Below are 57,964 nucleotides of genomic sequence, written 5' to 3' on the forward strand. Positions count from 1 at the left end.
CCGGAGAAAACCCACGCATGCACAAGGAGAACATGCAAACTCCATGCAGAAAGATCCAAGGCCCAAGCCGGGATTTGAACAGAGGATCTTCTTGCTGCAAGGCAAAAGTGCTAACTACTACTTCACTGTGCAGCCGGCTACATGAATATGGACTGAAATTACTACTCTAGACAAAATAGGATTTTTCACAAAGATCTTGTCCTTGTCAGAAGAAGTGTTTTGCTGGTGCTTGCAGGCCACTAGAAAGTGTAACTATTTTAGAGAGTGCAAAGTCCTTCCCGTGGCGCAATAACCTCCATTATCTTGATATGACTCAGTCGACTGAGGCCCTCTGCTCCACCAGCACTAAGCTGACCTTTGGTAGACATGTGTTTAATAGATAGAACACAGAACAGGCTTCTGGACGAGCAAAGCTCAGCGCTGAAGCAACAGAAACAAACATAGGAGCCGAGCAGATACTCCACATAAGTGGAACCCGATCAAAGAACCTCAAAATATGGATCTTCAGCGTGGCTTAAATTAGCTGCACCTCCATGCAGTTTTGTAGACCTGCGATATTGATATTGAGTTGTATTTTCGTACTTTAAAAGCAGAACTATGCTTTCCTTTATCACATCATTTCTTCCGACGTCCTACTTCATACCTGAATGGCTGACTCTAGATATAAATCCACTGGATGGTTTACTCCAAGGTGAGCTCCTCATCTATTCATATTCTTTGACATCAGTATGGTTCCAGGTGTCTCTAAATGGTGCAGACAGGTGAATTGTGTGTTTTTGGTTGTGATACAAATTCAGTGTTATGTCACCTGCAGGACTGGTGGGTGCATGTGGGATCTCTGTGCTGTGTTCCCTGTTGAGAGTGCATTTATTGTTAGAGGAGAGGTAAGGAAATTGTCGCGTGTTTAATGACATATTCTGACCACTCTGTATGATTTCATGTTTTCATCATTCTCATTAACAAAATCATGCATCAGAATGGGCAGAGAATCTTTATACTTTACTTTTATTTGTAATTTTATGTTTTTTTAATGTAACTCATAGCTGGAGTGAAAAACAACATGATAAAGATACATCAAGTGAGAGGAAAACCAGTCATCAAATGAGGTCTAAAACTGGACTTGCTGACATGCTCCATTTCTTCTTTGTGACTGGGATACTGGCCATAGTGGGCTCTCGTGTGGCCTCATTGGTGGTACTGGAATTTTCTCTTCGAGCTGTCTCTGGATCAGTCACAGCTGGACCAGTAAGAAATCAATTATGTGCTAAAAAACAAGCCAGATGCTCCGCTGTATAGCCTGACATACCTGTGGCTTCTGGTAGAGTTAATTTTAAGATATTATCATGTCATGATGACTCATGATGTTGTTTAGAACAAACTGATCGTAATATGCTTTGATACATCATCGCCTCTGTTCATCTGCTCCATTATTTCCCAGGAGTCCAAGAAATTTTTGCAGCAGCTGTTGGTTCAAAGCCAGTTCTCCCTGGGATGTGCACTAACCTGCAGTTTGTGCTTCCTCCACGAGGGGTCATCTCAGCGCTGGCTTTGCCTGCTCCTAGCAGCGGCACTCAGCTGGTTCCTGGCTAGGCAGGCCACAAGCCTGCTGCACCATGTCATGGCTCTATATAAACTCCACAGCTCACAGCGCTACTGCGGCATTTGCATCAGCCTCCTGACATCAGGCAGCTCTGTGCTGCCCATGCTGTGCAGGGCTATGATCATTACATTCTCTGTGGCTGGGCTGGCCGCTGTATCAATCATCAACCGACATTTCCTCTCTGCAACAGAAGCCCTTAGGTTTTGGACACCACTGACTATCTGCTACACACTGTTGGTGGTTTACATGCAGGGTAAGAAGCACATAAAAAATATGAAAATCACACCAGAATTAATTGTGAAAACTCATCAGTCAATAATAAATGTGGGTGAGACCTCTAATAAAACCACAGGCATTAACCGTATGGACCCATCTAAAGACAGAGGAAATCAGCAATAAATTGTCACTTTTGTTGTTTCTTTCTAGTCTTGACTCCACTTAAGCATCAGTGTTTAATTAATTAAGGCATTTTTGTGTTTTACCAACTCTACATAATCTAAATTTAAGTCAGATCTTTCCATCTACTGTTGCTCTAATGTCTACTGCAGAGGAGCAGCACCGTCTGCCTAGCAGCCAGGCTGTCCTTAATGCAGTGATGGTGCGTCTCGGAGGTTTGATGGTCCTGATGCTGACTGTTGGGCGCTGGGCTGACGTGCTCCACATCCTAATGTGTTTCCTGGGTGAGGCCAGCTGTCTAATCCCTGCTAAGGATCTGCTGGATGCAGCAGCCTCACAGGTCAGTGAGTCTCCCTGGAAGCAGCACACAGGGCCGAAAGCACTTTCTGTCCATCGAGACCCAAAAACTGGGGCAGAATATCAATGTGTTCATTAGACTGGGTCCCAAGATGAGACTGAACTTCTCAAACTTGTATCCCAGGTGGAGAAGGTTTAAGACCCCCTAGACAGATTCAGGTCAAAGTAATCTCTGACTCAGAATACTGAGCCTACTTTTGCTTTCACTGAGTTAGCCTATATAAAAAGTTGGGGGTTTCAAATGAAGTACATTCAGCTGATGCAGAGCAAATAAAAACGTTGCAATTCATGCATTTATTTTGACTTTAGAAAGCCGGCTGATCTATTGTGTCAATAAAATGATGATACAGTTAATTAAGATGAAAACATTTAGGATTAACATAAAACAATACTTTATTTTGCCAAGTAAGAACATGATGGACATATTATTTTTAATTATATTACTTATTATTTTTGATCTGTTGTATCATTACTCACAGGAGCACAGTTAGTAGATATTGTGACTGTCACACTCTTTTCTATACTTGGTTATGCAGCGTATCACCTTACGTTACACAAACTTCATCTGTCATGTTTGTTGTGTGCACATAGGAGGAAGAGGATTATACACACTACGTAAAGAGAGAGCGTCAACACAGATCACGAGCACATGAGAAAGAGAATAAAAGATAGAATAGCGCATGGACACCATATTGCTTTTGTACCGACAATGTTTTTTTTCATTAAATATTCTACAAAACTCCTTTTGTGACTGTTGTTCTTGGAAATTCAGTCAAGTGAAAACATGTTCCTCAACCTCAACTGATTAAAAGGGTTATCAACAACCATTGCTCTGTAAACAACAGGACCCACAAAGTAACCTGCCTTATTTAATTTAGGTTTCATTTTTAAAATGTGACTTAGGTTCTGTTTACATAGTTTAAAGGAAATGATGTTCTGTTTTAAATGAAATGTTCTGTGTACTGACTAAATCCCAGCCTGCAGTTCTGGGTGTTTAGTTCAGTGTGATTTCTTGAAAACAGAATTTGTCCATTTAACTCCCTTTCTACTGACAGATGAAGGTCAGAATAATTGAGGCTATATATTATGTATGCTAATGCTATTATCAAGCCCAGCTGTGTCCAAAAAGCTGATTCTTATCACTCAACTAATCAATGCTCCTTTTCAGGGGAGACTAAAAACTCACAACTAAAAGCATTCTGTTCATTTTCAACCACTTTTCCAGCCTATAAATGCCATGAACACAAAGGGTGTTCACACAAAGAAACGCAACCATGCAGTTGCACAATACACGAACCGATTACAATAATATGAAATGGACTACAGTGCTCATACATGCGGCTCTGATCGTGTTTTACCTCTGATTGTAACCTAAGTCGCTGACGCCAGATAAGTGTACTGTACGCAGAACAAAGTGCAGCAACCGATGCGGCTGCAAACGTCCACTAACTCTGCTCCAAGCAGCTTATTTCTTTGTGCTGTATTAATTATTTCCAACATGCCTTATGGGCCTATTCTGTTTAGTTCGTCTTCCTAAATAGTCTGCTTGAAAAGAACAGGCAAAATGGCTGACAACAACATTAGTGCAGTAAAGTCACACAAAATGGCGTTAGACAAAGAAAAGGCTACGTTCCTTGATTTTACTGACCTGAGCCCCGCCGACATAATGCGGACAAAGACATTTTAGAAAGTCATGATACTTCACACAGTTTTCGTATTAACACAAAACTCGCTTCATAACTTCCGAGGGGCTTTTATGAGAGATTTATTATTGTTACCGTCTTTACAGCCTTTGCTAGGCTACATTACCCAACATTAAAGCCTGGCTTCTTGTGATATTTTATCAGTTCTCTGACACCCACATCGAATTAAATCCACACTTTGACGCCGATGTGATGCCCATTAGATGTGTCTTTATTCACAGCTGTGAACACATATTCCATGAGAGGGTTTTTGTTATGTCAGTCCCATCATTCCGTGTCAAAAAATTACAGGGGGCAAATCAGTCCAGTTTCCAGGATAATCCAGGTCTGAAAATCACAAAAGATGAATTTAGTTTTGGTGTCTAGACGATCCACCAAAATAGGAAATTGTACTTCCATGGGTTTATTAGATTTTTAAGGGAAAAGAGTTCCACATCGGGACGCATTCAGTAGACATGGGAGGACGTTCTCCATGGCCACCCGAATAAGGTGAAAATGCCCATTGAAGTGACTGAAAGCTTGTTGTTTCCTCCTCCGGAGGTTTCTACTTTCCAGACTGTTCTGTGACTGCCCTCCTCTGATAGGCACACACAACGCATGCGCAGAGCAGTTTTGCGTACCCCCCGCATTTCAACGCAAGCGCAGTTCTGCATGCATGCTTAATATAGTAACAAAAGCAGAATGATGCTGTACTGTAGTCAGAGAGCTTTTCTGAACCAAACAATGCGAGAACCGTTTTTTTTCAGGCAAAAAATATAATACATCTTAGAATGAGTATGAGCAAAATGTACTGAGGAGAGAATGAAATGAAATTGAAACTGAATTCACCTACCGTTTCATTTACATGTTGACCCCATTTTTGAGGTAATATGTTTAAGGTGTCTACACAATGACAAAATACAGTAAATGTTGGTACAAGACAGTCTATCAAGCCAAAACTCACAAAGATGCAATTTTTATTTACCTCCGTTATCACCACTGTACTCTTGGACTTTTGAACATGGGCCTGATTGTTTCATGTTACTGATTAGCTTAAAGCAGAGCTCAGACCAGGTCAAAGTTCTTGATATAATAGCACATCTACATGTTTTAGCCTACTAGTGCCAAGATGGTACCAGTGAGCTGAGGTAACATACATGTAGGAGAGAATCAGACTAATTTCAACACACCTCATTGTCATGATATATTTTAGTAGGGACTTTTTTATGATCAATATCTGTTGCCTCATGTAACTTCCTACTGTTGCCAAGAACTTGCTCAAAGGAAATCCAAAGAAAAGCTTGCATTTGTTTGGATTCTCTGTATAATTGTGTAAGATCTTTACCTCACTATGTGAAATGCCCAGAAATGACATATGTTGTGAACTGGTACTACATGAATTAAATAAAATTAAAAGCTAACTTTTTCATTGGATAGACATTTATTTATATCAGTTATCAACAGATCTAACAACACCCTGATCTTGGTTAGGATCTATTCTTCTGAATATCAAGTCCGCTCACAGATCTGTTTAAGGGATTGAATGCTTCTTCCATACAACCAGTTTACCACAAGTCAATCCACATCTGCCAAATTCTGAAATTTTGAGAATGACACTTTATATAGGGTTACTGACACTTTCATAAGTTTTAGTTAGTGAAAAGTATCAGTAGTAGATTTTTTTTGGTGTTTTCATGGCAGTACTCCTGTGGTTGTGTGGTTAATGGATCTATAATTTTTGGTGATACCAGAGTTCCTGTAGGCAAGTCTTGCCCTTGGCAGCCATTTTGGTAAGGTCCCATTTTAAACTAATACCGAGAGAGTCATAACTACAATGTCAGTGAACATAAAAACTGTATTTCTAGAATCATCAGTCAAATATGTTTATAAAGTTTGGTGAATATGTCAGCTATAGGTTACTAGGGTTTAAACAGTATTTTTCCTCACTGGTTATTACTCCTACATGTGCACAGTAGTAGTAATTTTTACTAAATTGTGCTTAAGTCAGTGCAACAACAAGATTAGCTGGATGTGTCTGGGTTCAGCTCTTACAAAGGTCAGTTGACCACTGATTCCCCAACACAAACAGTTGGTAAGCAAATCTTCTGGTGAAAGGGGAAGGACATGCAATACAACCATCATCTTTAGCATTCCACGATTCCCCCATAGATTTCTATTAAGGATTCTTTAAGTGGCATGTCCCTCCATCATAATGTCTCTATAGTGGAACCTGCAATTCTATTGTTTTTCCCATTTCCTCAAAACTATGCCAAATATTGGCCTCTGAATGGAATCATTCAGTTTAAAAACCATAGTAATTAGTCTGCTGCTCTGTAGATAGGTAGCACACTAAAAGATAGAACATAATGTAATGCTTGTTATACATTATCCAAGATCTGCTGGAGTGCTGAAACACCATTCTTGCAGATATCCAGTCTGTCTTGTGTTTTATTGACTCCAGCTTATCCCGTAGGTGTTGGGTTGGGCTGAAATCTAATGACAGCCATAGTGTATGAGTACCATTGTTTTTATACTGACTCATAATCAGTGAGTCCTCAGATACATGGAAGCTGCTGCATTTGATATTTCATTTGTTCTCCATTAAGATATAATAGCGCTTAGACCTACAGTATGTGCCAAAAAGTACATTTAAAGAAAAGAAATGTTCTCTTAAACTTAGAAATAAACAGTCTAGACTATAACTTAGAGAATTATGAAGGTCTATCACTCTAACTAGGGAGTTCATCTGTTGAAAAGGGGTGAGAGTGTGATATTATTGACGTCCAGACAGATTTCAACTTATGCCATAGCACATTGCTGTACTGAGGCTCGTCACATCAGACCATTGGCATTCAGAGTAGCCTGTGAATGTCATATCTGTAAATATCTGTATATATTGTGTTATATTTACTTCATTACTATTATTTTTCCCCTTTCTTCTTTCTATATTTTCTTTATTTTTATCATTCTCTTTCCATATTCCTAGGATGACACCAACGGCCAAAACCAATTACTTGAATGTTGTGTATGTACTCAGACATTAAGGCTAATTCTGATTCTGATTGTCATTTAAATTCTTCTTACCTGCGTGCAGGTATACACTCTGTTTGGATGGAGGAGGATGAACTTACTAAATCCTTGACTGAATTTCACACCAGTAAGTGTTTTACAGATGTAAAATGTTAAAAAGTTTGCAGAAAAATATAGCAATTACAACGACAAATAGGTCATCAGTAATAAGTCCATCCGCTAATTTTTCCAACTGCTTATTCTGTTCAGGTTGCAGCCCATCCCAGTTACACCCTGTAATAACTAATCGTCTTTAGTCTTTTTATGGTCAGTGACTGTCAATGAACTATCAAGCCCAGAGAAAGCAATCCTAAATTATATGTTCACTTTTTAAAATGCAGGCCAGTGGCTCATTTGATAATGCTGGGACACTGTTTTTCTGCACATTGCTAAAACTGAAAATGCTGGCCAATACTATACTAAACCAAAGTTGGACTCATCTTCTTTGACTGTATGCAAAGTGCCTCACCTTGCCATACTTCACTGACAGTGATGGGATCCTCCTGTGAGTCAAAGCTTCTCAGATGTCAAAGCACCACCATTCAACCAGGGGTTTTCTCACGCATGCGCAGGGGTGGAAGACTATCTCATCGGGGAGAAAAAAAGAAGTTCACACACAAAGCCACGCCTGCGCGGTGTGCCTCTCATTACAAGCGAAGTTGCTGCATCTTTTTAGGAAGCTACATGCTTTCTTTCGACACCCAAAGGTCGCATGGTGTCAGGGACGCGCCTAGTCACGGGAACAGACCGGAGCGCGTTCGTGAGGTGCAAGATCGCGCTTTAACAGTGAAGAGTATCAAACAGCGTGCGGGGATCCAACCTAATGGTTTACATTGGGTCACAACGACCAGTCAATGATTTGCGCCAAGTGTCTTTCTTCTGTCCAGCGTTTATTTTGCAGACCTTTTGTATTTTGCACAGGGACAAACTGACATAGCAAACTCATCTGTATGATCGGGGAGCAGGAGCACACAGTATGGTCCGGGAAACCAGACATTTATGGGTGGGAAATTTACCCGAAAATGTACGAGAGGAGAAAATTATTGAGCACTTCAAGCGGTGAGTACAAATGTGTGTGCGTGTCTGTATGTGTGTGTGTTTTGTAATGTAACGACGAGTGCACGGCCAGCATCTCTCTCTGTTGTGTCACATTTTAGTGAAGTCGGGATGAAGCAGGAGGTTCCCCTGTAGCAAAGTCCCATTTGGCAACTGTGCTGTCAGCTAAGCAACAACATTGTGCTGCATTTGAGCTGAGATGAGAAAGAAAACGGCTAGCACCCCTCAAGCACCAAGCTAGCGGACATATGCTTTTGCCATTTTGACACTAACTTGTCGGCTAGGTGATAACTTTGCCCGTCCTTTCCTCCTATATGCTCGTCCATTCCCACTAGGAGACCAGTTGACTTTAAAGCTGCCCGTCAGAAAGCACATTTTCCCGTAGCCGAGCCGCTGTCAGCTACATTCAGTGTAAACAAACTTCAGCTACCTGCCGAGCCGCTGGCCGTGGACAGGCTGTGCATTTTACACGCTGCATCTTTGGCACACACTATCGCCGTGTGTTTGGTGTCTGCTGTTTCACCTGACTCTCAGTTTGTCAGGTAACTGCCTCCAGTCGGACCCCGTGCACAAAGTGTGTCCAGTTCAGCCGTGTATATCAGAGTGCAAGAGCAGTTTTTTTTACATCCATCTACCAGCAGTCAGATGAACCTGGAAGGTGACGCGACATCAGGCTGCAACACTGTAGCGAGCTGGCTGAGATTCAACGGGCTGCTGTAGTCCACTATAATGTGCAACATTGTAGGAGGCTGCTAGTGTTTACTTTGTGGAGCACAGAAAATGGTTGTCTTTGCCACATTCAACCCCGCGGTGCTTCCAGCACAGCCTGCAGCATGATCAAGGCAAATCAGACAACATGTCCACATTTTAATGCGCCTCTTCTCACTCACGTTCATTCGTACTTTTGCGTTTGGGCGGTTGGAGTAGACCAAACCCCTGCACCTTTTATGGGCTTTTAGCTCTTTGTTGTCTTCCTTGGGCTGAAAAAAATGTAAATATGATGAGTGTGTGTGTATATGTGTGTGTGTGTGTATATATGTGTGTGTGCGTGTGTGGCTATCACGGTTGTCTGCGCGCTCTCGCCTCTCTCTTTTCGGCTGTCAAGGAAATAGCAGCTCCGTTCATGTGTGCTGGGGACCAGACTGCTGAAAACATCAGTCTACCTATATGAGCAACGTTGCGGGTTTTTTTTAACTCTTTTTTTCCCCAACTGTGTAGGCGTCGCCAAATCGGACAAAATATGCTAAATTATCAAAAAATTACCAAATTACCGACATAATCACACAGCACGCACCAACATGCGACTGTATAAAATATAAAATGTGATATTAATGTGGTGCTTGGCGCTCCCTTTGTCTTCTTATTTGTGGTCGACCGTTTAGCGAGTGAACTACAAATATGTCTGATTCATGCAGCCTTGCAGAACGCGCAATAATGGACTACCTATATGGTGTTTTATTTTTTTGTATTTTTTCCATAAAGCAGTGCTATGATGTGCGTAACGTTATGTTTGGGGGATGGTGACTGGCAGTCTGTCATTGCATTAGTAGAGGGGGAAGCTGTGCTGGCAGAGTCCGTGTCTCCTGCTGCCTCAGCTCCAGCGTTAACCCAGAGGTAGTCAGAGTGTGCAGGTGCATGACAGCCCGATGTGTGATAGAAGTCATTGAAGATGGGGGACGGCAGAATGAGTAAGCAGTGTGAACAGCTTTTCTAAAATGGCGTCGGGGGCTGTTCAATGTTGGGAACTGGCATGCCAATAATTTTATAGGCACCCTTCTGTCCTTGCCGGACAGCAAAAATCACACTCCCGAAAGATCCCCAGGATTGGGAGAGGTGGTGGGGCTCTGTGCAGAACGACGATAGCAGGCTTTGTAATCCTACACTGGGCTTGTAAATTTTGTCTAATAGGCTTCCCATCAGTCAATGGAAGCATCACTTAACAAGCTATTTTGTCATTTACAGGCTTATTAACGAAACAATGGGATACTTTCCCTTATATGCATCTATTTAAAACTTCATTATACCTAAAGCAGCATTTTTTTTAACCCTTTAGATGTACAAGCGGGTCAAAAATGACCCGTTTTCTAGCAATATCTCTGAGAATTCAGTTATGCCTAAAAAACACGTTTTTGATATCATTCCATTAAAATGTGTAAGTTGCCTTTCATACTTATAATGAAATTGTAATATTTGTGTCACTACCCTAAGCTCTTTATTACTGGTAATATCATACAAGAGGTGATGCAGTGGATGGACAGACAGGAGCAATAGCTGGAGAAAAAGAGTGGAAAAATGTTAACAAAATGAATGTTGACATTCTTCTATTGCCATTCTGTGTAATATTCTTTTTTTCCAATTATTAAAATGTTCAAAATTTGCTATAAAGTGAAAAATAAACATATTTCAAACATGGAATCATTCTTGTGTGGACAAAAATACAACACAAAATATAACACAAGTGATTATTCTTTATCAAAATTGCAAAAAAATTGCATAAAAACACATTGATTCTTATGCGGCTCATTTTTGACCCATTTATAAAAGAGTGTAGGGTTAAATCACTCATGTATCAATTATACCTTAAACAGTATTTTTTTTAAATAGGAAAAAAAGAATAAAAATAATAATGTATGTAAAATTACACCAAAGGGGCAGCATAAATGTGTAAGGCATTTTTGAACTACACTATCAGGAAATGTCACATCTCTTTGTATGCTGCCTACATTTTCTCTGTGCACTTTCCAGCAGCTGTATGCTTATAGAACACCTTCCTCCTAGAAAACCTGCTATATGCATTTATTAATGTGCAATGTGCCAAGGTTCCAAGTCCAGTTGCTGGGTTACTGTTGCCTTGTAAGAAAGCACCACAGAGCGGAAAGTAAGAGCAGCAAAACCATCTTTCCTCCCACCCCTCCATCCACACACACACACACGCACACACACACACAATGTCAGTGCTATGTATTTTGATAAAGGCATCAGCATTTGGGAAATCATTAATTAAAATATTAATCATTAACATTTTCATCAAGAATTCAAAGCAGTGTTCTTGTTTTAAATTCAGAATACCTGACGCAGCATCTTTTCCCCTGCAAACCTATAGTGATCCCAATGCTTTTGTTCTTTTTCTTCTCAGATATGGACGGGTGGAGAGTGTCAAGGTCCTGCCCAAGCGGGGTTCAGAAGGTGGAGTCGCTGCCTTTGTGGATTTTGTGGACATTAAAAGTGCTCAGAAGGCTCACAATGCAATCAACAAGATGGGGGACAGAGACCTGCGCACTGATTACAATGAACCAGGCACAATTCCTAGTGCAGCGAGGGGGCTGGACGATAGTCTGTCCTTAGGCTCTCGTGGCCGGGATGTATCAGGGTTCACAAGGGCGGCAGGGGGGGCCGTGTATGGGCCCCCCACGTCGCTTCACAGCAGAGATGGACGCTATGAACGCAGACTAGACGGGTAAGTGGACAAAGTTTCTCTGAAGGCAGCTGGAACCGTGGTTTCAGATAAACACCTTACCTCCAAGCATCTTTCCACCACCTATTCATTTACTGGTTTGGGGTTTAAAGAGGAGAAAAAGAGTTCATGATCAAGAATCGAGGTCCTTCATAAGGTAAAGCGATTCCAAATTTGTACTTGCAGGTAGAAACTGAGATAGTCTCTAAAAAATGTTTGTAAACAGGTGTATTCCTGACTTTAATCAATAGTCAGTACTGGTTGGGGATTATCTTTGTGAGTTTAAGGTTGTCTTTGAGGTGGATATATCATTTGCGGAAAATACGGGGCAAAGATTGGATATCGTAAAATTCCCAGGATTATTGGAGATTGCTGGAGAGAGAGAGAGAAAGGGAGAGAGAGAGAGAGAATAAAAAAGAGAGAGTGGTCAAGAGGCCATCCTGGGATCCCCCTAATCTGGAGTTACGTTCCCTGCTCGCTGGATTAATATCACCCAGTTTTCCTCATGTAACAAAACTACCAAGAGCACACATTATATGTATAAGACACCATTGTCTGGATTAGTGTAATTTGGTTTTCAGTTATTGTGCACACCTCGTGGAGGTGTTCACTTTTTGTCGTGGGCTGGATACATGTGGATAACCTACACAGGATATTTATTCCCCACTGTTGGATTAACACTGGCCAGACACCCAAAGGATATGCTGTCATGCTAAAGGTATGAGTTGTTTTCTTGGTTCTTTGTTTTTTGTTGTTGTTTTATTTGGGATTATATCTAAAATCAGGGCATTACAAATTGAGAGCTGGGAGACCTCTACTGGTGATCCAACTCAGTAGAGTCAACAAAAACAAGTGAGCAAAGACTTTTTTTCTGCCCATTTTTGTGGAGATAATTTTTTACTTTTCAACGACCAAGACTTGCAGATTTGCTGAGGACCAGCCAGGTCTTCATTGGATTGTACAAATCAAAGAAGAATGCTGGAAATGGTGACTGGAAAGTTGTGCCAGCCTCACAACTGGAGATAACCTACCTCATGTCTGTGGATTACCTCAACCTTTCCTGAATGTGGAACTATAACTTAACCTTGGATATAATTACACACAGAATCAAGTTGAACTATGTTGCACCCATGAACTGCATTTGTCATTGACTCGGCCAAGGCATGGACAGCAAGGAGATCATGGATACAGAACAGACATGAAAACTTGTAAGGTTCAGAACTGGTACATATGTTCTCCACCCTCAGCATGAACACAGTTCAAGAACCTGGATTACTCTTACCAGACATCTTCTTTATTGCTTATCTGTCATGGTCAGTTTTCCCTCCCTCTACCGAAGGAATTTGTTGCTGTTCGCAGTATAACCAAAGTGGAATGTGCAAGACTTAAAAAACAAAGATCAAAACTCAGTTTCTCACACCTGTTAATGCTGTCGGGGAATCAGTGGTCAACTGACTGAAGATGGGCTCCTGGATATCATATATTTACTCTACTGGACTCAGTGATTTTTTTCCACCCCACATGTTTTAATGGATATATGAACTCTGTATGACATTTTCCAGCATTAACTTGGATCTGTACGAGGCCAAGTTTGTTTTCACTGTTTTTAACTAAATTGGACACTCCAGCTCATCAATGCACATGCGGTCCCCTGCCCTGTGGATAAGGATTATGTTTTCTAACATTTTTGCTAACCGTTTTTTCCTTCTGCTGCTCAACGTTTTTGTCCATTTTTTTGCTCACAAAGTTCTATCTCCCTAAATTGTATTTGGAATTATAGGTCAAGTTACCACTCTCTCAAAAGGTTGGTATGTCCTGCCCTGTGTATTTTAGCTGTCCTCTCTAACCCCCTAGTTTGAACCCCTGTCTCTCTCCATTTTCCCCACTAACTGAAGTAGCTGGCGCATCGACTATTATTATTACTGCCTATATGTCTATATGCAGAAATTTGTACCTTACCTTGTATTGTTTTCCTTTCTCTTCCTCTCACCTAACCCCACTTTCAGCTCCTGTCCCCTGCTTTTGTTTTGTAATAGTTACATATTGCAGATGTTATTCATGATAAATGATCATGTTGTAAAATGTCCCCCTTTTAGTAGGCAAAACATTCCCAATATAAGAAAAGGATTGAGCTGTAGAATCTTAAAAACTCTTCCAAAAGAAAGTTCAAATATTTGTCATATTCACAATATCTGTAGTGAAATGCAGATGTGACATTGTCTGGTGGATGTGCTAAAAGGCTAATGTGCAAAAGCAGAGTAAGAGTAAAAATAAAGATTAGGAAAAAATATAAATTTCAGTTACATTTAATTATACTTAACTGAACACAATTGGCCAGTCTTTCTTAAAACCCCTGATATAGAATAAAAATAATTATTAGATTAATATCTCATTTTGTTTCCTAATTTCATAATTCAAGATCTTTCATGACCTAAAAGGTTAGTTCTTTCAACATTAGATAATTATGTATCAATCTCAAAATCAATTAATGATTTAAATATTTTGCAACATGTGCTGGATCTTCTACTTTCCCCTGCTGTATTTAATTTTAAATGTTTTTGAAAAAATTTCAGACAAAAGATGGTATAAAAAGTAAAAAATCTGCAACTACTGTGTTGTGTTTTCACCTTGCACTTTGAAAAATGTTCTCTGCTTTTTTTTAATTGACAATAATAGAATCTGAAAAGTGTATATCCTGTCACGGAGTACAGAATCAAAATTAGATTTTTATGCAAAAACTCCTGAGGAATATAATAAATGTAATAGTATTTATGTGGCATTTTAGATTAAGTGCGTTTACATTATTAGATTTTAGAATTTCTCTAGCATTGTTTTAACTGTGGTGACTGGTCCCTTAATTCAAAGCTTTATGATATGGTTGCATCTAATGTTGGAAGTCAGTGAGCAGGATTGATTCATAGCAATACTGGGTGTACAGGATTGTTGCATCAGTGTGATGAATTGCCTTTATATGGAATCCATTTAGTGGAAAACCAAAAAATATTTAGTTTTAACATTTGGTTGCTTTGTTTCCAAATTCTCTTTGAATTAGGTTAGGATAGATTATTTTTTTCATAGCACACATCAGCGTGGTTGTGAAGAATGGCACACACCTATATAAAATTTTATCAGTATTGCTAACCCTTTGCTCCATGGTTTGTTTTACTTTGTGCGGACAACTAGAGGCTCAGCAACTTTCGTTAATTTGTTTGTTTGCACGGCAAAGGGATATTTACCAGATAACTACTCAAAATACATTTACATGGATTTGCTTGTGTGGCTCCAATGTGACTGGGCCTCTACAGAAGGCTCCTCTTTGTCATGCGGCTGGAATCAGTTCCCGAAACAGTTGATGTGCTTGGCCTCCACCAGAGTAGACTAATAATCAAACACTGATAGAAATTTCTCCAAAAAAGTCTAACGGAATTATTTTTAAGCTCTATGAATAATGTAGAACCTGATTTGTGTAAAGTGAAATTGGAGGGTATCTGTTGAGCAGTGAGCCTGTGCCACCAAATTAGCATTTTCGAGAGCATCTAGGGGTCAAGGTAATCCATCAGTTTCACAGCAGACATCATTATGCCATAGATGTTATTCATGAATCCAGCACACATAGTGATTAAATCAAATAAGCTGAAACAGAATTTGCCCCTGACCTGCTGTACTTTTATGTATAGTGCAATAAAATTAAGACATTCCTGTCTCCTGAACCAATTTGCTCTCAACATCCAGAGCAATATGTACGTCCCATACAGTCTTTGTTCTTGTGCGCCATGTTGGAAAAACTTAATGCAAGACTTTCATTTATGACCAAAAATATTGTGTGTGTCTTAAGGTCATATTGATGTAAAATGATTTATGATGAATATTTACAGTTTGACCATATCTCAGTAACATAGAGCAGTGAGAGGGATTATTAAGAAGGGTTTATTACTAGATTTTAGTTCACACAGTAAGGCTTAGGGGACGTCTTCAGTCTATTCAAATTCGCTATAAGATGGCAATAAAATGTGAGTGTGCATGTTCATTGAAATTTACAGAGAATAATTATTTATTTATATTTATTGTAAATATACATAATCCATTTTTGTCAGATATAAAAGCCATTTGGGCATTTTAAGAAACTGATCTTATGGATCATTTACCAAATAGCCTTTCAGGACATCCCAGGACACCAGTGATGCAGAGGAAGATGCTTGTGTCATATATCTTCAGAGAAATGGCAAGAGCAGTCTTCTGCAGCACCACGTGTATTCTGGTTGGTTTCTAAAGCTCACTGAGCTGCATGCACAAAAGATCATAATCTCTTAGATGTTTGGTTTGAATCAGCTAGACTAGACTGGCTAGACTAACTATACACTGGAATATTTTATGCATGAATCAATTTTCATATCAAGTGCTTAACAAATTCCAAATCAAGTAATAAAACCTAATTGTGGGAAAGCCCTACACTTCATGGCTGTAAACTAAAAGAAAACTGGAATATCATGAAGCTAAAAACAGTGCCATAGCAAGTCTAAAATGTGTCAATAAAAGGACCAATCACAAATATTTGCTTGAGATTCAAGGCCAAAAACATTGTGTTCTCTTGTATCGAAAAAAACAATCAAAGGCTGCTGCCAATATATGTATATATATATATATATATATACACACATACAGAGAGAGCATGCAGTTGCTGAACTTGACACTCATTCTCACGCAAGATGGCCCTCAACTGAAAGAAAGCTGATAAAGTCCACTGTAAATACATAAAATACATATGCATATAATCTTGACTGTATAGTGCATGGGTTTAAAGATATTCTAATACTATGTTTTTCCACTTAATGATAAAAATATCTTAAGGTTGTGGCTTGAAGTCCCACTCTTTCTAGGATCTTAGTATTTTTCCATGCTTGTGTTTGAACTGGATAAAGAATAAAACACAGTCTCTTCTTTAAAGTAGCAGCATAATGAGCATTTGTATTTCTTTCTGTATTGAACCATGTTCTGCCCTATGCTGTAACATCGTGGCTAATTTGCTGATTATGATTTGATCCGAATTCAAAAAGTGGTAATTGCTGTCCTGTCCTGCTCATTATGGTGAGTTTGGTAATACAACTGCTGTAATAACATAGTGGTTGTATTACCAAATTAAAATCTGATTGTTTTATTCAGAAAGACGATGTTCAGGTCTGAACAAAATGTCCTTATTAGCACCGTTTCTAATGTGCATCTTCACAAAAGATGCTTTGAAGTGCTTTTTTCAGAAGAACAAGTGGTGCCAAATTGTGTAACATTATAGACAATTGGCTTGTCATAAGTCACTTCCAAAAACCTTCAACAAAGCCTCTAAAATGAAGGATTAAACGCTTCAATAAATGCCTTTTGTTATTGTTACTAGATGTTACAATCTATGAAAGCATAGTCTGTCAGTCCTTAAATACAATCTTTGCACAAGACTGTTACATTCTCCAAATAAGCTTTAAAAGAAGCTGCAGATTGCTGCTCTCCAATGTACCAAATGCTTGCCTTCTGGTAAAAATCTTTGTGCGATATGCTGACTGTATTTTAAATATGATGCATTTCATCTTACACTAGGAAGAAGTATTTCTTTGATGCTTCAGCTGAGAAACTGTTAATAAAAACACATCTGCATCCCCTCTAAAAACATCAGTTTTAAACATAATAAGCTAAAGCTTGTGTTACCATCTCAGCATTCTTAGAAATGCATGAAAATTTTTTTTGTTGTGGTAATATGTTGCCCACATGGCGGTGAAAGGGTCAGATAAAATATGTAATTCGTGGTGCTTGTTTGTCTTGACCAGTCAATATTTAAATCCCCTTGTAGTAATATGTGTACGCCAGTACAACATTCCCTTCTCTTTAGATTCAAAAATCTGTCTTAAACCTTCTCAAAACACTGCCCCATCTTTCCCTTTGTCTAATTATGACAAACCCACCAGAGACACCTGATAGTTTTGTTTATCCACTGTGTCAGCAGCTATCTTCAATCTCTTATTATAATAAGTTATAACTTGCTCTCTCTTCGTGTTTGTTAGGACTGCTGAAAGTCGAGATCGGGCGTATGATCACGGTGCCTATGGACATCATGAGCGTGCTGGTAGCAGTTTTGACCGTCAGCGGCACTATGAAACAGACTATTATCGCGATGCAAGAGAGAGGACTCTTAGCACAGCTGGCAGTGGGTCTGGCACCTCCAGTGGAAGCAGTACAACAGTGTCATCAGGAGTCGGTGGAACTATAGTTAGCGCCGTTGCTGGAAACACAGGAACAAGTGGATCCACAGGAGCAACAACGGGAGGAAGCGGAGGATCTGCATCCAGCGGGGTCGGCTTCTACCGCTCCCACAGCAGGAGCCCCTGCCGCTTTGAGACACCAGAGCCTCGTTATGAGTCTCGGGCTAGGGAACCCTTTACTTTGGCCAGTGTGGTTCACAGGGACCTTTACCGGGAGGACAGGGGTCGACGTGGGGAACGGTCGTACCGCCACAGTCGTAGCCGGTCTCCACACTCAACGCATTCACGAAACCCCTCACCTCAGAGACTGGTGAGTCAGGCTGGTCGTCCTCCACGCTCCCACAGTGGGTCGGGTTCCCACAGCCGCTCCTCCAGTTCAGACTCAGTCAGCAGTACCAGCAGCAGTACAAGTGGCAGGTGAGTGAACCCTAATCTCACTGACAAGATTTCTGCTCTTGTGCATGGTTGTTGTTTACATTTTTGCATCCGAGTGTGTGGCAGTCTGGATCCAAAATAACTGCTACCCAGGCAAGTGAACTGAGATTTCACAGAATATTACTTTTTAAATATATGTTTAATGCAGTCTTTCAATAACACCCTTTCCCCAGCATACATTAATATCAGCTGTACTGGTCCCCATTAAGCTATAAAACTGTTTTTGAGTCAACATTAGTTTCTCCAACCATCCCAGATTTGTGCAAGATGTGTGCGTTTAGTTTCTGTCATTGGTAAGCAAGGACGTCTATCAACAATGGTTTGTTGCCCAACATAACTCAGTGCAGATGCCATTCCAAGATAATGTATCTCCCATTACTGTGTCATTATATCTGCTCATTCTGCAATCCTGTATCATATTTTATGGGAAAATAAGCAAAACATTCAAAGAATAGACGTTTAAATCTTCGCAACAGTTGCCCAGGACAAATTACTATCAATATTTGTAGAGTCTGATTGTTGAACTAGATTGTAAGAAAACAAACATATCCAATGACATGACTTAGCTTGGAACACCAGGCTGATTTTTTTCGGTTTTCAATACTGTTATATATCTTAAGGCTCCACCCAACAAGCCCATTATAAAAATCATTTTAGAAGACACACTGCGACAGAGTATGTATGTGCCTCTTTGTTCTTTCAAGGAAACTGTACTTTGCCCTTTTGTATAATCATTGACAAACTTGTCAAATGACGATGTTGTTGAGTAGTCAATCGGTAGGAGTAAAAGCCTTCAAAATGACCTTTGATGCATGTAACTACTGTGATGACACACTTTTTGTGTTAAGATTTGAATCGATTTATTACACTCTACATACTTTGGACTGGGCTAAGGTGCACTTTAGTCTTTAAATTAGAACACGTAGCACAACTCCTGTTGATGTGCTTAGCTTCAGTGTTCAGCTTTTATGCCTTCGTTAGAGTTGTTTCTGTTTTTTAATATGCATCCATTGAAAAAAATACAGTTTGTCATCCAAGAAATACATTCTATGAAGTGATTTGAAAATATGACAAGGGTTAAGTTGCTGGTAACGTCTTAGACACCAAGCACTAACCGTTGGTAAGGTCAGCTACATACAACAGCCAAAATTAATACCGTAGTTGCACTGGATATATGTAATTCGGATGTTTTCCAGGCATACTGTGAGAGTGGTTTTAACTCTGGCGTTAGAAGCAATTGTCTGTCATCGCAAACGGTGGCTGTTTGTTTTGTCGTGCCAGTGAATCTGGTTTGTTTAGCATTTGACATGCTAATTTTGTGCAGGGCTGTGTCATCATCATCCATCATAGTTATATGTCCCTGTAAGATCCTACTCCTAAAAAAAATAAGAAGATCAGAATAATCAATTGTAGGGGAAATGCTCAGTTTTAAGCATGTCTTTCCATGGGAATTTGCTACATACATTTCTTTTACCTCTCTCCAGTTGTTTATTTTGTGTCTCACTGCATCACCTTTGGACACAGTGGAGTCCACAGCTCAGAACGACATGTAGCGACACATGTGGCTTGATGAGGAAGTGCTTTGGGGGGGATTTCAGGAGACGGCTGCTATATTTTTCTCACTGCCTACCTCTGTGTATGGGTAATGACTCCCCCCCTCCGTGAGATCCAGTTGGAACTGGAAATTTCTGGCCAGTGCTGGCTGCCTGCCCACTCCCACAGGCCAGGCTCCGTCAGCAGCACTTCCGGGAGTGTCTGAGCACAGGCGGAGAAAGTGAGAAGGAAACAAACAGCAGAGGGCCTCGAAAGCTAAGACAGACATGGGAATCGTTTGAGAAAAAAGGTGGATGAGGCAGCCATGCATTTGCCACTTGCGTGAAAATCCATCTTTTTGCACTGATAACCAGATGCACCACATGAATGTGAAATAGGAAATGAAGGGATATGTTGCAGGAGAGAGAGACTGCATTTTTAAACTGTAAAAAGAGCCATTAAAACCATATGTAATCTAACAGTCCATTCTTGTTTGAAGTTTAGATGAAGAAAGCACACATTTTTTTCACCTTCAATTCAATGTTTATGAAAAATCTAATCGTAGTAGTAGTTCCTGACAAACTGAAATATAGCATATAACATGCATTACATGATTTCTCAGGGGCAGATAATGTAGCTTGAGGGAATAGTACTCCATAATAAAAGCTCTCCTTTAGGTTTGCTAAAATTTGTCTTGATAAAATATTAGATTATATGAAATGAGGATTTTATTACATTTTAATTATTTCTTGGTTATGTTAATGCAACAACAGGACACAAATAACCACCTTTTTGCTGTACATTTTTGATGTTAAAGATAAAAATGTGTTCTTCTTTTACTACAGTGATTCCAGCAGTAGCTCCAGTGACGACTCTCCGGCACGTTCAGTGCAGTCTGCTGCTGTTCCTGCACCCTCAGCACTTACTTTATCATCCCTTGACAAGGATGAACCACGTAAAAGCTTTGGCATCAAGGTCCAAAATCTTCCTGTGCGCTCTACAGGTTAGTTGTGTGGCACTCCAGTAGTGTGTGAGCACTTGTTATTTAATAACATGCTACTTTTTTCATTTTTTAAATTAATGGTACATCTAATTTATTTACTTCAGATACAAGCCTGAAGGATGGTTTGTTCCATGAATTTAAAAAACATGGAAAAGTTACATCTGTACAAATCCATGGAGCTTCAGAAGAGCGCTACGGGCTTGTCTTTTTTCGGCAGCAAGAGGACCAAGAGAAAGCACTTGGAGCATCGAAGGGGAAGCTTTTTTTTGGCATGCAAATTGACGTCACGGCCTGGAATGGCCCCGGTAAGTTTTAATATTTAACTGTATTTGAGGAAAACATGTATATTGTCAAGTCCAACAGCTCATACTCAGCACTTTTCAGAGACAGAAAGTGAGAACGAGTTTCGGCCCTTGGATGAGAGGATTGATGAGTTTCATCCAAAGGCCACACGGACATTATTCATTGGAAACCTGGAGAAGACCACGACGTACCATGACCTGCTTAACATCTTTCAACGGTTTGGAGAAATAGTGGTAGGTTATTGATGTGAAGTAGTTGTAAATCAGGCAATGTTTAATGGTTCCAGTGCTGCAAATGTTGAGATGGTCATGCATACTGACAAAGTACTTTTTGTTTTCATTGTTCCCAAAGGATATTGACATTAAGAAGGTGAATGGAGCGCCACAGTATGCCTTTCTACAATACTGCGACATTGCGAGTGTCTGTAAGGCTATTAAGAAGATGGATGGCGAGTATCTTGGTAACAACAGACTAAAGGTGAGACTTATGTTGATTTAATACCAAATATTACTTTACACCACCATCACATTCTTGTCTTTCTCAACCATACTTACTATTGTGAATGAGAAGTGTTTCTAGAACTCTTTAAAAAATAAAATAATTACATTCTGACATTTCATTCTTTTTTTCCAGCTGGGCTTTGGAAAGAGTATGCCTACGACCTGTGTTTGGTTGGATGGATTAGCATCAAACACAACTGAGCAGTTTCTTACTCGTCATTTCTGCCGCTATGGACATGTTGTCAAGGTATTCCTGTTGTACTTTATGGTTGGCTGTTGTTTACTTTGTGGAACTTTGAACTCTACTTTTCTTTCCTATGTGGCTTGCAGGTTGTATTCGACAGGATGAAAGGAATGGCCCTTATTCTTTACAACAACATTGAATATGCTCAAGCTGCTGTCAAAGACACAAAGGGATGGAAGATAGGGGGCAGTAAAATTAAGGCAAGTTAAAATATAGCTTTGCTTGGACATTATGTCCTCTTCTATCTGTGTTCCCAGAGCTTGATAAGCTGTAACATTGCAACTCACATGCATTTGTTTTCTTCAGGTGGACTTTGCAAATCAAGAAAGTCAGATGGCTTTCTATCGTTCAATGCAAGCATCTGGGCAGGATATTCGAGACTTTTATGACATTCTTTCTGAAAGAAGGTTTGTGTAGTTTGCTTAAAGAATAATAATTTTACCTCTGTACTATCTAGTACTAAAGCTAAAATAAAATTTTTATTATTTCTTGGCAGGGATGATCGACGAACCCAATATGAGTTTCAAGCAGAAAGACAATATTATGAGAACGTACGAACACCAGGAACATATACTGAGGATCCACGTCGTAAATACCCTGCTAGAAGTCGGGAGTTCTACAGTGAATGGGACCCGTATCAGGGAGATTACTATGATGCACAGTACTTTGAAGACCCTCGGGAATATCGGGAATACAGAGCAGACCCTTATGAGCAGGACATTCGCAAATACAGCTATTTGCAGCGGGAACGTGAAAGAGAGAGGGAGCGCTTTGAAACAGATCGTGGACGTGATCATGGGAGGAGGACCATTGAGCATAGCCAAAGCCCATCTCACATTACCACTCGTCGTCCTGCTAGCCCCACTGCATCTCCTTCTCTCTCTGAGAGGATACCAAGTGATTCAGACCGACGTATTTGTTGTCGATCCTCTGAAAGAAGTGGCAGCTGCAGTTCAATCTCTCCACCCAGATTTGAAAAACTTGAAAAGACACGTTCTGAAAGGTATAATAAAACTGAAAAACTTGAAAAAGATAGAGTTTTTGAAATTGAAAGAGCAAATTTGGTTGAAAAGGACAAGAGGACTGGACGAAAAGATCGAGGGGACAAGGACAAAAGTGAGAAACAGAGGTTGAAGAAGCTTAAAGTTGCATCACCTATTACCCAGGCCTGTGAGACGGAACCTGAACTTGACAGAGATGTTAGTCCAGAGTCTCTTCTTCGAAGTAAGACCAGTAAAATCCCAAAAGAAAGCTCAAGCAAAGGAAGGTTAGACCTTCTGCCATGTGTGGTGCAGTTAACACGTGTTAAAGAAAAGGAAGGAAAACTGATTGGCCACGCTATCCAAGAGAAACAAATACCGAGGGGTGGGAGTGACAGTCCTAGATTGGCATCACCTACAGCTGACCAGAGGAGTCCTCCATTCCGCACAGAATCATCAAAAGGTGACATCTCTAAGCATGGAAAAGTGCCCAGAGACAAAAATGTGCACAGTTTAGTGGAGATCACTGACAAAGATGGTAAAATAAAATCTAAAAAACATGGGAAATCCGAAATGGAATTTGACAGTGGTGTATGTGTGGATATTGACCGTCTGGCTGCAAGGAAAAGGCGTTTTGAAGATTCTGGGAAAGCTGACCGACAGAAGAGAAATAGTGAAGAGGAACTTGGTAGACCTGGACTTTATAAACTGTGGAACAGTACAAAGGAGACAGATATGGATAAGAATCTTTTGCTAAGAGGTTTGCATAAAAAAGAGCACCACAAAGATAAATGTGTCCGGATGGTTGCAGTTACCAGTCCTAAAGATGGACGAGACTGTGAAAGCAACTCTGTAGGCCTTCCTCTGCAACGGCAGTCACAGCTGGACGAGCTGCCTGAAGATTCTACAGATCAGCTAGACTCTCTGTACCTCAGAATGGATTTAGAGAGCTCCAAAAGTGAAAACAGCTCCAGTCACACAAAGATGTCAGATGATTGCAGCCTTGATATGGATGAATTAAAAGAACAACAGAAACACAGTATGTCTGAAACTGAACAAGGGAGGGTGAAATGTAGAGACTCTGATGATGGAGAAGAACACTTTGTGCACATTGACCAGGCTAATATTTGCACAATACAAAATGAACAGAGTCGATGGCTCCGATCCAAACTTGGCGATCCTGATAAGGTAGTCAAGTTTGAACATCCACCAAGTAATGAGACCCATGATTTTGAAAAGGATTATGCCCTGCATGATGTTGGAAAATCCATTCAGGATATGGCTAGTGACGACTTTACTTGGTGTAAACGAAAGAAGTTAGAGAATTTTGACTTTGAAATACTCAGAGTAAAGAGAGAGCGCACCTTTGCGGTTTCCCAAAAGGTGAATGAAGACATTTACAATATACCGTCTTCAATAGGAGCTGGTCAGTTTTCTGAAAATGAGGACAATGAAACTGTCCAGATATCTGTGTCAGGTACAAACAAAGTCAGAAAATCCTCTCCAAAAACAGATGATAAGTTTTCACATTCAGAGTCATTGAATAACAGCTTGGACCTGACAGGCAGACATTTTCAGTCATCTGATAACGAACTCCCGAAGCGTAAGACATCCTTGCTTGGATGCGATGAGGAATTAATGCAACATTGGGAAAGAAGGATAAAGTCTGATTCACTCAGAATGGAAATGACATTCCCAAGTGATATCTCAAAACGTGAAAGCATCCGCAAACGCCTTGGCCAGGATTTGGAGCCTGGTGAAGTGCAGTCTGATTCAGATGATGATGGAGAAAACAAGCATATCTCTCCCAAGTCCAGTAGTTCCTTGTCTTATATCCTCAGGGATCGTGACGAGAGGATGACAGACCTGAAGCTCTCAGGCTCCTTGGAAAAGAACAGGTTTTACTCATTTGCTTCAGATAAAACAATAACTCCTGATACAAAGGCTCTTCTTGAACGAGCCAAGACATTGTATTCATCAAGGGAAGATAACTGGTCCTTTCTTCCATCGCGCTTTCCAGCCTCCCACAGCTGTTCTGATAAGGACAAGGTAGAGCTAGCACCTCGACCTATTCCATCTTGGTACATTGTAAAGAAAAAGATTCGTACTGACTCTGATGAAAAGGTACATGATAAAAAGGAGGAACTTAAGCCACAGGACCAAGAACGTCAGGAATTGTTTGCCTCCCGTTTCCTGCACAGCTCAATCTTTGAACAAGATTCCCGCCGCTTGCAGCATCTTGAACGTAAAGATCAAGATTTAGAAACTGGAAGTGGAAGACCTTTTACCAAGCCAGGTGCTACTGAGGCACAGCCTGAACCTGGAGGAGGTGACATCCCACAAGAACCCATAGTCCTTTTTCATAGTCGGTTTTTGGAGCTTCAACAACAAAAAGACAAGGATCATTCCCCACCTGACACTGAGAATGATTCAACAGTAGTGGAGATTAAAAGAGAGGAAGTTCAGAATTGTGATAATCTGATGACTGAAAAGGAATCTGAGCCAGCACTAAAGGCTGATGACCAATCAGCCACCTCTCCTATAACCTGGACAATTGCACCATTTGTGTCCTTCCCTAAATTACTGTCTTCACCAGAAAAGAAAGAAGTTCTGCCTCCATCCTCTGATCAACCTGTGTCATTTGTCAAAGAGGAGAAAGTGGAGCCACTTCTTGAAGTGTCCCCATCTCATGCTCTTCCTATGGAAGACTTCAAAGCAGTTGCTCCCAAACTCACCGTAACACCTCCAATTGTCCTTTCAGAACCAGATCATGACATTGAAACAAAAGCAGAACAAAGTGAACCCAAATTGAAAAGTGGTGATAGTTTGACAGTGGAACGTAACGCCGTTGTGGAAGATAAGCCTCCCACTCCTGGTGGATCCTTAAGTGGTTTTGAAAGAGAGACCACTGAATTTGCTTACTCAGCCTGTTCCAAGATTGAAGAAAAATTAGAAATTGATAAGACAGAACCTGAAATCGAAAATCAGGAAACAAAACACTTTGAAGAATCAGAAAAAACTGAAACAGATAGTGAGGCATGTATGCCACAACTAGAGGCTGAAAGAAAACCATTACCAAACCGCAGACAGCCCAAGAGTAAAAGGGGGAAACCTCTGTCAGTATTGCGTGCTTCACAACCTTCTCAAATTGTTGCTGCTGAAAAACCTGCGACACGAAAGAGTGAACGGATTGATAAAGAAAAACTCAAAAGGTCCTTATCCCCTCGAGCAGAAACACCAAAAATATCATTTGAGTCTAAAACCACATCTAAGTCACCAATACATGCTTCAGATTCTGAACAAAACCTTGAGTCAAGTTTGATCCATGGCAGAACACGTCGGAGGAATGTAAGGTCAGTCTATGCCACGTTACACGAAGATGACCAAGGTGGCAAAGATGTGGTTGAGTCATCACGCTGCATGCGCAAACGTGGTACTGACAGAGAACCAATACAGCAAGAAGTTCAAATCTCTACCAATGCCAGGCGAGGACGTCCACCTAAGAGAGGTGTTAAACGGAGTGAAGATGCATCACCAGTAAAAGGGGATCAGAAGAAAATGACAGAAGACGACTCAGAGGTCAAAGAGGCCTCAAGTACTGTAGAGGCTGTGAAAGCCTCTGAAGGATGGCGTTCCCCTCGTACTCAGAAAGTTCAACAAACACCACTAACTTCATCTGCTCCAGTTAGCAAGAAAGGAGGTAGAATGGACAAACCATCTGGAAGCACAACAGTACCTGAACAAGCTGATATGGCAAGTAGTGATGAGTCTGATCTTAAGCCTAAAGCGGATTCTGAATTGTTTGGCAAGTTACCAGAAAGAGTGGAAAATGCAAGCTCACCAGTGCATAGAAAAGAAAAAGATTTTAAAGAGTCTGGAGGAAAGAAATCTGCCGATGAAGATATTGAAAAGCTAGATACCAGCTCCTCTGAGAGGAGACAACAGACTGAAAAGACTGTTAAAATAAAAACACCAAGGTTGAAACGAAATACCAAGCAGCTCACTGAAGAAAAATCACACAGTTTAAAAAATCTTGAGATCCGTGTAAGCGTTGATGATGTAAAAGGTTTACTTCGTTCAGAGGACGAGTCTGAGACTTTTGAAGGTGCTACTATTACAAAAACCAAGACAGTAATACAGGTCAGTGAAGGAACAAAGATAATAGGCTTTCCAAAAGAATCCGAAGAGCTTAGTGCACAGGAGAAAGAAGATATGCTATCAGAATCTGAACTACCTGCTGACCCAGCTGCACTATTAGCACGACAGATGGAACTAGAGCAGGCAGTAGAAAATATTGCAAAACTAACAGTTGAGCAGCCTTCCCGACCGTATAAGGAACCACCCTCAGGTCAACCAGCTATACTGCCTCCTGTCGTGGTTGAACCAGAAAGTGAGGTTGAGGAGGAGAAGCGGGCAAATCCCGCAAGTGAAACTGAACTTGCAGCTGCCATTGATTCAATAACAGCTGAAGAAACATGTGGAGATGCAGATGGTTTCACATCCCCTCCTACTTACACTGCTCTCATTCCTACCCCTGAATCCCTAATATCATCCTCCTCCTCCAATGAGATCATGGAACCTGAAACACACATGGTGATCAACAATATACTTGCAGGGGACTTAGATGATGGCCCTCTAACACCAAGCCCAAAAGGGCCAATGGCAGAGTCTAAGGCAGCTGAAGAACCCGTCCTACTTGAAACACCTAAGAAAACTGGCAAAGTTAGAGCAAAAACCCCGAAGAAGTCGAGAAGTCGTAAAGGTGCAGCTAACAAGAAAGGGGATACTGCTGAAGAGGTTACACAATCAGAGCCTTCCCTGGTCAAGTTACCTGAGTCAATCCCAGAGGACCCAGAAACCATTAATTCGAAAGCAGTTACTGTTACAGCTGGGGCAACTGCAGCAGCTTCTGTGGTCACTGCTGTTGCAACTTGTAGGCGTGATGTTACAAGTGCTATAACTGTAGACACGCCCAAAGAGGCAGAGCAGCCAGAGGTTGAACAGCCTGTACCCAAAGAATCTGCATTTCATTCAGGCACTAGCAACAGCTCCAGTTCTAAAAAGCATTCCCAAGCAGCAGAACCATGCACTCCTACATTTGCTCCTGCCGCTCACCCACAACCTGTATCCCAGTTTAGTGTACCCCTGCTGCGGCCTGCCAAAATGCCACTTTCACCTGACTGGCCTCAAAGATCTGAAGAAAGCAGAATCTATGTTGCTCCTTCATGTCATGTCACAGTGGTGACTCCTTCTATACCAGCATCAGCTTCACTTGGCACGACTTCAACAAATCCCCCAATGCCCCCTGACACCAAGGCCTCTGATATTGATCCGAGTTCAAGTACCTTAAGAAAAATCCTAATGGAACCTAAATATGTATCTGCATCTAACAGCAATTCTATTCCTACCACTATGGTCACATCTGCTTTGCCAGATCCTTCACGGATGTCAGAGAATGAAAATCCCTCTGATACAGTGGTTTCAAGACAGTTGCATCCTGAAGAGAGATCACCATTACCACCTCAGCCCGTACACCATAAACCATCTCCACTGACAGAGTCCCAACAGAACTGTGGAGACAAGACCCAGCATACAGTTATTTCTCCTGCTACCTCAGTAATAAGTCGAATTCCAATGCCTTATGATACAGAAGAAACTCCACGAATTTCCCTTAGCAACCGAAGCATTGGCCTATCTATTCCCAAGCAAAAATTTAGATCCAATTCAAATGAGAATAATCGCTGCCATGGGATGGATATAGAGGGTAGTACAAGAGGGCGCTCTGTTGTTGAAACCACTCCCTATAATGCAGGTGCCAGTCCTGGCCTGAGAGTCATTACATCAGAAGGTGTTGTTGTACTGAGTTACTCGGGTCAGAAAACCGAAGGACCTCACAGGATGAGAGCCAAAATTAGTCAAATTCCTCAAGCCAGTGCTGGTGATATAGAATTTCAGCAATCTGTGTCTAAATCTCAGATTAAGCAAGACCCACTTATCACATCGTCCCAGTCACCTACACCAAAAGTAGCCTCAACTCCCTCAGCTTATGGGCACACAGGGGTTCTTTTGACTGGCCAGTCATATAACTCTCAACCAGTTATTTCCAGTACCAAGCAGGAGAGTCTTGGATGTGACAAATCTGAAGCTCCATATCACACAGCATCCCAGGGTGGTGTTGTAAAGATGTTTCAACAGCCAGTTAGTTCCCCCCAAGTCTTGATGTATAACCAAGCTGTGATCCAACAGCAGCATGGCAAGAGAGGGCTGGGGGCAGAACCTCTGCCAAAAAAGATGGACATTGGCAAAGCTGTTCAGCAGTCTAACCTTAGCCCAGTCATGAGTCCTCACCACCCGTCACTGTCTGGAGCCCGCATGAGCCCCAGCCCTGGCATTGCAAATGATCGGTCAACTCTACATCTTAAGCAAGAACCCCAGTCTCCACGAACAGCTGTTCACTCCCCTTCACCCTTTGTCAAAGCCTGCCCTTCTAGCAGTTCGCCTATTGGAACATCTGTTGTTCTGGGTCATGGCATGCCACCAATGTCTACTTATCATTCTAGTATGCATCATTCACATTCAGAGCAATCCTCTGTCATAATTCAACCACACAGTGTCACTCAGTCAATGAGTCATGAAGCCAGGATGAACACCCCACCAATGTCTGGGATAAACTATGGAAGGCGAGGCGACTCCCTTTCTTCACCCCACCCTGGGCCCCCACAGCGCTCAAACACACCACAGCCTAATGTCATTCGTGATATGGTACTACAGTCTCATTCCAGTCCCCAAGGGTCAGTGTCAGGTGGAGGCAGCAACAGTGTAAGTGAAGAGGAGCCCAGACATTTTAACCAAGCCCTTAATAGATCTTCAGTTCCCCAGCTTCAGTCCGATGTAATGATGATTCACAGTGATCACAGAGGGCTCCACCCAAACATACGCATGGACCAGTACAGAGATATGCACCAGCGCATCCTCATGCACCAGCAACTGGGAGAGCACGCTGCTGTGGAAGCAAGACAGTCACGCAACTCGGAGACGGGAGCAACATCGTCAAGTAACATTGCTGGGCCTTCAAAGAGTCCTATACTGGGGAAGAGCATTGAACTTTCAGCAAAAGAACCTCTCAAACCACTAGAGGGAAAGCTGATACATTCAGCCTCCAATGAAAGTAGAATCCGGGGAGTCCATGCATCTAGTCCTGTCATGGTGTCTCCTCACCCTCATGGGGTTCAGCTGATGCATGCTGGAGGTGCAGGCTCCTTTCCAGTTTATCGGGACTTGCGGGGCTTCCCATCCCAGTTTCCAGGACACAACCTGGCTAACCAAGGCATTACATCTTCACAGGTTAGTAGATACACTTTTATTATATTAACAAATACTTGATAATTTTTATGAAGCATCAAGGTATAATTACATTTTTAGGTTAAGGATTATATTTTTATACTCATGCAAAATATGTATTGATCTAAAGTGGTACTTGTTTTCTTAACCAGGTCCCTCCTGAGCCTGAGCTGGGTAACAGGGGTAAAATGTCTCAGTCACACGGGGGAGGAGGTGATTCCAAGTCTGAGAGCTCCCATCTTCGCCACGCTACCTCTTCGGACCTCTCACACATTTCCCGAATAGCAAGGGATACAGTCTCGCCCTCATACCAGTCTCCTCTGATGTCCCCTATGGGTCTTACTCACAAGCCAGATCTATCCTTACAGAAAGGCCCTCCAGCATTCCTACCTACTCCTCCTCCAGCAGTACCCCCATCGAGTTCACTACAGCCACGGCCTGATGCTAAGCTAGAACATTCAGGGCATCGTTCCATTGACATGGTGCAGCTTTTAACGGTAGGAAGATTGATAGACCAGCAGCGCACATGTACATGGAATGCACTTTTAAGACAATACCAACAAGATAATATGCTTATTAATGCTTGTTGTGTTTCTTTCGTACAGAAATATCCTATTGTATGGCAGGGCCTGTTGGCACTGAAAAACGATCAGGCTGCTGTCCAGTTACACTTTGTTTCTGGCAACACCATGCTGGCCAAGCGCTCCCTGCCACCCCCAGAGGGAAGTTCTCTTCTCCGCATTGTCCAGAGGATGAGGCTTGAGGCTTCCCAACTGGACAGTGTGGCTCGCAGAATGACTGTGAGTATTTACTTTTTATTACCTCTGAACAGCACATTCTAAGACTCCAGTAAATTCTGTAATTCTACAGTTTCGTTTAGCAGATGCTTTTATCCAAAGCAACATACATCTGAGAGTAGATTTAACACAAGCAAGGATCTAGTCAAGAACAAACAACTTGGATAAGTTCCATAAAACAAATTCAAATGTGATAATAGGAGCGTGGTGCCTACAGGAAGTCCAGACGTAATAGGATGTTTTTTTTTAATTTTTAAAAGATATTTAATGAGTCATCAGTATTAAGAACTAATTATAATACATGGATTATACCAAATTACAATAAAGCAGTTATCTTTGTTCTAGGGTTGTGTTCTACGTTTACATCTATAATCAAAAACTTTCCCTCTGGCAGGTGGAAAATGACTACTGTTTGCTACTGGCTCTACCCTGTGGTCGAGACCAAGAAGATGTCCTTGGTCAAACCCAAGCTTTGAAAAGTGGCTTCATCACCTACCTGCAAGCTAAACAGGCAGCTGGTATCATCAATGTGCCCAACCCTGGCTCTAATCAGGTTTGTGGTCGTTTCAGCTTCTTCTGTTTTGCCTTCTTTGTGTTTACCCAATGTGTCACAATGAAGTACTGCATCATAAAGATGTTGCTCCTTATCTCATCATATTTTTTTTCATCTTTGTATGTACAGCCAGCTTATGTGGTGCAGATTTTCCCACCCTGTGAATTCTCGGAGAGCCACCTTTCACGCCTGGCCCCGGACCTTCTCAACAGCATCTCCAGCATTTCCCCTCACCTCATGATTGTTATTGCCTCCGTTTGATTACCTTTCTTTTTCCCAAACAAAGCCAACACCAGCCCTTTTGGACTCAGCCAGTTTGTAAACTGGAATTGCCTCATATTTTTATGAGTTTGACTTTTTAAAAAATCTAATTTAGCATGAACTCACCTTTTCTCTTTCACTTCACCAAGTCCTTAAGTCACCCAGTGATGATGAATTCCAAAAACTCTACCTTTACGAGGAGGATACGAAGGGTCAAATGGGGATTTTTGATGATCATTTCTGATTGCTCATTTCATTTTTGCCATTTTTGGAGGTGTTGTGCATAGCCTTTTTCTAATTCATAGCATTCATAAAGCTATGGATGGAGACCTTCCAGTGGGATATTTTTTACCTTCATAAAAGTGATTGTGATTTCTTTTTTTTCTCCTTTTTTTAAGATGATGTGAGAAGTCATTGCACTATGTTAAGCAAAAATTGTGAACTCTGTACAGATTTGAATATACAATGATACATGTTATGGAATTATTCTTGTGATCAGTCATGCTTGTGCAAGATAATAGAAAATCATTGCCTGGAAAATGATCAAGAATCATTTTGGCCTGATCAATCATCCTGCTTTTGCTCCGCCACCATCAGCAAATTTCTACTTCATTCCCGGACTCAACTCTCCATCCCGAAGTGTTCCCTGCCCCAGGAACTCGTGAGGGGACGTTTAGAGTTGTACAGTTTACACTCAATGCCTCAACAGGGGACTATATAAAGAATATTTAATTTGTTTATTTTTGTTTGCATCTTCTTTAAGCCTAAGGGTATTGTGGACAATTGTGAAACTGTAAATATTATAAATATTTAAAGACTGAAGCAATGTGGAGAGACCAAGTGAATTATTTTACAAGACAGGTCATCAAATCTTCTTTCTTTCTTTTCTTTCTTTCTTACTTTCTTTCTTTCTTTCTGAAGGGGCAAGAATGGGGAACAGTGGGACGGATCTGTACGGGATCCCTGAGTGATCTATAAAATTTTTTAAATTGATTGTGCCAAAATGTCTTTTGCATATGCTAAACACGCGCAATGTATCTAAAACTACATTTGATGGGAACCTATTTTCATATGTGACTTTGTATTTTGTCATTCAGAGGACAGACTTGATTCCTTTTTTTGGTATTGTTCATCAACCCAATTCTGTTACTACAGTGCTTTTACATGATGAAAGTGTAGGAACCGTTGTACTGTAGGGGTTGCATTTCTTTTGTGTATTTCTGTTTTCATTCTCCCCTATGTGGTCCTGTGCTGCCCCCTGCTGTCAGAAAATCGCTCATTTTTAAAAAAAGACTGCACCCTGAGGTAATTGATGCTGCCACTTTGTGCAAGATGTGCTATCGCATGCTTTATTTTGCAATCTTGAAGGGTAAAGTAGGATCGTAAAGGCAAAGAATGTGACCTAAACTTGACATCATGCCGCTAATGGATGTGTTTATCATTTGTCTCCATCCCTCTCCTTAACTGTCTCCTTGAGCCAAGCTGTAAATAATAATGTCCTTTACCTGTGCTCTTGTGTATTTTTCCCATTTATAATTGTCTTTCTTCAGGGTCTTTATTTTTGTTTTGTGCAACAAAACAAAGCAGTCTGAAAGAGACAGGAGGTGAGGTGTGTGAAACCGATGCTGAAAGTAAAACCATGCTTGTCAGTTCTGTGGTGTAAATATTTGTATGACTGCAAGCTGAATAGTCTCATGGTTATGTTGAAGGCACTTATAATTTTTGATAAACAAATGAGAAGAAAATACAAAAAAAAAAAAGCCCAATCTTAAACGGTGATTAATATGAAAACTGTCTTTTGATCAATCTTCATTTTGAGTGTATTTTGCTGTTCCTCCATGAGGACATTTTAAACTGTAAAATAAATGGTTGTTTAACTTACTTCTGAAGATCATTAAATGGTCCGTAACTCTGTGTTTGTGCTTTTGTGATTTGTGAAGCTGAAGATACTCTGATGCCAACTGGTACAAAAAATATTTCTCTTACTGCAATCTACTATCTGCAAGCTCCAGGATCCACTCTGTTCAGTATCCTAATGCTTTAGTTTCACGCTTCAGCAACATGTTGAAACATTTTCAAAGAGATGCAACAGATTTAGTAGTAACAATTCTTTGCTTGGCATATTATTGCTTACCACAATTAGTGCTGCAGTCTTTTCAGCTGTCTGAAGATGTCAGTATCTGACTAAAATACAAACTGTAGTTCCAGATAGGATGCAGTTTTAGGAGCTTGCATCAGGCTAACTGCTAAGAAAACGGCTGTCATTTTTAATTTTCCATGAAAATGGTTCGTTATTAGATATTTTGATCCTGACTTTCCCCTAACATAACTGAGTTTCATTAAGCATAGTTACCCTTTTCCCCTACTTTTTAAAATTGGAATGTGTCGAAGAAAATTTGCTCTTTTGGAAGCAGAGTTTGCTAAGACCTAAAAATGACCTCTATGAATGTAAGTTGTATTGTTTTTGTTTACAGGCAGCAAAACGTGAGTTTAATTCTGGTCTGCCACAGAGGGAATTGTGGATCTTGTATGCATAAACATGTCCGTCTAAACACAGGATTGTTGTCTCACTGTATCTGTACTTTTACACATATTGGAGAAGAATACTCAGGTCATGTCCACTTGTATTATGATTATAAACAAGTGCTGATGAAAACGGACATAAGCATTTCTACAATTAAAAGCAGAAGAGATCATTCAAGGTTTTCTAGCTATACACTTCAGCATTGTGTCAAATATACAAAAATGTGATAACATTTTTGATACTTCAGCTGAATGTAAGACTGATCAAATTAAAGCAACAGGGATAAAAAACAAACAAACAAACAAACAAACAGTCCATGTTATGGTTTCTCAGCTCTTTCAGTCCAATGTTCCTCCATCACTGACACTGAAGAAAAATGTCAAGGTGTTTTCAGTGGGTTTTCCTTGCTTTTACTCTTCTTAATGCTTCTGTACAGGGTGTCCCAAAAAAAAATTGACATAATTTCATTACCTAAAATTTGTTTAAAATTTTTGCTCAAAAAGTGTAACATTTTTATTTTTCTGCTTTCAGGAATAAACATGCCGTTTACTGCAACAGAAAAGGCACTCTGTGTAATAAAGTCCACCCAAACTCAGTCAAATGTGAATGCACAACATGAATTTGTTCGAAGCCAACCGGGAAGCAGATTTGGACGTGGCATAAGAAGTTTCAAGAGGAAGGCTGTTTGTGTCAGAAAAAAGGATGTGGATGACCACATTGAGCATTTGTAATAAATTTGGAACATTATAAAATTACCATCCCCCAGAATTTTTTATGTGAAATTTTTAAAAATACCGTAAAGCATTTTATGTCCAAAATAAATCCTGTTAAGTATCATTTCTCCTGACCATGTTGTCACTCTGACATCTCAAATGATTCCAATTTTTCTGGGACACCTTGTGTTCTATATGTTTTTTAAATTTAGTTTAACAAATTGATTTTGAAAGTTTTCATTCTGTTTTGCTTTTTTCGCACAGATTTTGGGTTGTTGCCTGTTTTGTATGCGTACAGCATTCACACTGAGGTTCCGGAAATGAGGTGGGCAAAGTACAGTCCCTGACAAAAGTCTTGTCGCATAAGGATATAGTAACCTTAAATGGCATATAACTTTATTTCTAATCAATTAGTTCTCACAAAATGGTTCATTTTAATGTCAAGGGCTTTCACATTAATAACTGGGTGCAAATTGAACCCGTCATAAAGTGTCCTGATGTTCACGTCTTGGTTAAGCCCATGACATCTGTTTTTGCAAGGACAAAAGTCTTGTCATGTCTTTAAATGATTCAACCAATCACAGATTAGAAGTTCACCTGTCACAAATACTGTAACTGACACATTCCCAGGTGTGTATAAAAAGAAACCCAAGACACAAGACCTTCATATGAAGCCCAAACTGACCCCGACAGCATGCCAAAGATCCAACCACAGACCAAAGTGCTGATCAGCAAGACCCTGAAGACCAAGTCTGCTGCTGAGGTGGCAGACAGCTTTAATGTAACCAAATGTCAAGTAGAGAGGATAACAAAAAGATCTGAAGAAACTGGTGACATTTATGACAAGCCCAGGTCAGGCAGACACCTGTTAGAGAAGAGCATTTGTTGCTTCGACTGTCTAGGGCCAGCCCTTTTTCAACTGCAACAGAGTTACACGTGAACTGGTCGCCAGAAATCCCTGTATCTACAAGAACAGTTTGTCAAATTCTCTCACGCGGTGTTCTCCATAGTCAAATTAGTGCATAGGAACCAGCATTAAACAGAAGACAACAAAAAATCATGTTGCATTTGTCAAGGTCCACAGCTTGCAGGAAGGATGGACAATGAAAAGTGGCAGAAGGTTGATTTTTCTGATGAATCATCCATTGAACTGCATCCCAATCAACGCAAATCCTGCAGAAGCCACACTGACCCAAGATTCACCAAGAAAACAGTCAAGTTTGGTGAAAGAAAAATCATGGTTTGGGGTTACATCCGGTCTGGTGTGTACGAGAGCTCTGCAGAATGGATGTAAACATCAACAGCCTGAAGTAAGAAGAAATTCTTGCTGCCCATTACATCCCAAACTATGAGAGGGCAAACTCTGCAGCAGAATGGCGTTCCTTCTCATACTTCAGCCTCCACACAAAAGTTCCTGAAAGCAAAGAAGGTCCACGAGCTCCAGGATTGGCCAGCTCAGTCACCAGACATGAACATTACTGAGCATGTCTGGGGTAAGATGAAGGAGAAGGCTTGGAAGATGAAACCGAAGAATCTTGATGCACTCTAGGAGCCCTGCAAGACTGTTTTCTTTGCCATTCAAGATGACTTTATCAATAAGTTATTTGAGTCATTGATGAGACGTATGGATGCAGTCCTCCAAGCTCTGAAAGTCATACAAAATTTATTTATTTTTTTGCTAGACACCATGACTTAATGTTCTGAGGTTTTTATAGCATATTTGTGTATTCAGAATAAAGTATATATATAATTTCAACATTATTTTTATATGCGACAAGACTTTTGTCCAAGCAAAATCTGACCTTTCTGTCCTAATTAAATGATAAAACTCAATGAATAATACAAAACTTTATTTTGGTATAATTAATATAATCTAGAGGGCTTTGTCATTCATATGAGCCATTTTTGATTCCAATTGATCAACTTGAAGTCCAGTTGTTATTTGTTGTTCCTACAACTTAAGAGAAGCGACAAGACTTTTGTCAGGGACTGTATTCTGACCCTTTGTAAAAGTTAAAGTAGCAAGACATTACTGTTGAAGCTGCTGCAGATTTTAACTATTTTACATTCAGTTTTATATGAAAAAATCTGAGGGCTCCTAGCATAATTGATGGGAGAAGTTCTGACACATCAATCTTTTTCTTTTCTCATATCTGAGTTTTGCAGAGATACTGCACTCCCAACTACACACTGCTTTTTACAAGAAGCCAGTCAAAACCTTGTTTTAAAAGCTTGATATATTATTCATTGTACAAAAATCATCTTAAAAGGAACTAAAGCTGTCAGATAAATGTAGTGGTGTGGAAGTATAAAGCAACCTACAAAGGAAATATTCAAGTGTTTGAGGAAATGTACTTAGTAACTGTCCACCATTGTTTTCAAAGATGCTTGAAACAAGCAATAGTGCAGCATTGCACTGAGGAGGCTGCTCATTACAAATATTGATTTGATTTATTTATTGTGTTTGCTGGTCATTTATCAAAGTTATTTGATAAACAAAAACATTTTACTACACCATTACTGAACTCATTCTCACTATACTTTGAGTTTCCACAGTTTTGTACTTGAAGTAAACACATGAATGTCACTGACAGAATCTAAAAATGTCTGTCCAGCTCAGTTTTAAGAGCAGTGTTCAAATGGATATGGAGCAAGACAAATGAGCACCATGACTGTCAAAGCTGCAGCTATAGTCTCATCCCTGAGGCAAACAACTCTATGGTTTTGGGAATTTTAAGACTGTGGCTTGAACATTAGGGTTTCCGGCTGCACCCGTCCAATTCAAGTACACTAGCTGACAAATTCCCCAGAGGGAGGCCTGCTGGGATTTAGAGACGATTGGAATTCTACTTGGGAACATTTGGTGGTCAGGGCTGAAGTATATTTTTATTAGTTTTGGAAATATTCCTCCTTAGAATGCAAATAATTAGAATCAAGTACAGGCAGGCTGTGAATGGACACCCTGTAACACAATGTACAACCTTTTGTTAAGCGTAAACTGTGTAAATTTTTGCTGTTAAAAGATTTGTGTGGAGCAAAACAACTCTCTGTAGTGTGTTATGTACTTTTCTTATCTTTATCTCACAGGTCTGATACAGTGGCTCAGGGCTTCCCTTTTAAAAGGATGACAGCTGGTGCTACACAAGCTGGTAAGAAGGGTAAAGAGGGTCATGCCTGTGCTCTGCTCATTTGCTCTCTCCTATCATTATGCCTACAGTAGAGAGAAAAGAGTGTGACCAGAGGAGGTGAGGCACAAGTGATTTATGGTGCCCTGACAGGCCAAGACTTGGAATGTTAATTGACACCCTGGTCTCATCGTGAGAAGAAGCAGATCAGACTGGTACATGACAGTGAAGACGAGGAAGACTTCCGTTCATGTTGCTCCCCCCTCCCTCAGATTCATAGCTATTCTAAGATTACACTTTGCATTTGAGCCTCGAAGCGAAGTCAAAGAGCAGTTGTGTGCTTTTGTCCTTCTAGTCAACCTCATTCATATTTCCGAGCTGGACTCCTCTTGAATTCTTGTCCACAAGATGACATTTTTAAAGCTCAATTTTAGCCAGAAAATGAGAAGAATGTTGAAAATTTAGAGGTTCTTTTTTCAGGGACTGATAAGTGCTCGTTTTCTGGTTTGAGTCCTTTTGGCAATGAGCTTCCTGCATTCCATACTGGTGTTGAAACAATTTGTCCTTACATGAAAACCCAGAATAAACCAGCTAAAGAAGATACTTGGATGAATAGAAAACACTTTTTCTGATCACTTTATTGCACCTTTGTAAAATTGTTTGAAGTTAATTTTTAAAATCTGCTCAACTTTCATCCACTGACTTAAACTTTCAGTCACAGCTGAAGGAATGCCATAAAGCAACAAGATGATTGGTTCTGTTGCTGTTCAGTGAAGTTGAATGTGAGAGGCGTCAGCACAGTGAAGGCATGAGTGCTGTAAAAAATCAGTTTTGACAAGCCACAGCCATGCATGCTTTTATTTAAGCATTCATAACTTTCAGAAAGTGATGGCTCCTAGGGTGGTACAGTGAACCTCTGATGGTTGTCAGGCTGATTTCTTGCAGAAGCTTGTGAAGGCCTAAACGTTTCACCTGCAGAAAGTCCTGTGGTGCTTCACCAGCTACATTTCCACGTTTCCTGAAGCCGCTGCCCACGATTCAACGGTGTTATGATTTTAGCAAGTCGCAGACATTTGGGGGCTTTTTCACAGTCATGCGGACTCTTTTGTGGACATGGACTTCCTCATATGGTGCTGAGGTTTGGGCAGTTGATTGCAGCAGTTAGTTGTTGGGAACATAAATCAGACTTTCTACATAGCTGGTGGATTTTTGTGTTTTCGGTAATGTTTTTGTTTCAGAATTTTTAAATAATTTTGTTTAATTTGCATGAGAACTTACAGCAGACATCACGTTTGTCAATGTCTGTGTGAATAGATGTCAGTTAATGATGAGAACGTACTTACATTGTATAAGTAAGCCTGGTCGGTGGGAAATGGTCAGTACCATTTTAAAAATCCATTGAGTGTTTGAAATTATCTTAACTTATTAGAAATGTGTTAATGTAATGTGTGCAACATAAATCTTTCATATCCAATACACACTGGGCTTAAAACTTACATTACTATTAAATAAAAACATACATCCATCCACTTAATCCTCATTAGGGTCTTGGGGGCGCTGGAGTCTATCCTAGCTGACTTAGGGTGAGGACAGGCCACTAGTCCATCACAGGGCTACATATAGATATAATCACGCTCACATTCACACCTACGGACAACTTAGAATCACCAATTAACCTCAGCATGGTTTTGGACTGTGGGAGGAAGTCGGAGTACCCAGAGATAACCCACGCTTGCACAAGGAGAACCTGCAAACTCCATGCAGAAAGATCCCGGGAAAGTCAGGATAAAATCTTTAAAGACGACTATAAAGCCTGGACACGAACTTTATTCGATTTGTTACTGAAGAAAGAATTATTATGTTTACACAACTGTTCAAAGGTTTTTGGTCATCCAGACAATTTCATATTTTCCATGAAAACTCACACTTTTATTCATGTGCTAACATAATTGCACAAAGGTTTTCTAATCATCAGTTAGCCTTTCATCACCATTAGCTAACACAATGTAGCATTAGAACACAGGAGTAATGGCTGCTGGAAATGTTCCTCTGTACCCCTATGTAGATATTCCATCAAAAATCAGCTGTTTCCAACAAGAATAGTCATTTACCACGTTAACAATGTCGAGACTGTATTTCTAATTCATTTAATGTTGTCTTCATGGAAAAACATGCTTTGATTTAAAAAAATAAGGACATTACTGAGTGACCCCAAACTTTTGAACAATCTAATCTGGAAGCTTTTGCACATGTTTCTACCATCTAAAAATATTTTCAAGATTTTGCCTGTTCTGTATTTTAAAGGTGCAAAAGTGGTTCTGTTGTCTTTGTCTCATCACAGCTGGACTCCTGCAATGATCTTTTTACAGAAACTGCTAAACAGACTCAGTTTTTAAAGAAGGCAGATGCTAGACTTTTACCTAATGGCAGGGAAACAGATCACACCATGTCACTTTCAGCAGCTACAGATTTATTTTAAGATTTTATTGATTGTCTTTAAATCTGTTTATGATCAGGCTCTAGTATAGGTGTCAGAGGTGCTATTCTGTTGTTAACTTCTTTGCCGTCAGAGATCCTCCGATAAGAACCTGGTGTTCCTGGGTCCACATCTGAGACTAAGAATGATTCCCCTGCTTACTAAATCACAAATTTCTTAAGCTCCTTTTTTATTTACTACTGAGCCTGTAAGCCAATAGTTTTCTTATGTGTGACAACTTACCTATATTATTGTCATTAACATTTAATTTTCTTAAATTTCTATATTTATTTTCCCATCTCTCTGTTTTTGCTGTTTATAGTAAATCATTGTGTTTTTCTATATTTAAAGCACTACGTAACATTGGTTCTCAACGGTACTACACGTAAAAAAAAAAATCTTGATTATTTTCTATAAAAGTTGTTTTTCAAAACCAGCTTAACTGAAATATCAGATATAGCAATATATATGCCATGTTGGTGTTAAAACTTACTGTATTTAGGGGCTGGATTTTCATTGTAATTTGCATGAATGTAACAAGTAAAGACACATTTTATTCCTGAGGTGCTGACATAATTTTAGCAATGCCCTCTTGTCACTTATTGAGCAAATTCATCTATTTTGCTCTTTCCAAAGAGAGAGATGTTGGACATGTCCACTGGCCTCATCAGTCCCAAAGAAGGACTGCTCACTGATGTAGAAACAAGAAACACGATGAAACAACCAGTAGACATGGCTGATTTCTACCCTTGCTTGTGCTAACATTGCTGTTTGCAAATGGTAAAAGAAGTTATGAGGGCAATGTTTGGGTGGTAAACATTAACTGGAGCCACAGTGTAAATGCTTTGATGTGAACATGAGCTGTAAAAAACTAAAGCCTGGAATGTATTAGATAACATGCTGTTTAATGTTTTAGTAAGTCCACTAGAGGATTACAACCAAGAAGAAAATGAAGCAATGGTCATGTAGATATTGTACTGTTAACACAAAGACAGGTGATTCATTTGAAATGTTTGCAAGGTTCTCTCTGTAAATTTCCACTTTATGATGAAACTTAAACTTAAACACTCCTTGATGCACTTTAATTCCAATCTATTCTGTAGCCCTGTAAGCAAGCTGTCAGTGTGTCAAAATGATACACAGCTGATTTATAACACATGTAAAGTAAGAATGCCTCCCCAGGCTCAATATGAAAGGTCAGTGTTAGGCAAACACCAATGAATGAAATGCAATCATGTGTTCGCTCCACTTTACAATGAACAACCGTCAGAAATAGATCAAGTGGCTGATGGGGTCACAGTACACACTGGGTGTGGGCAGGCTGGCTGTAAGGCCTCACCCTGGTGACTCAGGCCTCATAAGCACAGCACCTTCCTCTGACATCAGCTCCGTGTCCCATTTGCAATCTGACATCTGTGATGTAATGCCCTAGTTTTCATGTTATCTTTGCATCCTATACATATGCATATGTAAATGTTAGTAATGTCTGACCTGTCACTATTTTGCAGGAGCACCATCACTACATCCTGGGCTAAGCTCCGCCCAAAACATCTGTGATTGGTTTAAAGAAATACAAGCAAATCAGTGTGAATCCAGTGTGCTGAAGTGCCACTAAGGTGAAAGTGATTCAAATGTTTGTATGTGCAATTGGTGGACCTTTAAAGTGGACATTTTGCTTGCTTTCATGGTTTAGGATCATATTTACTAAAAGTCTGACTAACCTTGGAAGCTCAGCAATTAACAGTGGGCTATAGCTTTTTCCACATTAAACTTTGGTCCATGTGCAGTATTACTTACTAAACATGTGTTGCCTTGGGTTCTAGCAAAAATGCTAAATGTATTTTCTTCCTTTTCAAATATTTGCAAAGCTTGAATCCCCATTGTCTCCATCCATGTTTACTAGCTTGCGTTGTCCTTATTTACTGAATTTGTGACAGCATTGCTGTGCTTTTCTGTGCATCACTGGCATCAACTATCGATCAGTGGAATAACATAAAACTGGAGGCTGAAATTTTCCTCACCCAAATGCATGTGTCTCCTTGCATGTGCAAGGATACAATCAATACTAAACACTACTACTTCTCACACTACTATGGATGTTGACATTCTTCTATTGCTATTCTGTGTAATATTCTTATTTTTGAATTATCAAGACTATCAAAATGTTCAAAATCTGTTATAAAATGAAAAATAAATATATTTCAAACATGAAATCATTCTGGTGTGGACAGAAGTATAATAGAAACAATAATACAAATTATGACTAGTGGCAAAAAAATCAATGTGAGACTAAGGTCACAATAAATTATACGCTAAACATTTATGTTCTCATGCTACACCAGTGGTTTTAAAATCAAACAAACAAGTACACATGTAGAGGGATAAATATGTTAAATCAACATGTGTTGTCGCTACATTAAAATTAGCAGTGCTTAAACATAGTGTTATGCTCCATATATTACAGTGGGACTGTGTGTGTTTCTCATTTCATTCCTTCCTCCCCAAGCGGCAGAAGTTGAGCCGTGATCTGGCTCCAGGGAGATGTGAGGTTGATTTGTGGTTCTTTGACTTTTTAGGGAAAATAAAAGACATGCTTGTGTGTTTCTGTCTTTTTTTCACCCTCCATCTATTTTGAATTGAACCATTCCCCGCCCTCAGAACCCAGTCTGTCAGCCAGTGTGAATAAGTGTGAGAGACTTGAGATTGTGCCTCGGGTGGCTAAGCTGGACTTAGGTCACTTGAGGTAGTTGTAAGTTTATAAACAGTGTATGAGTCATTCTGAAATAGGTTTCCAGTGGTAGGGTGAGGAAGGACAAAGAGCTAGTATGCAGTCAGGATGTGTTGAATGTTTGCCTGCTCAGTGCCGAACACACTCGCACTGGAAATGAATCTTAAGACTGAAATACTAAAGTGTAATTAAGGAATAGATAAAGCACAGAGTAAGGTATTTAACAGTCAGGATTTCTCTGCAATGTTTTTTTTATCCCCCTTTGTGTGTCTGTCTGTGTTTGTTGGACAGTGAATTGTTCTCTCGCTTCATTGCTGGTTTGTGAATCTCCTCTACAAGGCATCCAGGGCTCTAATAAGCTATAAGTTGTTTACAGGAATAGTACTGCTGCCCTCAAACCTCAACCATGTTATGATTTATGGAAAGCTGTGGTCTCACCAGAGATTTAGGCAATTACCAAAGTCTAGTTTCCCTCAGATTTATGTCTTGGTGAGAGACTCTGGAGCCTTTTAAGTTGTATAAACTGGAACCCTGTTTCTCTTACAATAGTAATATTTGGCCACTTGGCATTTTTAAAGGGAGCAGGTTAAATTTAGTCTTCTTTCACAGATGGAATTTATTTATCTCTTTTGAAATTCTTCCTTAAGAATAAGTATTTCTGAGTCCAAACAGTTTTTCACTTGTTCAAAGATTTTTTTTTTTGGTTTCATCCCATATTTTTCTGTCAAATAAGCACTCTATTGTGGCTTGAAGTGACCAAGTAGAAAAAGAAACCATACAATTCCCTGTGAACTTGGAAACATTCAATGGTGCTTCAGAAAGCAGAACATTTGATCATCTGGAATTGAGGCACTAAAACCTGCACCAGGAGATTTGAAAAGTCTGAAATTTAACGTACAGAAATCTACACAAAGCACACTTACTTCTACCAAAGCAGCCACTCTCCTGAGTGTTAAGGTTGGAGATCTAAGTTCTAATTATGTACATATGGCCTTTTCTGAACAGAGGACAGTTCATCATACCTGACACCAGAATTACATCTGGGCTGATCGAGCACCCACCACACCGGCCAAAAACTAAAGTCATTGCAGAGCTGCCTGAAGGTGCAGCACCTCTAATGGTTAGCAGATGCTGGCTCTACAATGTCTCTTTCCACTGATACTTACGGCACTTTAAAAGTCCCCGTTTCCTCCTAGAAATGTAATGTACACGACAGTTTTCCTCATTAAGTTAAATAGTCCTGCCTAGTTGACTTGTGTCTGGGTTGTCATCTGATGGAAAATATTCTGATTACGCAAGACACAGTTCTGGAAACATCATCTGTCACCCTTCAGCACTTGCAATATCATGAAAACAATGCCCAACAGCCCAACCCTGTGCAATATCACTTAAATGTGAAAGAATTCTAAATTGTATCACCTCATAGTAATTGCATCACTTCTCTGTTAAACAATAAGTTGTTTGCTCTTATGTTAAATTAAAAACCAACGGTTTAGATGTACTAAATTAAAAATACAGTCACAGTATTTGTAAATGCTTGATATGTCCACTTTATCCCTGCTTTTGATGACAGACTCAATCTTCCTCACTTCTGGAGGATACCAAATTTGTGAACAGACCTTAAGCCATTCATTTCTATCAGCTGCTCTGTGCAGCAGCTGTTGTGTTGCACTGCCTCTCTCTTTAAAACATCCCAAAAGTGTTCTATTGGATTTAGTTTTGGAAGCATACTTGATCAGGTCAGAGTTTTAATTTTTTTTCTTCTTTGGAAATTCTTGTGTGCTTTTGTCAGTGAGCTTTGGGTCATTATCATGCTGGAATATTCCTCTTCTGCCGTGCTTCTGCAGACTGACAATCATCTTGCCAGCCTGTGTTCTGGTGTATCCATATGCATTCATGGTACGATCCATACTTGTCATCTCCTCAACACCTTTTGCCCTCATGCAGAGCCATATCATCACACTCGAAGAACATAATCACAGAATCAAAGAAATTCAACACGAGGTTTGTCTTTATTCATGATTTATGGCATTATAACTGCACACAAGACAGGTCTGAGTTCTCTGTACTTCTAGTCATGGTTGTACTGGTTCTATGGAGGTGCAGGACTTAGGAGGTACAGTGAAAATGAGCCCACAGTGAGCAACATGACAGGACCAAATAAATGCACAGAAACTACTTGGAGTTGAGAGGATTGTCAGGAACATTGTGGTTTTAGATCCTTTTTCAGATATGTTTACACACATGATAAGCTAGAGAGGTCAGGTTATGTCGGTAATCAGAAATACCTCTGTTACAGATTGACTTGGTGTCTTCTGCTGGTAACAAAATAGTTTGTAAGACTTGACAGATCCTCCCAAGAACATGTGTGGACTTGTGTTGCAAAGAACAAAACTATGCATCTCAAAAACTTGCGGTCATTACAGAGCTTTTTTTTCTCTTTTATTCCTATCTCACACCCACGTGCTGGCTGAGTCCTCCTCAGCCTCACAGGTGCAGAGAAAAACTTGCTCTGGTATTTTGAGTTTGTTGAAAGAGATCGACAAGCAAGAACAGGCTCTGTGCAAAGCAGTCCTGACAGACAGGCATTGAAATGAGCCGTCATTTCACAAACAGCTGTCATACGCATCGCCCTGCTGAGTCACCCTCACCACAATCACCACCAGCAGCAGCAGCTCTCTCAAAGCTGGTGCCCATTCACTAATATGGGAAAAAAGCATGATGGTACATGAATACACCTGGCTATACTGTACACACACATGCATACACACTATGCATTCCTATAGGTTTGACTGCTGCAGGCAAGCTGTCTAAACACTGCAGCGCTACAGCCACTTCTGACAGCACTGCAAGTGAAAGTGAGCGTGTGTGCATTTCTAGTAATTTGCCATCTGGAGGGTCATTTTAGGTGTATTTATGGTGGCAAAAGGTTAAAAGACTGGAAGTTTCATACATTTCTGACAAAGAAAACAGCTGCATGACAACACTTGGGTCATTCCAGAATTGGAGGACATCTGGGCATCAAATCTTTTGAAAAATAAACTTTTTAAAATTTTTCTGCCACATATTTATTAATATGGGCTAATGAATTATCAATGACTTGACTGGCTCAGCTTACACATCAGTGGTACAATTTATTAATCCATATTTTATTTGTTGTTTGCTAACCCTACTCTAATCAGAGTAACAGGGTTGCTAATCAGTGCTAATGTTAGCTTTTTCTCAGGAGTAGAAGCTAGAGATTTAGCTACTGCTGACCAAGAGGACAAACTTACTGATGGCAAAAAGTCAAAAAGTAAAAAGAATTTGCCTTTTCCTGATATTATGCTTAACAGGGTTGCATGAGGTAGAGTGAGAGATTCAATCAAGGCTGACAATGTTATGAAAATATGAAAAACAGAAGAGAGGGCATAGCTTTGCTCTACCCATTCTTTTGGGAAACTGTTTGATGATGTTAATTCCAACGTATCATGGGATTCACTGTTTTCTTCATCTTCTACCGGCTAAAAAGGTTATATGAACAGGGTTGTATGCATGTTGTAGGACACACATTCAATGCATAATAATTATTTAAAATATTATGCTGATTGACAAGAATATTCCCAATTACAAGAGACATCAATGAAAAAAGACATACAAAAAAAGGAGGTTTAGGTTTCATTTTAACTGTTTTTTGAGGTTTAATCTGTTCATCAGTGGGGTGGGACAAGAGAAAACTGGCATTTTAGGGGGAGCTCCAGATTTATGTGGTAATTTAAAAATATTTTCAAACATTTTTTTCTCCTAGTTTTTTTTTTTTTTTTTTTTTTTTTTTAGATTTGGTTTCAGGACAAGTAAATGTATACAACAACTGCATGTTTTAGTATTTACATGGATTATTTGAAATTTGATGGGTGGGACATAAAAAGTCCTCCATTTCTGACCCACTTGAGTTCCTTTACAAGCACAGGTGATCCCATCTTTTATGCTGCCATTTTAGATTTCCCCACAGACATACATGCCTTACCTTGCAATATCACCTCATTTCGCTTTTATTGGACAATTATGGCATTTTCATCAGGGCACCTAGCTGTCATAACTTTGAAGAGTCCTACTTTTGAAAATTCCTTGCAAACATTTTGCCACACTAACCTTCAAATTCTTACAGTGATTAGCCATTATCACTGCTACTATTTCTATGATTTCACAATGGTTGCTGCTGTTGTGACAAGAACCTTTGGTCAGGATTCAGACCACTAACCTGGCAATAGCCAGATTAATAATTGTGTAGTACTTGATAGTACTCCACAACATCAATCTGGGACCGCTCCATGTAAATCCGTTCGGAGGAAAGAGGCACGGACTGGACAATGCAACAGTATGTCCCGCCTCTGACAGGTTTGTTTTTAGCCAATCGCGGGATCTTCACAACGAGCGGAGCCAATTGGTAGATTAAACTCTTACCAAAACCCGTAGGTAAAAAAGCACAAACATCTTTACCATCCAGAAATGTGCAAAGTGCCTCTCGTTGTTCTTCCTTCAAAGAAGCGATAGGAGATTCGGCTAAAACTGACTTAATAGCAGCATCTACACGATCGTTGTCCTCCTGCCATGTTTGTTTTGATCTACTGGCGCTTGGTGTCGTCTTCACACCCGGATATCCCACCCCACACACAAATACTGCTGTGTGATTGGCCCGTGCCAACTTGGCTCTGTACGAACAGTGAATGCGGGAGCGGAGCAAGATGGTTTCTTGAGAGATTTGTGAACTCACAAATATCGCGAGAAATCAACTTGCTGGCAAGGTTATCCGACCACCACTGCAGCATGAAGAAAATAAGCTTATTTTGTGAGTAGCTTCACTTAAATTCAGACATGACAACATCCTACTGTCAGTTATCTTGAAGACTTGTTCATGATTTTTGTTCTGTAAATTATGCTGTCAGATTGTTTGGTTCACATTACACCACATAATGCTGCAACCATCTACATGGAGACAAGTGGTCTCATTGACCACAGCGTTTGATGTGCATGCACAAATGGGATTATTCAGAAAATTCCAATTTTGTGAACATTTATTTAGATTTTTGCCTTGTTTTTAAAAGTCCAATGAATAAATTAATTGATTTATCACCAACAACAGAGAAATAAAACAGAATACTGCCATTTATTTCTCATGATACATGAATGCTAACGCCCTACGTTAGCGAAAGTGAACTGTCAAAGTACACCAACAAAAGCAGACAGGTGTTTCAAGTCATTTTGCTGAAACAGAAGCGAAATACAAAATTTTATTTTAAGGTTTTTTCAGTACAACCGCAAATATTAACTTTATACAAAAACATTTCAAGATGTGAACTGAATTCTTGTCTGATGTCTCCTGTGCATTTAAACACAAAATTAATTAGTAGCCTACCTTTCCTCAAGAGAAATAGTTTAACCCACTTAATAAATTTGTTTTACCCAAAAATCCATACTTGTCTAGGTTTTTTAGTTACTTAGTTGCAAGCACTAAAATATTACACTTATCCCTTTATTTCATTTATCTAGATTGTAATCACATAAAAACTGAGTGTTAAATATTTTTAAAGCTGTATTACCCCAGTATTTCCCGTTAGGGGCCCTCACATTTTGCTCTATTACAATGCCATTACTGTGAAATGAGAGGAGTGTGAATTTCAAATTGGACCTAAGTGATCCTGTGATTTCATTTTGTGTTTGCTCTTAATTACTTAATTCTGAGGGGCTCTTTCTCTCTCTTACTCTCTCTCACACTCACACACTTGCACACACAGCTGTCCCAACACTTTCATAGGCACGACAGCCCTTCATTACTTGGAATGAGAGTTAGACATGCCTGACATGCCTACCTCAGCAAACCAGAAACCACTATGGGGAGGTGGGATCCAGCCAGGACAGGTGCTGCTGAAGTGACATCACTGCCAATTGTGGGTGCTGGTCGAAAAGCTATAACATATCCAGGGCCAAGGAGTGATGACAGCTACAACTACGAAATAATAGAGATGTAGAAATAGAATATGACCAACAACATAGCTTCTGTAGTCTCTTTATGGCATCGGACTTACAGTGTTCAACAGCAGTGGAGATATTCTGTAACAGATTTATGAGGTAGTCTTAACTGCATGGGATCACAAAGGAAGCAAATTACATCAAGTGAAACCTTGGTTTTATTTAGTAAATTATTCATGACTGCCCGACCAAAGAGCACTCTGAGAATTCTAGCTGGAAAACGTAAGTTCTTGTGGGAAGGTTTCACAAGTTGATACTTTGTGAGCTCAGTAATTCCCATGTTGTGTGAACATAAAGCAGTTTAATATGTCAGAATCTTGGCAGAGGGAACAGTCCTCCGTTTGCTTTCAGAGTAAGTCGAGCATTTTGGGCGTATGATCAGCTGGGATCAACAATGAAGTCTGAGAGCTGTGCTCAGTCTTGTCAATCACCTGCTGCTAATGGCTGCTGGCAGGGTGGGTGGAGAGAGGAGGGGAGCGGAAACAACTCGTGTTTATATTACTGCTGATCTTTAAACTTACCTACCACAGTTTTCACATCTGAGGCCTCTTTTTCAAGTCGACTGCAGATTACACTTAGCTAGACTGAGGGAGTAACTTTAGACTGAGACAGATCCAGCTGTGAGTGTGTTCACACAAACTGTCAGCACATAGTGGTGTGCTGGGAGGTCTGTGCAAGTGTTTGCTACTAGCTATGGAGTTATGCTATTTTGTAAAGGATGTGAGGATGAGATGCAGTCCACACTTTTATAGTAGTTTGGTGTATCCTGCAATACTGGAGTTTGCTTTTGTGGTGAATTGTGATCTAAGGCTGAAGACAAAGCATTTGGTGTGCCAGTCGATTTACAATTCAGTCCTTAACTGAATAATGGGTATACAGATTGGAGCAGAATTAACAAATGTTTGTATATAATCTATATTACTCAATCATAATATGTCACTACTTATTTCTATAGTACTAATTTGTAGTACTGTACTTTTAAACAATGGCACTGAGGTAGGATTGTAACAGTTTGTTAAACATTTGTTTCCTTGATTTCAGTTCAATTTTATTAATATAGTGCCAGTTACAATTCAGAATATCTGAAGACACTGTACAGAACCCGAATGACCTGAACCCTCAGAGCAGCCCTAAGGCTACAGTGGCAAGAACAAAAGTCCCTTTTAGCAGTAGGAAGAGCAGAGCCCGGTTCATATGGAGGCAAATCTGCCGCTGCCAGTTGGGCTGAGAGGTACAGAAGAGGTAGAGGGGGTGGGGAAGGCACGGGAGAAAAGGGGATGTGGGGAACAAGGAAACATAAACCATACATTGGCATGTGAGAAACATGGATGATCCGTACAAAGTAATGCATAATGACTACAGAGTGACTGGGGATATACAGAACAAGCAAACACTGAAACTGATTCATAAGTTTACTGCTATGGTGTAAAGCTCTGACATGAAATATACTACATATACACTACAGGTCAAAACTTTGGGGTCACCCAGGCAATTTCATGTTTTCCATGAAAACCCACATTTTTATTCATTGACTAACATAATTGCCCAACGGTTTCCTAATCATAAATTAGCCTTTCAACACCATTAGCTAACACAGTGTAGCATTAGAACACAGTGATGGTTGCTGGAAATGTTCCTCTGTACCCCTATGTAGATATTCCATTAAAATCAGCCATTTTCAGCTAGAATAGTACTTTACCACATTAACAATGTCTAGACTGGAATTCTGATTAATTTAATGTTATCTTCATTGGAAAATAAAGTTTTTCTTACAAAAATAAGGACATTTCTAAGTGACCCCACACTTTTGAGCAGTAAGTAAGATGGAAACAGTATGTATATGAGTATATGATGTATAATAAGGGCAATGCAGAGTAGATTGATAGAGAAGGGCAGCAGGAAGCAGTGGGATGAAGGAAAGACAGCAGCAACTTCTGTCTCCCCGAGTCTCTTCCTGGCCTCCTTTGCTTGAATCCTTGGTGGGACTAGGACACAAGGGCAGGAGTCGAGGAAAGGCATAAAGGATATCCAAACTGGAGAACGAGATGCATGGAGGGAGTCTCCATGCATCAACCCAGATGAAAATGCATCTGGGTTGCTTTTGCATGTTGGAAGCAGTTACCATTTGACCTAAGAACATAGTTGAAACTCCAAGGAGCAGTCCAAACATAACAAGTGACTACAAAACAGAGTACTCAGAACAAAAGAAATGAACAGGGTATCAGGGTATTAAAGTGGGGCCTGAAACACACCCTTGTAGGATGCCATAATAGAGAAAAATGTGAATTGAAAATGTAATGGAAATTAATTTCTAAAGTACCTTTAAAAGGAACCTCAGTAAACAGCTGCTGTAGCTGTCTAACACCAGACTAGAAATAAACAGAACCCTTCAGTAATATACTTACTAATAATATATTTCTATTTCAGTTTAGTATTTAGTGTTAGGTGTATAATGGGTACTTTTAGTCATCATAGGTAGATTATTTGGGCTAAAATAAAGATAAAGACAATACGGATTTTTTCAGCTCATTTACTATTTATTTTTCTTTGTCTTTCTGTTGTGCATCATAAATAAACCTTTTATTAACACATTCACTCAGATTAGCATGCTAGCATGCTCAAAACGACATGTTAACATTTCACACCAAGCAGGAAGTACTGCCTGCAGAGCTGCTTGCATTTTATATTCAGTCTGTTCAATTTTCCCATTTTGACCTTTAAACGCCCTCTTAAAAGTGTGACATATAGCACAAAAGAGAAAAAAAGACTGAAATAATAACGTATTGCACTAATTTCCAGCTCTATATCTTTAGTCTGGTAATTTAATAAAGCTGCTTTACATGATGCATAGTTTCAAAAACACAATCCCTTTTTATTTCAAGCTGATCCTTTATGCAGGTCCCAGTTCAGCTCTATGGGAAACAAGTCAGTTTAGTTTCTGTCTCTGTGAGACCATATTTGTTCCGATTGGCCAACTTTTTGGAAGCCTACTGATGTGCAGTATCCATGAGCTGCACTGTCTGCTGTTTGTGAAGATGTTGTGCCTACAGCAGATGACTGTCATGAGTTTATGTCAGCTCACTGCAAAGGTAGAAAAAAACACTGAAATGTATTCAGAACAGTTGGAAACCTGAGATTTAGACAAACAGGAATGCTTTTATGAATGTTTACCTCATTATGTGAACCTTTGGTCGTGTTTGACATGAACAACCAACACTGTAACATTACAGGTCTGTAGAGAATCAATCACCTGTGATCGCAGTACAATGCAACTGGTCAGATTTGTTTCTGACTTGAAACAACTTACTCACGTGTTGAGATGACATAGGGAATAATACCAGAGGGCTGTCACTTTTGGAGACAGGAACCGCTGTAACTTTCCAGTGACTGCATGGCTTCAGGGCATGATGGGAAGTGAAGCTCAAACGTACTCTCTGGTTTTGATTTTGACTCAGCAAAATGACATTTGATAGAAACTTTTCACTTTAGCTGAGATATTTTTATTTTATTTGTCTAATACTGAGTTTTTTTCTGTGAAGAATACATGTTGCGATGTGTTCATGGTGAAGTTTATTAGTCAGAGAGGATGAAAACATCCAGATTGCACACCATTAACTGCAGACAATATATAGTTCTAGTCAGTTGGTTATTTACTCATTGAACTGATTTAATTCTTAAGATATTGAGCTACACCAAAATGTGTGGTTAGGGATCTGAGGATTCTTAGAGCCGAGCTAGACAACCCACGGCAACGAATTAAATTCTCTGCCAGGGTGGGTCTAGTTACCCTCGGTAAGCCTTGAGGTTGGATGCTCCTAAAACTGGCCGACGAATCACCATGAAGTGTAGAGTCAGAAGGCGGGCGTAGCTAAGTGACGACAGAGACGTGACGATTCTGACAGAAACAATCGGAAACAACTAGCCTAGCCGCGCTAGACAACCCACGGCAACGAATTTAATTCTCTGCTAGGGTCGACAACAAAAACGACAACAGTCGTTGAGCTCCATTAGCACCAACTCTGAATAATCTTTCTGTTAACATGTCTGTAATATACTTGAGCTTCACCCATTGACTGTATAAATAAGGCTTCAACGAACTCCCGCATCCTCTGATTTCCGGCGCTCTAGGAACTACGTCAGCCTATTCGTTGCACTGATTGGTTGTATACCTACCCAATTGCTGCAGAGTGATTTGAAAGACAGCCTTTTAGCTCGCCTCCCTCCCTGTCGAGAGTTCCTAGACCCTTGCGTCTTCCAGACCTGGGTATCTGCAGCCCTGAATATCTGACAAACCATAATTAAAGTTACTGGCAGTGGTTTCAGTATATTTATGTTGTTTGAGAGGGACAGGTTGGGTCGACTAATGCATGGGCACTACCGTTCAAACGTTTGAGGTCACTTAAAAATGTCCTTATTTTGAAAGAAAATAAGTTTTTTTTTTCAATGAAGATAACATTAAATTAATCAGAAATATAATCTAGACATTGTTAATGTGATAAATGACTATTCTAGCTGGAAACAGCAGATTTTTAATGGAATATCAAGATAGGGGTACAGAGGTCCATTTCCAGCAACCGTCACTCCTGTGTTCCAATGCTACATTGTGTTAGCTAATGGTGTTGAAAGGCTAACTGATGATTAGAAAACCCTTGAGCAATTATGTTAGGACATGCATGAAAGTGTGAGTTTTCATGGAAAACATGAAATTTTCTGGGCGACCCCAAACATTTGAACTGTAGTATATATAAATATACACTAATCTGGTGCTGAATTTCATAAAGAATTGTAAGAAAGTGGTTGGACCATGAACAGAGATCACCCCTTAGGACATCGATGAACATTTTTTCACGTGACCACTCATCTGAGCACCTCTGCATTTCCTCCTTGTCTCTGTCCCATCTGATACCAGTGAGCCTAGTAGGGTCATCTGGAACCAAATCAACAGGTGGCTTTCAATGGAGGCTCTCAGCAGCCTCGGGGGCCACTGTCAGAGCTTGAAGGACATCCCTTCTCCTTAGAGCCTTCAGGAATTTATCTCAACCTTATTCTAAGCACTGTCTCCTTTTACTCTTTCCTCTGTGCTTCCTTAAACGCCCACAATGGCCTTTAGGTTGACAGTCACTCGATATGGAAGGAGGAGAGGAAGGAGGCGCCTTAAGGAGCAGGTCATTCTACTTGGGTGAGCAAATGGGAACATCTGCCACTCCACTTTGACTCATGTCTCCAATAAAAAAACACAGGAGGCGTCGTCTGAGAATATGAGCACGTTCCAGTTCAGGGCATCGGAATGCTTAGATAATGTTGTGATAAGCAGTTGGATGAATGGTGCAGTCTAACTATTCTGCCTTTTTCCCTGTAGGCTAGATCAGTACTTCCCAAGGACAGTCAGCTCTAATGGGAAGGAGAGGAGGGAGGGAAGCAGAAGATGAGAAGTTTTTGTGGGATGGCTGTTTGGTTGGATCATTAATTGATTCAAAGGCCTATTAAGATTCTAAACTGGGAGGAGGTTGGTGTGATTAAGGAAGTTATTAATTTAAAATAAATGGGACTCAAGGAATGGGAGAGAGCATGAATCATACTCTGATAAAGCCATGAATTAAAGCTCAGTCTTTCAGCACAGTTTTCAGTATGATCATAGCAGGTCCAGTGTCAAGCCCCAAAAGTGAACCTTTATCCTTTTTCTTTTATTTCTCTATATTGTATAAATGTTCAACTTTTTTCTTCTAAATAAGTAAATCAAATGGAAATTTGTAAAATTGTATATTGCCTTTCATGTATTTGGATGCAGTGACTTTGTGCTCATTTTATCAGTAGGCAGCTCTGTTGTACTTTTTGCACAGTAAGCAATCACACTATCCAATTTTTCTTTGTGATGTGATGTAAACAAAACATGCTGTTGGATGCATTTAGAAACTGACCCAGTTGTTTTTGTAGCTTGACCCCTACTACAAACTAGGGTTGGGAGTCTTTTAGAAACCTTCCAGCTTCATGGAAATGTAATACTAACTCAACAGTATGCCCATTTACCCAGATTTCGGTGAAAATTAACTGTGCGACTTTCATGTCAGATGCAAGAGAAAGAGACAAGAAGATGACTTTTTTTCTAGTATTAAAGTGACTGTCAAAACATATTCACGTCTGAAAAGAAAAAAATAAATGTGGAATGTTGACTGTGAAGCTCTGAAAAGACATTAATCTGAGCATCAGGTCCCTTTAAACGTTTCCCTTCAGCACTGGCCTCTTTAGCCGCTTGAAATACAAATGACCACACTGAAGCCATCCACACATGGATGGTTTACATTACAACTCAACACGCAGGTCGCACATACCCCCAAGCTTCCCAACCTCTCACCTCAATACACACACCAAAGCTACATTACCACCAACATTTGCTCATTACTACATACACACATTTGTATGTATAATATAAACAACTTACAGATGTCTCCCTTGTACATTGATTTGTGAAAATCCAGCTGTTGTGTTTTTCAGCTTCTAAGCTGCTGACGATAACTATGAGTGCTGTGTGGTTTCAGGCAGTCAGGGGATAAGGCTCATTCAAGGGAAAGAGAAGTGAAAATTTAGAGTGATCTTTATCTTTATTTAAACTGTGAACTGTCCATGCTGAATGTAGCTTCCAGGTCATTTGCAGTTCATCTGTGCAAACAGCTCTATGTACCTTGGACCTGCTTCTTAATTCCCCTTCCTTATCAGGTAGCAGCAAATCTGACAAGGCACATGGAAGTATTTTCTCATGCCAGGTCCTGAACACGGAGGCATCAAAAGGATCAGGCCTTATTTATGGCTATATAGCTTCTCAAACAGATGAGCCAATGTCCTGGTCTCACATGTGCAGGCCTGGGCCACACTTGTTGCGCTGTGTTTGTGTGTGGAAACAATAGCCCTGCTGTTTGTCTGTCCACTACTGCTATTATAGTTGCTTTACACCTGTGCTTGGCAGCACCCCCAACCCCCTAAAGACACACATGTTACCTCAGTCTACCCACTAACCACCCACCCCCCGGCCCTCAAACCACAGTCCCTAGTCCACTTTAGATCTCAGTTTACACCCTGTATTAGCTTTTAGTGCTGCACTACAAAGAGCAATGCATATTGAACAGCCTTACCAGGTCAGATAACGCACACGTGGCTCTGAGGTGCTTCTAATCATTTCATATCAACATTGAAATGGAACCATGTTTGTTTCTTTCTTCTCCTGCTCTACTTCCTCCTACTCCCTTCTCGCTAACTCCACAAACCTGAACCCACAACTGCGTAGACCCTGCTTTGCTCTCCTGCTCTTTGCTTGAAGAAAAGGTGTGAGAAGTGAGAGTGAGCCTGAAGACAGCTGTGGGGGAGAGGCCGGGTGGGGAGAATGGGTGGTTGGATTTTAGGGGTTCAAAAGCTCACAGAGAGCCCCGGCGTTCTTCTGTGGTTTAACGGGCCTTTGTGAAACTGGAGCCCCCAGAAGGCACGGGGGAGGGTGTGGGGGTGGGATGGGAAGGGAGGGCGTCGGGGCCTGGGACACAGCCCTGGCTAGCAGAAGCCCACCTCTTTTCTCGCGGTGTCAGCATCACAGGTGTGTGAACAACAATGCATGTGTGTGTTTGAGAGAAACCCATATCCAATCAATGACACACTGTATTTTAATCATGTATTGTGGGGACAAGCCTGGTGCTCAAAGGTAAACACATTTGGGAATAAAATCTTAGGGAGCAGGTACAAGCCTCGGGCCAGAGCTCTGCCTGCATTCACTTATACACAGGATTGGGCGAAAGGACTGTGAAGCAAGATGTAAAGCATAGCACCTCCTTATCGTCTCTGTAGCCACTGCTCAGCATTTTGCCATAGTAACACTGGGCAACAAACAATGAAAGCAAGTCAGATAAAGCTTGACAGTGAATTCCACTCTGTAGCAGTTGCTAGGTAAAGGACTTTTCCTAATTCCCCATATTCATACTGGACTCCCCCTTTCCCACTCCCACATACCCTCCTGAGACTAAAAAAAAAAGAGAAAAAAATAGATTAAACCTTTTCTTGTTCATTACTTGACCAGTGTCTATCTGTGGGGTTGGCAGGGTGCTACATTTTTGGGATATTTCCCATAAATTATGACGGGTTATCAGTAGGCCAGCTGTACTCTTGAATTCAGGCATTCATAGTTTCTATTATGCTTATATGAATACATCTCTCTCCGCCTGTCACCACGATTCTACCTCTGTATGTGGGGATGCTCAGAACAAAGAGACATCAAGTAAAGAAACTCCCACTCCTTTTCCCTCCACACAGGCCCATTCAAGATGGCAAATAATTCTAAATCAATATCTCCATGTAAATGATTCTGGTGCCCTGCTGGCCGCCTGGCAGCAGGTAGGCAAAACTGGAGATAACCTTTTGGTGCCTTCAAGTGCTCCCTTAAAATTGGAATTCTTTTGAAGGAGGGTGACTACTTAGTTGATGCCTAAAATGTACTATCAATTTAATTACTGTAATTGTTACTTAACCTGTCCGTCTTTTTTAAATCAAAGAACAAATACTTTGGTCTATAAAATATCAGAAATGGCCAAAAAAATATTTATTTTA

General features: G+C 40.2%; 2 protein-coding genes across 3 annotated transcripts; both read left to right on the forward strand.

The window, feature by feature from the left end:
* The first annotated feature begins 363 nt into the window (after positions 1-363).
* tmem82 (transmembrane protein 82) lies at positions 364-3,095 on the forward strand. 2 transcript variants are annotated; one of them, XM_022194052.2, is made up of 6 exons: positions 372-691; positions 815-884; positions 1,044-1,245; positions 1,439-1,853; positions 2,149-2,336; positions 2,945-3,095. In XM_022194052.2, exons 1-6 carry the CDS (start codon positions 598-600, stop codon positions 3,023-3,025), a joined length of 1,050 nt encoding a protein of 349 aa, XP_022049744.1. In that variant the 5' UTR covers positions 372-597; the 3' UTR covers positions 3,026-3,095. The 2 variants fall into 2 exon arrangements, with proteins under 2 accessions (XP_051805363.1, XP_022049744.1); XM_051949403.1 differs by lacking the exon at positions 2,945-3,095 and having other exon boundaries at positions 364-691; positions 2,149-2,691.
* Positions 3,096-7,727: 4,632 nt separating this feature from the next.
* On the forward strand, positions 7,728-33,720 carry spen (spen family transcriptional repressor). The gene is made up of 15 exons (XM_051949339.1): positions 7,728-8,163; positions 11,297-11,617; positions 17,659-18,273; positions 20,670-20,827; positions 20,932-21,132; positions 21,212-21,363; positions 21,482-21,607; positions 21,764-21,877; positions 21,961-22,074; positions 22,181-22,281; positions 22,371-30,198; positions 30,348-30,692; positions 30,801-30,995; positions 31,387-31,545; positions 31,675-33,720. Exons 1-15 carry the CDS (start codon positions 8,081-8,083, stop codon positions 31,804-31,806), a joined length of 10,644 nt encoding a protein of 3,547 aa, XP_051805299.1. The 5' UTR covers positions 7,728-8,080; the 3' UTR covers positions 31,807-33,720.
* Positions 33,721-57,964: the final 24,244 nt, after the last annotated feature.

This window comes from Acanthochromis polyacanthus, chromosome 6 (assembly GCF_021347895.1).
Source record: "Acanthochromis polyacanthus isolate Apoly-LR-REF ecotype Palm Island chromosome 6, KAUST_Apoly_ChrSc, whole genome shotgun sequence".
NCBI lineage: Eukaryota > Metazoa > Chordata > Actinopteri > Pomacentridae > Acanthochromis > Acanthochromis polyacanthus.

Coding starts and splice junctions, on each gene's coding strand:
- tmem82 (XM_051949403.1), top strand. CDS start 598: ATGCTTTCCTTTATCACATCATTTCTTCCGACGTCCTACTTCATACCT. Junction 692..814: donor ACTGGATGGTTTACTCCAAG/GTGAGCTCCTCA, acceptor TGTCACCTGCAG/GACTGGTGGGTGCATGTGGG. Junction 1,246..1,438: donor GATCAGTCACAGCTGGACCA/GTAAGAAATCAA, acceptor ATTATTTCCCAG/GAGTCCAAGAAATTTTTGCA.
- spen (XM_051949339.1), top strand. CDS start 8,081: ATGGTCCGGGAAACCAGACATTTATGGGTGGGAAATTTACCCGAAAAT. Junction 21,878..21,960: donor GCTATGGACATGTTGTCAAG/GTATTCCTGTTG, acceptor TGTGGCTTGCAG/GTTGTATTCGACAGGATGAA. Junction 31,546..31,674: donor CCAACCCTGGCTCTAATCAG/GTTTGTGGTCGT, acceptor TTGTATGTACAG/CCAGCTTATGTGGTGCAGAT.